The sequence below is a fragment of the Populus alba genome, chromosome 18, assembly GCF_005239225.2.
Source record: "Populus alba chromosome 18, ASM523922v2, whole genome shotgun sequence".
Taxonomy (NCBI): domain Eukaryota; kingdom Viridiplantae; phylum Streptophyta; class Magnoliopsida; order Malpighiales; family Salicaceae; genus Populus; species Populus alba.
In genome coordinates, this window is record NC_133301.1 from 8930832 (window position 1) to 9002920 (window position 72089).

Consider the following 72089-nt stretch of genomic DNA (forward strand, 5'->3'; position numbering starts at 1 on the left):
ACAAATTGGAAATATTGTTTAAATTGGTTGAATAGTTAGTTTGTAAGTTTTTGGAAAATTTATGAAATGAATCTAAATGTTTGGTTGTTACATGTTGTTTTCATGTTTTTACATGTTGACAAAGATAATGAAAGAGACTATGTGAAATTACATGTATAATTGAAATTTGAGTACCCTTTTTCAAAAGAATTGCATGTGAATTGGATTGATATGGCAGGACTAAATTATAAGCCATTAAATGTTTAGATTTGGATTATCAATGTTAATATGGAAGTTCAGGAATCCAAATTGTTATGAATTCTTCATGTAAAAAAAAAATATAGAAATGTGTTGTATACTATAGATAAGTAAAAAATCTAATGTTGAAATATAGATTATAGTTAAAGATAACTAAATCATAATGATGGAAATTTTGATATGTTGAAATTAAAAGAGGATGATCATAACTAAGTAATGTTAAATATGAAAAACAAATCTTACTAACATGAATCTGGATTAATGTTATGTGGATAATGATATAAAGGAACCTCCTTTTGCATCAGGAGCTAGACCTTTAATAGGGGGTGCTTGATTGGTCAGAGGAGCAGGTAGATGTTTTTCACCTTCCTTTTTATTTAAAAAAGTGATTTTATTTCATTTTTGTACTTAAATTTTATGAGAATTGAACATGTGAGCATTCAATGAAAGTAACAAATGAGAAATCATTGGAATTGCATATGTTAATATGATAAGAGATTTGTGAGTGTGAATCTAATATGAGGAATGCGAACGTGAATTTGACGGAAAAAAATATATGAATAGGAAAGATGAATTTGAAAAATGAATAAAGTTAGTCATTTGGATGACTAGAAAATTTAAATAAAACAATCATTTGGACGATGACTATATAATTTAAATAAAGCTAGTCATTTGAAGGAGGACTATAAAATTTAAATTAAAGTGGCCATACGAACGGGGATAACGATTGAAAATGTGTTAAGTCGGCTCATAAGTCAGGGCCACGTTTTTTTAAATGAGCTAGAAATGAGTCGGCTATATGAGTGGGGGCTATAGATTTTGGTAAAGTATTCAAGTTAGCCGCATAAGCGAGGGCTATTGGCTTGAAAAGTCAAGTCTATCCTATGTGTGTTATTGATTGAATAAGAAAAAAACCAGTCATAAACGTGAGGTTTGTATTAAAATAAATGATGCGATCCAAGCAACACCAGGAGACTTTTTAACGGTCATAATTGGTTCAACAACAAGATTTAGGGCTAAAAGGTTTAAAGAGGCTTTCAATGGATTTATTTAAGACACATAAGATAAGATAGACTTCAAAGGATATTAAATAATGAAGTACAAACCTTGGTTAAGTTAATTCATACTAAAGAAAGGCTTGTAGGTGGGCATTCAAATAGTACAAAAAGATTGGAAAACAAAATTCAAATATGCCAATTTTGACATTGCACTACTTTTTTTTATAACTAGATAGAAGGAATTTTAATGCGATTATAATTGAATTGGAAAGTAAACAACCATAACTTTCCAGTGATATATGACATTTCTTCTAGTTCATTAAGATGATAGAGGACCATGCATTTAAAGTTGAGATTCAATTCTGCTAGTAGATTATAAAAACAACTTTAGTCTTATTAAAATTAGTTAGGCTATTGTTTTATTTATATTTTTGTTATTATTAGGTCTTTTAGAGATATTAAGGCTTTTATTTAAATTTGGGTTCATTGAATTGTTATTATTTACAAGGTTTATCCATATTCATTAAGGATATCATATTAGACTTAGAATTCTTTCTAGTATAAATACTTTGAAATATAAAGACCTTAGTTGTCCTATAATTTCATGCTTTGGTGGAGAATATAAAATTGAAAAAGCTTTACTTGATCTTGGAGTTAGTGTGAATTTACTTCCGTATTTGGTTTTTCAAAGTGTCAATTTAAGTGAGTTAAAACCAACTTCTATAACTTTTATACTTGCTGATAGATTTGTAAAAGTACTTAGAGGAATAGTTGAAGATGTGTTAGTAGAAGTTTTGAAAAATTCATTTATCCTATAGATTTTATTGTCTTGGATACACAACTTGTTGAAGAATGTAATTCAATTCCAATTATTTTAGGACGTTAATTTTTTGCAAATTTTAATGCATTGATTAATTGTAGAAATGGAGTGATGAAATTATCTTTTGGAAACATGATATTGGAAATAAATGTTTTAAACATTTGCAAGCAACTGGAGATGATAATGATTTACAAGAAGTAGACTTTATTGAAAAATTAGTTTATGATCAATTCGAAACTACTTCCAATGAAATTGAGTTTAATGAATTTGAAAATTTGAAAATGGTTGGTTTCCAAGAAGAATTAAAGGCAAATAATTGGAGACCAAAAATTAAGGAATTACCACCATGATCAATTGAGTCTATACCTTCAAGTGTTCAATCGCTAAAACCTGATTTGAAGTTGTTACCATTCAATTTTAAATACTCATTTTTGGGAGAAAATAAAACTTTTATGGTAATAATCTCTTTCAAACTTAATGCATATCAAGAAGGTAAGTTATTACAGACTCTGAAAATACATAAAAATGCATTAGGATACTCCATAGTTGATGACATAAAAGGAATTAGTCCTTTGATTTGCACATACAGAATTTATTTGGAGGAAAAATGCTAAACCCTCTAGAGAAATGCAATGAAAGCTTAATCCTAATATGAAAAAAGTAGTGAGGAATGAAGTCATTAAGCTTTTAGGTAAGTCCTACCCAAGCTGTACCTAAAAAATCTAGAGTTACTGTGATAACAAATGAGAAAAATGAGTTAATTCCAATGAGAACTATTATTGGTTGATGCATATGCATTGACTATAGGAAACTTAATTCAATGACTAGAAAAGATCATTTTTCTTTATCTTTCATGGATCACATCCTAGAAAAAAGTTGTAGGTCATGAATTTTATTGTTTCCTAGATGGTTATTCAGGTTACAACCAAATTGAAATTGCATTGGAAGATAAAGAGAAGGCTACTTTCACATGTCCATTTGGTACTTGTGCATATTGAAGGATGCCTTTTGGATTATGTAATTCACCAGCCATGTTTTAAAGATGCATGCTTAACATATTCAGTGATATGGTTGAACGTTTTCTTGAGATTTTTAGAGATGATTTTTCTGTTTTTGGTGATTCATTTGATGATTGTTTAACTAACTTGGAAAAAGTTTTGAATAGGTGTGAAGAGAAGAATCTTGTGCTGAATTGGAAAAAATATCATTTTATGGTAACAAATGACATTGTACTTGGTCACATTGTTTCATCAAAAATAATTGAGGTTAACAAATCTAAAATCGAGTTAATTTTCAACTTACCAATAACAAAATTTGTTAAAGATGTTAGATCATTTTTAGGACATGCTGATTTTTATAAAAGGTTCATCAAAGATTTTAGTGTAATATCTAAGCCATTGAATAACCTTTTAACAAAGGATAATATTTTTGAATAGGCTAAACATTGTGAAGAAGCTTTTGTTAAACTTAAAAACTTGCTTACTTATACTCTTGTCATTCAACCTCCTGATTGGTCATTACCTTTTGAAATAATATGTGACGCCAGTGATTATGTCATAGGTGCTGTCTTGGGACAAAGAAAAGATGAGAAACCTCATGTGATTTACTATACAAGTGAAACTTTAAATAATGGTCAAATGAATTACACTACCATTGAAAAAGAATTACTTGCAGTAGTATTTGTATGTGAAAAATTCAGGTCTTATCTTGTTGGCTCACCTATTGTTGTTTTTAGTGATCATACAACATTGAAATATCTTTTTCTAAAAAGGATTCTAAGGCTAGATTGGTGCGGTGGATTTTGTTACTTCAAGAATTTGATATCATAATAAAAACAAGAAAGACACCAAAAATGTTGTCGTGGATCATTTGTCAAGATTGACAATAGATTCCACATCTGACATCACACAAATCAATGATTACTTTCCTAACAAATCTTTACTTTCTATTTCTACAATGTCTTGGTTTGCTAATATTGTTAATTTTCTTGCAACATGAGATTTGCCAGCTCATATGAAGAACATGATATACCAAAGACAAAAGAAAGTTTTTGAACGAAGTAAAAAATCTTTATTGGGATGACCTTTACTTATTCAAATATTATCATAATCAAATATTTTGAAGATGCATTCCCGACAATGAGGTAAGTAGTGTCATTAAATTTTATCATTCTGAGGCATGTAGGGGTCATTTCTCATCAAAAAAGACGAATGCAAAAATCTTACATTGTGGATTTTATTGGCCCACCATGTTTAAGGACACACATGCATTCTGCAAAACTTGTGAAAATTATCAAAAGTTAGGATCTATTTCAAAACATCACATGATGGCTTTAAATACTATTCTTGTGATTGAAATCTTTGACTGTTAGGATATAGGTTTTATGGGTCCATTTCCTCCATTTGGTTTTGTGTACATATTAGTTGCAGTGGATTATGTTTCAAAATGGATAGAGGCAATTCCAAGTCGAAACAATGATCATAAAACTGTGATCAAGTTTTTTAAAGAAAATATTTTGAGTTAGTTTAGAATCCCTCGAGCCATGATAAATGATGGTGGAACACATTTATACAACAAGCCATTTGAGTCTTTAATGAAGAAATATGAAATCACACACAAAGTTTCCACCCCTTATTAGTCTCAGACAAATAGACAAATAGAACTTGCTAATAAGGAGATCAAACAAATCTTAAAAAAAAAAAGTGAACCATAATCGGAAGGACTGGTCTTTAAGACTTAATGAAGCATTTTGGGCTTATCGAGCTGCTTGTAAAACATCATTAGGTATGTCACCTTATAGGTTGGTTTATGGAAAATCTTGTCACTTGCTTGTGAAACTTGAACATAAAGCTTATTGGGCTATCAAAGCTTTCAATTCAAACCTTGATGATGCTAGCCGGTTGTGTAAGTTACAAATAAATGAGCTTGAGGAAAAAAAAATGATGCATATGAGAATTCAAAAATTCATAAAGCAAGAATTAAAGAGTTTAATGACAAACGAATATTGAGAAAAATATTTGATGTTGGTCAAAACATTTTGCTTTATAATTCTTGATTCCATTTATTTCTTGGAAAGCTAAGATCAAGATGGAGCGGTCCATGTATTATGAAACATGTGTATCCTTATGGGGTCTTCGATATTGAGAATCTAAAAAATGACAATGTTTCTAAGGTAAATGAACATCGTTTGAAAGCTTACTTTGATAATTTTCCTAGTGAAAATAAATTCATTGGTTTGAATGATCCTGTATATAAAGGTTGCTTATTTTGTTTTTCTCACATTGTTGTTGTGTTTTCTTGTTGTGCAACTCTTGTTTTGCTAGTCTTTCTCCAACCCCGGTCAAATGGTGGATAACAGTACTCCTTGACTTTTATATTGGTTCTGTCAGTTTCCCATGATAACTGATATTTGTGTATATATTTATTCAATTCCTTATTCCTTGTCTTTTCTTTGCATCTCTTTTCCTCTCATCTAAAAAATGGACACCATTCTTGAAAAATTGAAAAAGTATTTTCCTATTTTGTCTCAAAATGCGATTACAAAAATTTATCGTACTAGGTGTGAAAGATTGAGATTGTTAATGAACCATGGAATTCCTTAAGATATTCGCTACATGATTGAAGCAAAGTTTTGATTATCAAGTGAGTCTTTTAATTCTTTTATTTCATATATGTATGGGACAGGTAAAATCACTTTTGTAAAAAAATATCATGCAAAACAACTGAAAGTCTGTCACCGATGTGCTAGATGGACTTGTAATTCAAAATGTCATTATTTAGGAATGGTATCTATAAACTGTGAAGATAAAATACAATTCATTAAGGATAACCTGAGTAAGGAGTCTTTAGATAATCTTCTATTAACTCTTGAGACGTATCCTAGTGGAGATGTGCATCGTGCAATTCATGATTTATGGCCACATTTTCATAAAGAACATGATCGATTTAGTCTTTGGAATTTGACTAAAAAAGACCATGTTTGTTAGTTTTTAAGAAAACTAAATGGGAAGCTTATCCCCGACCCATAAAGGGCATTTAAGCTGTTCTTGGATGTAAAACCAAGGGAAGATGTGAGCCACAATCACAACCACCTGTACATATAGTTGGCCTACATATAGGTGGTATGATTGCATTTTTAATTTTTCATCTATAAAATCTTCTCTTCATTCCCTTTATTTTCACTCCACCCATACATTCAACAGATATAGAAGTCTGTAGAAATGACAAGTTCCTCAAGTCAGCAAATAAGAAATATTTGTGTTTTTGGTGGATTTAGTCTTGGAAAAGAAAAGGAGTTTTTAGAATAAGCAAATCATCTTGGTTGGGTACTAGTGACATGACCAAAAGATTGATGTCTTATCCCAAGTGCAAGAGTGTCGAAATAATAAATAACCCAGCAAGACCGAGGTCGAACCACATGGAAGTGAACTATATAAATTACAACTAATATATATATTTAATAAAACAAAGAGTTTATGAGAATTTTATGGGATATTAACGTAAGGATTAAACAATGTTAAAATAATTGTCAATGTTAGAGGATCCACTAATGGTATTACAAATAAGTATAGTATAAACTCTTTTTATTAATCAACTGGAAACCACACACAAAGGAGGTTCCAATCGGATGATTTATCCTTAATAGTTCATTATAAATTGTTAACATGATCATATTAATTATCTTATTTAAGTAATACCAAACTTTTAAATATTATCAGGAATTCATGATGCTAACTCATGTTAACAACAAATCAAGTTTCTTTCATAGCACATATGTAGGTTATACCATACGGTTGACTATGAAAGTGCTAAGCATTTGTTGTACCAAGTGTTATACAACACAAATCTAGATTAACCATTTAACAAGCAAGGTATTAAGAATTAGTAAGGTAAAAAGATAAGACATGTTAATAACAAACTTTCTTGGATATAAACATTGAAGTCCATGTTGAGTTTATATTATACCTATTCTAACACCATTAGTGAAACCTTTTCACCTTGACATAATAAACTTAGCTAAACATAATGGAGAAGATAAAAATAAATAAACAACATAAGAACATAAGTATAGTAAAGGAAATGAAAAGCATAAACAAGAGATTAGGGAAAATATAACATGAAATAGAACTTAACCATTACAAATATATAAAGAAAGAAATAAAGAGCATGATCTTGATCTGAACAACCAAGATACCTAAATGAATAACAAATGCCTCCTTTTATAGGCTAAAATTTGAAACTATTGATTTGCTGACTAATTGTTGAGTGGGTGACCACATTTTGACTTGGTGACAATCCTTATCTTCTTATCTGCCAAAAACATCATTGCTAATGTCAGAATTTGAATAGATTTATGTCATAAATGTTCTAGGAAATTGTCTCGGTTTTCCAAAAAAAAAAAAAAGAATCGGTGCATATGGACTTCTAGATATCAAGATATGGCTGAACACTGAATAGTGTCTAGGCTGCAGGACAGATTCAAACTTTTTCATTGTTACTAAAATTTGAACTTGAAAATGATGTTTTGAATCTTAGACTCCTATGAAAGTTGTAGACCTATGTCTTACCTTTCTATTCATATAAAGCAGACCTAAATTTGAGATTTACAGCTCCAGATATGACCCAATTACCGAACAGTGTTCCAGTTTGGACTAAACCAACATCTATTTTCTAAGTTTGGCCCTCTCTTTGTCCTTTCAATTTTAGTACTTAAACTCATCAATCAATCCTTTCATTTATGTGATAAGCATGCATATAAGATGAACATTTACCATAAATTAAAGGTATCTTATATTATTTGATATGTTATTATAAAACATGCTTTAGTTAAGGAGTTATTGATACTTCAAGTGCAAAATGATCATATAAAACCTTGATAAAAAATGCACTTTTAAGTACTAATCACTCCCCCAACCAGATTATTACTAGTCCTTAGTAATCAAAGCATTAAAATAGAAAAACAATTTGCAAATTCCACAAAGCAAGACATTTGTCATTCAACTTTTATTAATCTATCTAGATAAACAAACTCTCATTAAATTTATATATATCTGCTCAATACCTTTTAAATAAAATATTAATAAACCTTCCTTTTTATGTGCTCAATGTATGAAAACATATATGATGGGGCTTTTATTGGAAGAAAACAATATTTTGTTCTAATGTTTAAGGTTAACTTTCTTGGGTTGAGATTATTATCTTTTTTTTTTTAATATACATACATATAACTTAAAACATAATGCATCTTTAACCCATGTAACGAGCTTTTGGCTAATGACTCCCACACCAGTTGATCTTAAGGCATTATGTGTTCAAACACCCCTACAAGCTTAGTAACTCGGGTTGCAGATATTAATACGTATATGGTGCAATGTTTGATTCCCTTAAGCTTTTCTCCTCAACCCATGTAACACGCGTTGGGCCAATAGTTCCCAAGTCAGTTGACTTTAGGGTATTAGGTGTTAAAACACCCCTTCGGGCTTAATTATTTAGGTTAAGGAGGCTACGAAACCCAAATTATCTATGTTTTTATTATCATTAATTTTTATTTTGTTTTATTTTGTTTTTTTTTTTTTACAAATTATATACTATCCATTTCCCTTAGTTGTTAGATTTAACAAAATAACATAAATAATATAAGAATTCAATGTGCAACCCACAATCATATGTTAAAATGTGTGTGTGTGTGAAAACGAAGGTTTAAAAATACTTGTTAAATGTGTATACGAGCAGAATCAAGTGATAATAATGTGAGAGTTTGTAAACCTGAATATTTCAAGAGAAGTATGTGATAGACCTTGTTATGAATATTGCAAATAACCATTGGAAAAGGTTTACTAAGATGCATCTCAAGAGTTAATAAAATTCTCCCTTACTTTGTTATCCTAGTAATAATAGTTTTGTCAAATGGTTTTAATAATAGCAAAACAGTTAGTAAGTTTTTTTTTTTGTTTTTTTAATGTCAACTATTACCCTCCCCCCAACTAAAACGAGACATTGTACTCAATGTGCTAAGGTAGAAAGATGGAGTATAGAAGACATCACTTAAAACAACAAACACTAACAAACCTGAAATACACTTAAACAAATATAAGAAATAACAAAACAAAATAATGTGTTATTAACAAAACCAAAAGACATAAGGTTTCACAAATGAAGGCTCAAATCCAATCTAAGCTTTTTGCGGCTATTCATAGTTGACCAATTTATGACTAATAGAGGGATCAATTATAGGGATAAAAGATTGTAGTTGGTCAATCAATTGTTTAGTAGTAGCAGTAGAGATTATGATTTGTCGTGCTGAAGATGTTAGAAATTCCTGTTCCACAGCTTGATAAAAAAAAGATAACAAATTATCATAAAATCATTAACATTTAACAAACCTATAGGTTTATGGTGAATGTATAGTTGGGCCCAAGAAAAAATATTAAAGATCTTTTCCAATGTGCCCAAACCACCTGATAAGGCAAATGTCTGCCATATTTTCTAGGCTTCCTTGATTCAAGAGAGGTGGTCAAGTTCCTGACGTTTAAGGCGTCAATATGGTTAAACATTGTATTCATTCGATCAGACATTATGAAGACCTGTAGTTCCTCTCCAATTGTTTTTCCAATGATGTCCCCTTATGCTAAAGCTTTGAAGATGACCCCCAAAACTTGATTGCCTCCTAAAAATACAGCTGTTGACACACTCCTCATTAACCCAAGACTGCCTCCCCCATATACTAAATGAATCTTTCTCTCAGCTAGTATCTGACCAAGATGATTTGCGGATTCTATAAACTCGTTTTCTTTCCCAGGACTAGATAAAAAAAAAACACAAATATTTTTTATTCTAAGAGCTGAGGATCCTGCTATTTCAAGACCTTTCTATGCTTGTAGAATGTATGGGTTGAATAGAAATGAAGAGAATAAGAAGAAGAAGGTTTTATAGATGAGAAAAAGAAAATGCAATCATATCACCTATATGGAAGCCAACTGGAGTCTCTCCCTCTTTCTTTCCTTTTTTTTTGTTTTTTTTATTTTAAAAAAAGCATGTGTATGTACAGGTAGTTGTGATTTTGGCTCACATCTTCCCTTCGTTTTACGTCTAAGAACGGCTTAAAAGCCCTCTATGGGTTGGGGATAGGCTTCCCATTTAGTTTTGTTAAAAGCTGGCAAACATGGTCTTTTTTTAGTTAGATTCCTAAGACTATGATGAGCATGTTCTTTATGAAAATGGGGTCATTAATCATGAATTGCACGATGCATATCTCCACTATGATGAGACTTAAGAGTCAATAGAAGATTATCTAAAGACTCTCTATGTTTTGAAATAAATCCTACCTTTTGACAATTTTCACAGGTTTTGCAGAATGCATATGAGTCCTTGAACATGGTAAGCCAGTAAAATCCACTTTGTAAGATTTTTGCAGTCATCTTTTTTGACGAGAAATCATCCCCACATGCTTTAGAGTGACAAAATTTAATGACACTACTTACCTCATTGTCGGGAATGCATCTTTGAAATATTTGATCAGGACAATATTTGAATAAGTAAGGGTCATCCCATTAAAATTTTTGCACGTCGCTCAAAAACTTTCTTTTGTCTTGGTTATCCAAATGAGCTGGCAAAAATCCTGAAGTAAAAAAATTGCTATTTTTAGCAAACCAAGGCATTGAACTAAAAGAAAGTAAAGATTCATTAGGAAAGTAATCATCGATTGGTTTGATGTCGGATGTCGAATCTATTGTCAAATTTGACAAATGATCTGCGACAATATTTTCGGTGCCTTTTTCATCCTCGATAGCTTCCTTTTGGTCATAACATGAGGAAATGGAAAAGCTGGTGGGGAATCGGTCTTTTCTTTGCAATGTTCAGATTCAACCCCTTCCTTACCCTAAAAGATTAACTCATAATCTTTCTCACAAGGTTCAAGATGGGTTTTTCAATAACTTTACCACTGCGAAGAGTGATGATTGATTTGACTTGATCCATGTGTTGACTTCTGGAACTACTTACATTTGCATTGTATTGCCCCTTTGGATTTTTTTGTGGTTGAGATGGAAACTTACCTTTCTCTTAAAAATTAAGAACACATGTGAATTTTGCAAAAACATCTTTAAAATCTGTCATGCTTAGAGTATGTTGAATGTTGGTTGTCTCTTGCTTTTTAATGAATACATGCAATGTTTTCTCAAGATTTCTTATAAGAGGTTGAGCATAAGGAGGTGCATATTCATGAGAATTTTGAAAATTATGGTGTGTTTGAAACGGTGGCTGTGAAGTTTGTGCATTCTTGTTACCACTCTTTCAATTGAAATTTGGGTGATTTCTCCAACCAAGGTTGTATGTTTGTGAGTATAGGTTATGATTGGGACTTTGGAAACTGTTTAAAGCACGGGCTTGTTCATAAAGGCATTCCTTGAAACAAGGCAAAGTTGGATAGTCATTGGTTGCATGTTCATTCGTTTCACAGATTTGACACATAATGTCTTAAACAGATTTTAATTGACCACTCTTTTTAAATTCAAGTGCCTTGATTTTTCTATTTAAAGATGCAAATTTGGCTTGGAGGTCATAATCTTCCCTAAGGTTGTACATACCTCCACTAGATGTATGAGGTTGAGTTTTACCCGGTGTCTCATAAGTGCCCGTAGTGTTCTAATTTTAAGCATTTTCAACTAGCAAATCTAGGTACTCCATTGCTTCATCAGGGTCTTTATTTTCAAAAGTTTCATTGCACATTAATTCAACCATTTGTCTATCTTTAGCTGTTAACCCTTCATAAAAATGTGAAACCAATCTCCATGTTTCCAAACCATGATGAGGGCAAGTATTAAGCAAGTCTTGATAGCTATCCCAATATTGGTAAAATGTTTCTCTTGGTTTTTTAGTAAAAGTGATGATTTGTCTTTTGAAAGAGTTTGTTATGTGAGATGAAAAAACTTCTTTAAAAATTGTTGTTGCCTTTCATCCCAAGCATGAATGGATCCTGATCTCAAATTTTATAGCCATGTTTTAGCTTTATCTTTTAATGAAAAGGGAAAAAAGCTTTAATTTGATCATGTTCATACTACAATTTGAGTCATTATAAGTGTTATAAACTTCTTCAAATTCTCTCAAATACAAGTATGGATTTTCTAGATTTAAGCCATGAAAAGAAGATAAAAGTTGAATAATGTCTGGCTTAAAATTAAAATGAGATGCATTAAGAGGAAAAAATATACATAATCGCGCAATTGTTCTTGTTGGATTCATGTAGCCTCTAAGTGTTCTAACCCGATTATTCTCATTATAAAGCGGCTAATTATCCTCTTCAGCCATGTTTTCTAAAGAAGATGAAGATACCCTACAAAGTCTATCATTTAATGTATGTGACCAAACTCTTATGCACGTGTAGGAAAAGAATAAAAAGAAGAAAAGAAAAAGAAAAAGAAAAGGAGACAAAACACAAGAAACAAAGTTAGATAAAAGAAAAGTGAAATGAGAAAAATATAATAAAATTTATAATTTGTATAGAAATTTACCTCTCTGGCAACGACGCTAAAAACTTGACACGATCAAAAGATTGATGTCTTATCCCAAGTGCAGGAGTGTCGAAGTAATAAATAACCCGGCAAGATTGGGGTGGAACCACAGGGAGGTGAACTATAAAAATTACAAATAATAATAATAATAATAATAATAATAATAATAATAATAATAATAATAAGTTAAAAAGGACTTTGAGATGTAAGATTAATGTGAGGATTCAACAATGATAAAAACAAATATCAAGGTTAGAGAATCCACCAATAGTATTAGAAATAAGTATAGTATAAACTCTTTCTAATAATCAACTGGAAACCACATACAAAGGAGGTTACAATTGAAGATTTATCCTTAATAGTTCATTATAAATTTTTAACATGATCATATTAATTATCTTATTTTAGTAACACCATACTTTTAAATATTGACAGGAATTCATGATGCTAACTTATGTTAACAACAAATCAAGTTTCTTTCATAGCACGTGTGTAGGTTATACCATACGGTTGGCTATAAAAGTGCTAAGCATTTGTTGTATCAAGTGTTATACAACACAAATCTAGATACCATTTAACAAGCAAGGTATTAATAATTAGTAAGATAAAAAGATGAGACATGTTAATAACAAACTTTATTGGATATAAACGTTGAAATCCATGTTGAGTTTATATTATACCTATTCTAACACCATTAGTGAAACTTTTTCACCTTGACAAAATAAACTTAGCTAAATATAATGAAGAAGATAAATATAAATAAACAATATAAGAACCTAAGTATAGTAAAGGAAATGAAAAGCATAAACAAGATATTACAGAAAATATAACATGAAATAAAACTTAAACATTACAAAAATATAAAAAAATAAATAAAGAGCATGATCTTGATCTGAAAAATCAAGATACCTAAATGCATGGCAAATGCCTCCTTTTATAGGCAAAAACTTGGAACTATTGATTTGATGACTACTTGTTGAGTGGGTGACTAACTCTTGACTTGGTGAAAATTCTTATCTTCTTGTCTGAACAAAACTTCATTGCTAAGATCAGAATTGGAACCAACTGTACCATGAAAGCTCTAAGAAATTGTCTTATCTTTTCAGGAAAAAATAATTGAGGTCATTTGGACTTTTAGAACTCGAGATATGGGTTGAACACTGAATAGTGTCTAGGCTGTAGGACAAATTTGGACTTTTTTGTTGTTGCTACAATTTGAACTTGAAAACGGCTTTTTTAAATCTTGTACTCCCATTAAAGTTGTAGGCCAATGTCTTACCTTTCCATCCATATAAAGCAAACATAAATCCAATATCTACAGCTCCAGATATGACCCAATTACCGAATAGTGTTCTAGTTTGGACTAAACCAGCATCTCTTTTCTAAGTTTGGCCCTCTTTTTGTCCTTTCAATTTCAGTACTTAAATTCATCAATCAATCCTTTAATTTATGTGATAAGAATGCATTTAAGATGAACATTTACCATAAATTAAACGTATCTTATATTATTTGATATGTTATTATAAAACATGCTTTAGTTAAGGAGTTATTGATACTTCAAGTGCAAAATCATGATATAAAACCTTGATAAAAATGCAATTTTAAGTATTAATCATGCAGAATTGAAATATCTTCTCTCTAAGAAAGATTCTAAGGCTAGATTGGTGTGGTGGATTTTGTTACTTCAAGAATTTGATATCACAATCAAAGACAAGAAAGGCACCGAAAATGTTGTCGTAGATCATTTGTCAAGATTCATGACAAGTGACAAGAAAATACTGAGAAAAACATTCAATTTTGGTCAAAAAGTCTTGCTTTATAATTCTAGACTCCATTTATTTCCTGAAAAACTAAGATCAAGATGGAGCGGTCCTTTTATTATGAAACATGTGTATCCATATGGAGCCTGTGATATCGAGAATCCAAAGAATGACAATGTTTTCAAGGTAAATGGACATCGTTTGAAAGTTTACTTTAATAATTTTTCAGTTGAACATGACTCTATTGAATTGTGTGATCCTATATATAAAGATTGATTCTTTTTCTCATATTGTTTTTATGTTTCTTTTTTGTGTGACTTTTGTTTTGCTAGTCCCTCTTACCCCGATCAAATGGCGGATAACGGTACTTCGTGACTCTTAAGTTGGTTCCTTCAATTTCCCATAATAACTGATATCTGTGTATATATTTGTGCAATTCTTTGCTCTTTCCCCTTTCTTTGAATCTCTCCTCCAATTCTCATTTGAAAATGGACACCACTCTTGAAAAATTAAAAAAGTATTTTCTCGCTTTGCCTCAGAATGCGATTACAAAAATTTACTTTGCTAGATGTGCAAGATTAAGGTTGTTAATGAATCATGAAATTTCTGAAGATATTCACTAGCTAATTGAAGCAAAAGTCCAACTATCAGGTGAGTCCTTCAATTCTTTCATTTCATACATGCCTGGAACAGGTAAAGACATTTTTGTAAAGAAATGTCATGCAAAACGACTAAAAGTATGTCATAGATGTGCCAGATGGACTTGTAATACAACATGTCCTTCTTTAGGAATGATATCTATAAAGTGTGAAGATAAAATACAATTAATTAAGGATGATCTAAGTAAGGGGTCTTTAGATAATCTTCTGTTGACTCTTGAGACGCACCCTAGTGGAGATGTGTATCGTGCAATTCATGATTTATGACCACAATTCCACAAAGAACATGCTAGACATAGTCTTGGCAATCTGACAAAAAAATACCATGTTTGCTAGTTTTTAAGAAAACTATATGGGAAGCCTATCACCGACCCATAGAGGGCGTTTAAGCTGTTCTTGAACGTAAAACCAAGGGAAGATGTGAGCCACAATCATAACTACCTGTACATACACATGCTTTTTCAAAATAAGTAAATAGAGAGAGAGAGAGAGAGAGAGAGAGAGAGTGAGACTCCAGCTGGCCTATATATAAGTGGTATGATTGCCTTTTCAGTTTCTCATCTATAAAATCTTCTCTTTCTTCCTTTCATTTCTACGTAATCCATACATTCAACAAATATAGAAGTGTGTAGAAATGGCATGTTACTCAAGTCATCATATAAAAAATATTTTGTTTTCAGTGGATTCAGTCCTGGGAAGGAAATAGAGTTTTTAGAATCAGCAAATTATCTTGGTCAAGTACTAGATGAGAAAAAGATTCATTTAGTGTATGGGGGAGGCAACTTTGGGTTAATAGGGGGAGTGTCAATAGCTGCATTTTAAGGAGGCAGTCAAGTTTTGGGGGTTGTCCCCACAGCTTTAGCACAAGGGGAAATCATTGGAAAAACAATTGAAGAGGAATTACAGGTCTCCACAATGTCTGATCGAATGAATATAATGTTTAAACACGATGATGTCTTTATTGCCTTACCAGGTGGTCTGGGCACATTGGAAGAAATCTTTCATCTTTCCTCTTGAGCCTAACTACACATTCACTATAAACCCATAGGTCTGTTAAATGTTAATGATTTTTATGATAAGTTGTTATCTTTTCTTGATCATGTTGTGGAACAAGAATTTTTAACATCTTCGGCATGACAAATCATAATCTTTGTTGTTGTTGCTGAATAATTGATTGACCAACTATAATCTTTCATCCCTGTAATTGATCCCTTCATGAGTCGCAGAAATTGGTCAATTAAGGAAAGTGTAAAAAGCTTAGATTGGATTTGAGCCTTTGTTTGTAAAAACTTTGTGTCTTTTGGTTTTATTATTGTGTTTTATTGTTTCTTATATTTGTTTAAGTGTGTTTCAGGTTTATCAGTGTTCGCTATTTCAGGTGATGTCTTCTATACTCTATCTTTCTACCTTAGGACACGAGGACAATGTCTCATTTTGGTTAGGGGGAAAGGGTAGTAGTTGATATTTAAAAAAAAAGAAAAAAAAACTAATTGTGTTTTCTATCTCATAAACTATTTGCAAAACTTTTGTTACTAGGATAGCAGAGTAAAATGAGTTCTTTTGTTAAAGTGACTCTTGAGACGTATCTTAGTAAACATTCTTAACAAGGTTTATCAGAATACTTTTTAAAATATTTAGGTTTACAAACTATCTTATTCTTATCACTTGATTTTGTTCATATGCTTATTTAACAAGTATTCTTAAATCTTCATTTTCACACACACACTTTAACATATGATTGTGGGCTGCACATTGGATTATTACATTATTTATGCTCTTTTGTTAAAGGTAACAACTAACGAAAATGGATAGTATATAATTTGCAAAAAAAAATAATAATAATGATAATAAAAAAGTAGATAAGTTTGGTTTCGTAGCCTCCCCAACCTAAGCAATTAAGCCTGAAGGGGTATTTTAACACTTAATACCCTAAAGTCAACTAACTTAAGAGCTATTGGCCCAACGCTTGTTACATGGGTTGAGGAGAAAAGCTTAAGTGAATTAAACATTGCACTATCTACATATCAGTATCTGTAACCCGAGTTACTAAGCTCGTAGGGGTGTCTCAACACTTAATGCCCTAAGACCAACTAGTCTGGGAGTCATTAGTTAAAAGCTCATTATATGGGCTAAAGATGCATTGTGTTTTAAGTTATATGTATATATATTAAAAGAAAAAAGAAAAAAAAAGAAGAAAAATATAATAATCCTAACCCAAGGAAGTTAACCTTAAACATTAGAACAAAAATTTTGTTTTCTTCCAAGTAAAGCCCCATAAATATGTGTTAATATATTAAGCATAAAAGGAAGGTTTATTAATATCTTGTTTAAGAGGTATTGAGCAAATATATAAATTTAATGAGTTTGTTTATTTGGATAGATTAATGGAAGTTGAATGATGAATCCCTTACTTTGTAGAATTTACAAATTGTTTTTCTATTTTAATGCTTTGATTACTAGGGAGTAGTAATAAACTGGTTGGGGGGGGTGATTAGTACTTAAAACTACATTTTTATCAAGGTTTTATATCATCATTTTGCACTTGAAGTATCAATAACTCCTAAACTAAAGCATGTTTTATAATAACATATCTAATAATATAAGATACCTTTAATATATGGTAAATGTTCATCTTAAATGCAGGCCTATCACATAAATGAATGGATTGATTGATGAGTTTAAGTATTGAAATTGAAACGACAAAGAGAGGGCCAAACTTAGAAAAGAGATGTTGGTGCAGTCCAAATTGGAACATTGTTTGGTAATTGGGTCATATCTGGAGCTGTAAATCTCAGATTTAAGTCTGCTTTATATGGATGAAAAGGTAAGACATAGGCCAACAACTTTCGTGGGAGTCTAAGATTTAAAAAGGTTGTTTTCAAGTCCAAATTATAGCTACAACGGAGAAGTCCAAATTTGTCCTGCAGCCCAAACACTATTCAGTGTTCAACCCATATCTCGAGTTCTAAAAGTCCAAATGACCTTAATTTTGTTTTTCTGGAAAGATAAGACAATTTTCTAAAACTTTTATAAGTACAGTTGGTTCCAATTCTGATGTTAGCAATGATGTTTTGTTCAGACAAGAAGATAAGGATTTTCACCAAGTCAAGAGTTGGTCACCCACTCAACAATTAGTCATCAAATCAATAGTTATAAATTTTGGTCTATAAAAGAAGGCATTTGCCATGCATTTAAGAGCTTGGTTGTTCATATCAAAAACTTGATCTTTCTCTCTTTTTTTATATTTTTTGTAATTCTTAAGTTTTGCTTTCATTAATATCTTGTTTATGCTTTTCATTTCCTTTCCTTTACTTAGTTAACTTGTATCTTATTTATGTTCTTATTTTGTTTATTTATGTTTATCTCTTTCATTATGTTTAGTTAAGTTTATTATATCAATGTGGAAAGGTTACACTAATGTTGTAAGAATAAGTATAATGTAAACTCAACATGGACTTTAATGTTTGATACTAACATGTTTTGTATTTATTATCTTGTTCACTCTTAATACCTTGCTTGTTAAATGGTTAATCTAGATTTGTGTTGTATAACACTTAGTACAACAAATGCTTGGTACTTTCATAGCCTAACCGTATGGTATAACCTACACATATGCTATGAAAGGAACTTGATTTGTTGTTAACATAAGTTATAATCATGAATACCTGATAATATTTACAAGTATTGGCATTATGCGAACAAGATAACTAATGTAATCATGTTAACAATTTATAATCTAATTGGAACCGCCTTTGTGTGTGGTTTCCAGTTGAGTAATAAGAGTTTATACTATACCTGTTTGGAATACCATTAGTGGATCCTCTAACCTTGACATTTATTTTTATCATTGTTTAATCCTTACATTAATCTTCCATCTCAAAGTTCTCATCAACTTTTTCTTCTTTTTCTTTATTATTGTTGTTGTTGTTGTTGTTGTATTATTGTTATCTATAATTTATACAATTAACCTCTCTATGGTTCGATCCCAGTCTTGCCGGGTTATTTATTACTTCGACACTCTTACACTTGGGAGAAGACATCAATCTTTTGGTTGTGTCACTAAGCTTGGAGAAAAGATGTTGGTTCAATTCAAACTGGAACATCATTTGGTTATTGGATCATAATTAGAGCTGTAGAACTTGGATTTAGGTCTAGTTTTTATGTATGGAAAGCTAAGACATAGGTATAAAACTTTTATGAAGAGTTCAAGATTCAAAACGGTTGTTTTCAAGCCCAAATTGTAGAAACAAAAAAGATGTCAGAATCTGTCCTATAGCCCAGACACTGTTCAGTATTCAGCCCAAAACTGAGACAAATACCTAAAAATTTCATAAAGACTATCTGTTTAAATTATGATGTTAACAATGACATTTTGTTTAGACAAGAAGATAATGGTTGTCACCAAGTCAAAAGGTGGCCACCCACTCAATAATTAGTCATCAAATTAATAGTTTCAAATTTTAGCCTATAAAAGGAGGCATTTTCCATACATTTAGACATCTTGGTTGTTTAAATCAAGATCTTTATCTTACTCTCTTTCTTTGTATTTTGTAATGTTCAAGTTTTATTTTATGTTATATTAATCTCTTGTTTATGCTTTTCATTTCCTTTCCTTTACTTAGTTAACTTATATCTTATTTATGTTCTTAACTTGTTTATTTATGTTTATCTATTTCATTATGTTTAGTTAAGTTTATTATGTCAAGGTAAAAAGGTTACACTAATAGTGTAAAAATAAATATAGTGTAAACTCAACATGGACTTTAATGTTTGATATTAATATGTTTTTTATTTGTTATCTCATTCACTTTAATACTTTGTTTGTTAAATGGATAATCAAGATTTATGTTGTATAACCCTTTGTACAATAAATGTTTGACCCTTTCATAGCATACTGTATAGTTTAACCAACATTTGTGCTATGAAAGGAACTTGATTTGTTGTTAACATAAATTAACATCATGAATACTTGATAACATTTACAAGTATTAGCATTATTTGAATAAGATAACTAATGTAATCATGTTAACAATTTATAATCCGATTGGAACCTACTTTGTGTGTGGTTTCTAGTTGAGTAATAAAAGGAGTTTATACTATACTTATTTGAAATACTATTAGTGGATCCTCTAACCTTGACAATTGTTTTATCCTTATTTAATCCTTACATCAATATCCCATAAAATTCTTATAAACTCTTTGTTATATATATATATATATATATATATATATATATATATATATATATATATATTAGTTGTAATTTATATAGTTCACATCCTTGTGATTCGACCCCGGTCTTGCCGAGTTATTTATTACCTTGACACTCATACACTTGGAATAAGACATTAATCTTTTTATCATGTCAAGAGCCAGCTATCATCAAGTAAGAATAAATCCTTTTGATGTTAATAAAACTGCTTTTCATACTCATAACGACCACTACGAATATCTCATAATGCCTTTTGGCCTGTGTAACACACCCTCGACATTCCAAGCCATTATTTCAGCCTTACCTTCAAAAGTTTATTTTGGTCTTTTTTTTATGATATTTGGGTATATAGCCTTACTTGGAATGAACATCTGTTGCATACTAGACAAACATTGGAAACTTTGTGACAACACCAATTCTTTGCCAAGGCCAATAAGTGCGTGTTTGGCCAACATGAACTAGAATAGTTGGGGTATATTGTCACACATCAGGATGTGAAGGTTGATAACAGTAAAATTGCAGTGATGGTTACATGGCCACCCCCACTACTATGTCTGAGTTACGTGGTTTTTTAGGCCTAACAGGATATTATAGTAAATTCATTCAGAACTACAACATCATAGCAAGACCCCTGAACAATATACTTAAGGAGGGAAAATGTGGCTGGAATGAAGAAGCCAACACAGCCTTTCTAGCTCTCAAACAGACAATGACAACTGCATCTATATTAACTATGCATAATTTCGATGACTCTTTCACCATTGAAACCAATGCATCTAGGGACAGAATTGGTGCAGTTTGTCACAACAAGGCAAGTTGATAGCGTTCATGGGTCGAGCCTTGGGGGTTACAAAAAAAATCCTAGTCTACTTACGCCAATGAGATGCTGACCATTATAGAGGCCTTACACTTATGGCGTCCTTATCTCCTGGAAAAAAAATTCTTCATTCTCATTAATCACTATAGTTTGAAATATTTGTTGGAATAACGTGTGTCTACACCTGAACAATAAAAATGGATGATCAAGCTTATAAGCTATGATTATAAGATTATTTATCACCGAGGCCATGAGAATTCAGTAGTGGACGCCTTCTCTCGCAGATCTGGTAGTCCTATTCTTCACCACTTGCACATGCTGACACTGACTATATGGGATGAAATTCAAAAGGCTTATGCAGGTGAATCTTACATGCAATCTCTAACTTGCCTGGCCAAGGATCAACTAGCTAGACCGCATGCATGGTGTAATGGGTTGTTGTTCTTTAAAGGAAGAGTAGTTATTCCTTCTCAAGCAACACTATGGTCACAATTACTTTATGAAATGCAACATACAAAAATTCGAGGACACTCTTGGGTCTTACGAACATTCAAGAAATTAGCTTAACAATTTTACTGGCTTAAAATGTACCAAGCGGTGCAAGAGTATGTCAAAAAATGTGATACTTGCTAGTGGGTGAAGTCTGAAACATTGTCTCCAGCGGGCCTCTTACAACCGTTACTAGTTCCATGTCAAGTTCGGGACAACATCACTTTAGATTTTATTGAAAGCCTACCGACATCCCAAGGCAAAGAGATGATCTTGGTAGTTGTTGACCGTTTGAGTAAGTTTGCTCATTTTCTACCTTTAACTCATCCTTTTACTACTAAAGTCATGGCAGAATGGTTTGTAGAAGGCCTCATTAAATTACATGGTTTACCCAAGTCCATCATCAACGATTAGGACCCCGTCTTTATTAGCAAATTCTGGCAAGAGTTTTTTCCCATGTCCGGTACCAAACTACAACTTAGTTTCGCCTATCATCAACAAACTGATGGACAAACAGAGGTTGTTAATCACTGCATTAAATAGTATCTCCGGAGTATGGTTCATCAATGGTCGCGCTAGTGGAGCAACTACCTTCCATGAGCTGAGCTATGGTACAATACAACTTATCATGTGTCCATTGGGATGGTCCCTTTTCAGGCCCTACATGGATGCTTGCTTTGTGCAATTCCCAGTTACCATAATGGGTGTTCTTCCATTCAGGAAGTAGACCTCAGTCTAGAGGCTCGTGATGAGCTGTTGTGTCAACTTAAATGCAATCTGCCATTAATCGCATGAAACAACTTACCGATAAAAAACATTGGGATATTTCTTTCGAAGTGAGAGATTTGGTGTTTCTTAAGTTGCACCCATGCAAGCAATAGACCGCTTTCAAACATGCCCACCAAAAGCTAGCTAGACGCTTCTATGGCCCATATCCAGTGACACAAAAAATTAGGGTCGTCGCATACAAACTTCACATGTTGGACGGTGCTCGCATTCTTTTTGTCTTCCATGTCTCGCTCTTGAAAAAGTACATTGGTGAGTCTGCAATGCCTTTAAAAGAATTGCCACCCATTACTGATGATGGGGTGGTTATACTTGAACTTCAACTGATCCTGGACATTTCTTAGGTCAAACGAGGAAATAAATTTGAAGAAGACTCTTTGGTATAGTGGAAGCATCTATCAGATGAGGATGCCATATGGGAGCCCTATCAATCTTTACTCAAGCGATTTCTTTCTATGGACCTTGCGGACAAGCGTCCACTTAATGGGGAGGGTATTGTTAGACCATGTCAATCTGAGAGGAGCCTTAAACCCATTCTTAAATATTTAGGATGAGCAGAGGACGTGTAGAATCATGACATGTGCATGCATGCATGCATGCAACATGGGAAAGGGATGGACTGGGTTATGGAGGTTAATGTGCAGAAGTGCAACAAGAAATGGTCTTTCATCGTTGCAAGTTCTACATTATTTTATTTTTTTTTGATTGTTTTGCTTTTTCTCACTTTGTTAATTCTCTGTTTTACGTAGGTAGAGTCCATTTTCTTACAATTAGTTTTTCATTGTAATTCATTTTATTTGTTTGTTTGGACAGGGCTTGCTTATTTAAGCAGCCAATGCTTTTATTAATGGATAAGAAAAATGTACGTTTAACTTGTGGTACTTTTCTCACCCGTAGAGCAAACAAACTTTATTAGCCCTTTACACTTTACATTTGGGATTTATCATATATGAGTGGCAAAAGGGAAATCATTTTAATGTTTATCAATATTTTATTCATAATTGATGCAATACATGGATAAGTTATTAAATACAAATGCATTTGCATTCACTATTTCATATTTATCAATATAATGTGCTTTCCAGTGCTTTTTTAATATTAAAATCACTAACATCCAAAAATACATTTTAATCAACTCATTTTTATTATAAATTATCTAAATTACTAAACAATTTGTAGAAACTACTTCATGTCAAGGCATTGAGCATTTTTGCTAGTCGATAATAAGACTATAAGACCTTTGTTATTATTAAAAAATAAATAAAGATTGTTAATCCATTTAATATTACCATTTGTTCCACGTAAAATATTTTATGGATAAAAAATATTTTTTAATGTTTGACTTGTAAAATAATTTTACATATAAATATTTTTCAATAATTATTGTAGAGGAAGAGATGGTGGTGAGATGATAATGATATAGTGGAGATGATGATGGTCATGAAAGAAAAGATGGCGATGAAATGATGTTGATGGTGGTAAAGGAGGTGGTTGTGATGGTGGAGAAGAAGGTGGTGATATGGTTGTGGTGGTGGTTACATGATGGTGGTGGAGCAGGTGGCGGTGGTGGAGAAGGTGATGGTGGTGACAAGAAGGAGATGGTAAAGAAGGTGGTGGTGGTGGTGGTGAGGTGGAGATGGTAATGGAAAACGTGGTCATGATGGTGAGATGGAAGTGGTGGTTAAAATAATTGGATGATATTGCAAGCAAGTGGATTACTACTCATAAAATATTTTATAGAACTTTATGAGCTGAAAATATTTTCCATCAAATAAATAAAGTTTGAAAATTGACAGTAAAATCATTTATATTAACTAATTTTCCTGTAAAATATTTTATAGAAAACAAACACAAGAAAATATTTTAAAAAAACAAGCACGAAAAAATTTAAAATTATTTTTCTGTAAAATATTTTATACGAAATAATAAGACTCTAATAATAAGGCTATTTTATTCAAGAAATTAAGTATTTTAAATACCTTAACCAAAGGGAATGTGATTCCACTTATTTTAATCAAATGACTTCTTTATCAAACAAAAATCAAATTTTCATAGCATCTACGATGTTTTGGTGAGGGGAAGCGGAGATTCTTCCATACCAAGCTCACCTTCAATTCCATCTTGCGGGATTTGTATCTTTTCCAAACCCGATTTAAATTTATTATTATTATTTAACAAAAGTTGAGCATAGTTTTTAACACAATTGTCGAGTACATATGTGACCTAATTTATCTAAGATCTCGAGTCTTCAAGTTGTTAGTCAACCATTAACTTTTATAGTAGTGACTAGATAGATAGAATAAGTTATATTGTGGGCTGGGTTATTTTTTTTAAAATATAAAAATATATTCATGTAATGCTAGTAATTTTAAAGAAATAAGAAAGATTTGAGATTCAAATTATTAACTTAATTGGGTTTAATAAGCCCAATAAATTTAACAAAGACATTGATAGTAAATAAAGCAAGTGTGGTAATTAACCATTAAAAATAAAATGTCAATATCATATTCGAGAGGAGATAAAAGAAAAGCTTGTTAGATATTCATCATGTTTTGTCGTCAACACCGCTTTACCACTGAAAAAAGCTCATCGAGATGGTTCTAATATCATTATAAAAGTCTCCATGATGACATTAAAAGAGGTCACTCACGCCGTCAAAGCAACCCAAACAAATTATTGTGAAATGGGTATCCCATGTTTATATTTATTTTATTTTATTCAAAAATAAAATTAATTTAAAAAACTAATTTTTGTATTAAAAAAAAAAAGACAAATAAAAATACATGAGATAACCTAGTCATTCTCATAATTAGTGAATAATCCTATAAAATGCAAATAAAAAATTAACGAAGCCCAATCTCCAATCAAATATATGTTGATGGATGATACCAAAAAAATATGAAATTCAAAAAATAGGGATCAAAACAAGCAAATTTGAGTGAATCTTCTAAATCTAGATTAGTCTCTCAAACTCGCAACCTATGAAATCTAGATTCAAAGTCAATTAAGAAGCTAGATTCCCAATAAATTTAATATTGAAGCATGAAATCAGGAAAAAAATATCAATATAAAAAAAAATCCAAGAAAAACAAACTATGAAAAGAATAAAGATCAAATCTGAAATGAAAACAAATAAAGGAGGATGAAATCATAAAAAAAAAAAAAATCAATTTTAAAAATAATCCTAAATGAAACAAAATTGTAATCAAAATAATTAAGACAAAATTTGACCATTGAGAAAATTGAAGGGAGATAAAATTGAAAAAGATTTCCAATTTCACAAATCATTTCAAATAAAATAAATAATAATTAAAACAAAAGGGGCCAAATGCAAAGAAAAAAAATAAATCAAAGGGCTCATTTAAAAATCTAAAGGGTCAGACGTTAAAATCAAGTAAGAGAGAGAAAATAAAAAAAAAAAAAAAAAACAAAGAGCCACCAAAGCTGCTCCAGCCACACACGTCGCCCAGGCATGGGGGGATACTGCGGCAAATTGAACATTGTCATGGAAGGCAGAGTTCGGTGATCGAACAACAGTCATATGTCACCCATATACTGACATATAATACCCTATATTTATTGAAGTACTAATTTGCTCCTGACCAACTTAATTATATCAACAACAAAAATACATATGGAAAGGATGGAAAGCCCCTGGAAGTAAGGTTTATAATTTTTGCCTTTAAAGACACTAAGGTCATTTTTTCTATTTTTTATAAAGGAAATGGCCTAAATCCCCTTCCAAATTGTTTAAATTTTTTTCTTCTAAGGGCACTTATGTTAGTTTATTGTGCTAAAAAAAAGTGGAGATACCATTATAATCTAGATCAATTTTATAATAACAAATGGATCCCGTAAAAAATATTATTTTTTCCTCAAAGGCAATTCATTTGGTTTTTATTTTGAAGAGCAGAGATGTAATTGCACCTTTTCAATCCGCAATGTAAAGAGTGCCACAATGTTATGGTATTTAGCTTCTTCTTTTTAAAATTTAATTCCAAATAATGCAATTTTTAATTTTTATAATCAACACCTATCCATTAATTAAGTAAATCCACTAATTACCAAGAGTTTATATAAAATACTTGGGTGGTTTTAAACTCAATTTAGCCATTAGAGCTTCATTCTACAAGATTTTTCTATATAGTTTGCCACCATATTAACTATAAATCTAAGACTTATGGGAAATTCAATATATAAAATGCATCGTGGATCTCCTCACATAGCATTGTGAACGGACTATTCACAATGTCATTTGTTTTGCCTTTTAAAAAAAAATAGCCATTATTGGATTCAATTATAAGTCAATTTGTTAGGGTAGGGTGAGATTGAAAGACATGGGATCAAAGTAAAAAAAAAAAAAAACACAAATGGAATGAGTAGCTTTAAAAAAGTTAGGGAGAAGTGTTTGTTGTAGTCCCTATACTTTTTAAATTATAAGTATTGGGTCATTTCAGTTTCTAAAATTTAAAGGCAAAATCAATTTTGATCTATAAAAATTAATTTTTCTTATTTTTTGGCTCGTAATTGAGAGAGGTAAGAGGAAGTCACTAGAATTCAGCACTAAAAAGAAAATATTTGTCAGCATTGATTCCAACAACATCAATGGTCGAAATTAGTATCAAATTGTTCTATTTGACGAGAAGAGATCATATTAGATTTTTTTTTTTACCTTGAAATTGCCTAGAAAAACATATATAAGCTTGGTAAGATTTTTTATTTTGGGTTATAGGGTGGTTCTTTGGGTTTTGTTAGGTCATGAATGGGTTTATCAAGTTGCCTTTAATGTTTTCTATGCGTTTTACATAATAAATAATAAGTTGAAGATTTAGTTTTTAAACCAGTCTTTTAATCAAACTAACCAATTGAAAATTACAGCTTTGGTGTCTGAAGCATGATTTGGATTTTTATTTTGGGATTGTTCTTGTTGTTCTTTTTCTGTAGTTATGGAGAAATCAATGATAAATGAATGAAAAGAAAGAGATGTTGCATTGGTCATTCTTGTGGGTTCTGCAATAACAATAATAATTGTACTGTTTGAATTGTGTTAAAAAAAAATGCAAATGTTGCCTCAAATACAAACACGCTCATCATAACTGTTATGTTCCTGCACATGACACAAATACTCGCATGGATTTTCTTCAACAATAAATGTATTTATTTTTGTATTTTAAAAGCATTTTTAAAAAAAATAAAATCAAACAGTTTCATAAAGTCATTGGCAATGTACAATTGGTAAGTTTGTAGCCGTACATTCAATTGCTAGTTGATTGATATAACTCCATCAGATGAACCCAAAATTTACGTGGGGAACAATGGAGCCTCACATTGGCCCTTGTACAATTGATACCCAAACAGAAAAGGGGGCTTATCCAGGCAGGACTCCTAGCTCCCGGACAAGAAACAGAGCCCACTCCTCTGTTCGTGACCATCCTGGAGGACTTGGATAGAGTCCTGACCCACTCCGAGTATGCTTATGAACCAAAGTTCACTCCATGACCTTTGACTCAAATATTATCCGTTTTAAATCCAAATACGCTTCTAGAACACATAGCATGCTAAAAAAAAATAATTTTAATGTAAATTAAAAATTTTATACATGAATTTAGTTAAATAAATTAAGAACTATCTATATCAATAAATGAAAAAAAAAGTTATTAATAATAACTAAAGACGTAACTAAAAAAATTAAGAGACAGATTTTATATTAAAATATTTGATCTTGTAATACGAGATATTTATCAGGTTGTATTTAATGATTTCATTTATTAAAATTAATTTTTTATTTAATTAAATGATAGTAGAAACAGACACACACGCATACAATTAATTGAATAAAATCAAAAGGGAAAAAAGATATTATGCATGGTTGCACTTATTAGAAATATTATTCAAAAAACAATATATATATATATATATATATATTTGAAAATATGGTTCATTTATATATATATATATATATATATAAAAAAAAAAAAACAAAATTAGAAAAAAAAAATAAGGCTAGGCATTGCTAGGCCTTGTTAGTTAGGCACTATTAGGCCTAGCTAGTCAGTCCAACATGCATGTGCCATTTGAAAAGAGTCTGCGCTAGTGGGCCTTATTTTTGTTTAGAATTCCTACGAGGCCGGATGATTAGAAAAGCAAACCAAAAAAGATTACAAAGCTTAATCAAAATAACTTAATATTGAAGGATGAAACGTAACAAATACTAAATTAAAAAAAAAAAAAAACAATTCTAAAAAAACTTCGAGCCAACCCAGACTAACCTATCAAACCCGCAATCTAATTGGTGGGACTCATATAAACAAATAGAAAAGAAATTGAACAAAATCACAAAGCCCAATATCAAAAAACTCCAATCTTAAGAGATGGAGCTGGAAAACAATAATATTTTACAATTAATCTAATGTTGAATGATGAAATTAGAAGAAAAAAAAACTATCAATTTTAAAACTTTAACAATTAAATTCAATAAAGAATAAAAAATAAAAATAAACGAGATAACCTGGATTATTTTTAAAATTAGTGAAAATTATATATATAAAGAAAATAAATAAAAAGAACGAAGCTCAATATCTAATTGAATAAATGCTAAATTATGAAAATAAAAAATAATAAAGCAAAATAGGTGAACCTTCTAAACCCCAGTTAATCTCTAAAACTCACAACTCGTGAAATCTTAAACTGATATATCAATCAAGAATACCAATTCTTAATGAATTTAATGTTGATGGATGAAATTAGAAAAAAAAAAATCAATTTTAAAAAATAGCAATTAAAAAAATAAGGATTAAATTTGATAGGGACAAAAAACTTAAATTTAAAGATTTATCTTAAATAAAATAAATAGTAATAAAAAGAATGAGAAAATAAATTTGAAATATGAAAAAAATTAAAGGGAGTAAAGTTGAAAAATAATTTTAATTTCATTAATACAAATAATAATAAATAGAACATGAACAAAATATGAAGGAATAACAAATTGAAGGGATGATTTGAAATTTTTAAAGAGTAGGCATTAAAATTAAGGAAAAGAGAGAGGAGGGGGAGGAGGGGGGGGGGAGATTGTCAATGCTATGGTTACAAGCCATATGCATGCCTAAACATGGAAGCCATATTCCAATGTTGTCATGGAAGGTTGTGTTCGATCACTAGACGACCTCGTACAAGCCTCCCAAAAAGTGTAGAGGTGACCTACACACAGACTCGTGCAATGCTCGTGCCAACCATTTTTTTTAATAATATTTATATTTATTAAATTACAAGATTACTTTTATATCAAGTTGATAATAAAAATAAAACTTAAATGAAAATAAAAAAAATCCCCCTAGATATAAGCTAAAGAAAATTCAACTTTGAACGGCATTTAAGTTATTTTAATGTTCTTAAAAAACTAAAAATACAAAAACACCATTGTATTTCATCTTTTAAATTTCTTAATCTCAGGGTATAATAGTCTTTTTACTGTGCATGATAAAAGTAAAAATACTCAATTTTCCCTTTTAAATTTGACAATGATAAATGGACCTTTGTAAAATTATTGAATTACCCTTAGTAGAAAGTTTATTGATTTTGTTTTGGCAAGGCAAAATAGGCTTTTCATTTTGGATTAATATAGTGAAAACCCCATGTCTTTTAGATTTTATTAATTTAAGAGTGACTCATGGCCTTAGAGAACGTTTATTACTAAATTATCTAAAATTATAGATGAAAAGTGAATTGACATACTTCACTCTATATTCATGTTAATTATATGGACTCAAAGCATTATAAGCAGCTTTAAGCCCTAAGATAAGGGATTTATTACTTTTTTTTCTTTTTCTTCTTCAAAACTCCATCCTTTTATCCTTTTCCATGACTAAAAATTAAGAAACAATAAGGGTTGGATGTGTCACCACCCTTTCTACCACTAAATATCCTACGTTATATTCAAATCTCTAACAACTAGCATAATAAAGGGTTGGCAAAGGCTTTTTTAGCTATTTAAGAACATAATAAAGCTCTATTAATTCTGTCTTAAGAGTCTATTCCACACCTTCCCTTTAATAAATTTAAACAAGTTTTTATTTATTTATTTATTTTTGTAGAGGGATCAACTAGAATGACATAGCTAGTAGTAAAATAAAACATCTTCACTCTCATAACCCCCATAAAATTTATTCTTGTCATTGTGAAGAGAATTATCCAACCATAAATGGAAAAGAATTTGTCATACAACCATAGTTATAAGAGGTGCCACCACAAACACCATTCCTCGTCATGTATATCTTTGAGCAACTTAGATAGGAAATAACCCTGAGTAGAATTCAAATTCATGGTTGTCAAAACACTAAAAATGGAATTGTATATTTATTTTTAGTTCATGTGACAAAAATATTTTGCAAAGAAAATTATAAAATTGTTATAATTATGAGATTCTTATTGTATCAAAGAATTGATCTTAAAATATTCATGATCAATGCTCTTTTAAATACTTGATATTTATTAGAGTCGTAAAGACTGATACATATTATGTTTTTTTTTTTCTTTATGAAAGGAAGCAATTGTTCTCATAAGTTGAAGTATAAGGGATATCTAGAATTAATATGTAGTTGTTTGTCATAAGACATGTACACTGAAATGACCTGCATGAGAATTTCATATGGAGAGATCACTTATGTCTATGAAAAAGCTAATATAACAATTGTGTAAGTGATATTTAGACTTAAGATTACTAAGTTATCTTATATAGAGAATGTTATGCTTTGATGTTGTTACAAGTTATCTTAATCGAGGTGACGAAGGTGTAGACATTGGGTATAACATTAACTATATGAAGATACTTAAGTGATCAAGAGATGATTCATCACACTGTGTGAATTAAAAAAAATATTTCATATGTTCTTAAATAGTATTTGACTAAGAAATTCTTGATCAAAGTTGCAAAACAATGTACCTAATCTTCAAATATAAATTAATCAATTGTTGAATTGATAATAAATTAAATTGTTTTAATTTTTTTAATTCTATTTAATTAGAATTAAAATTTATATTTGAGCATACATATTAAGAACCTAATGGGTCACACACACATTAAGAATCATTAGTTAGAAATTAAACTGGGATAATTAATCAAATGTGACTTCATTGAAAATAATTTTAGAAATTAAGCACTACAATATATTTAATTTAGGGATTATAGTTATAGTTCCTAGAATAATCAAGTACGCACTTAATTAATTAAATTTCTAAAATTATCCTTAAATAATATATGAATATTATTTAAGGGTCAAATTAATATTTTGTTAATTTATATGGTTTTTTTAAATTTCCTTATAAATAGTAAGTTATTCCTTTTTTTTTTTTTTTGGAGTGGTTGTCTGTTAGATATAAAAACTACGCAAATCACATAATAGAGAGCTAACATTGTAGGCATAACAATTCATCTCTCTTAAATAGAAATTTAGAAGATTTTTTATTGGTGGTTCGTATAAATTAATGTTGGAGATCAAATAATTAGAGGACTCATGATTTCCAACAACTTAACTTTTAAAGAATTATTTAAAGATAAATTCCTAAATAATTTTGGATCTTTCTAACAAAATCCTAAAAATTTCTAAATAATTTTGTTTTATTATTTTTATTACCTATAAGATATTTAAAAACCCAACAAACAATTTATCACGAACCTTAAGCCTAGCAGGAGCTTCACTTCCGTGCTGCCATAATTGCATGCTTTCAAATATCTGCAAATTTTTTCTTTTTTAAAAAAAAAATGAAGGTCGAGATATCATATTAAGCTTAGTGTAATTTCTCACAACAATAGCGTTGAGTTTGCATCATATTGTTACACGGCAACATCATGAGAATAACAGTGCATTCACATTTTCTTGCATTGTCAAAGTCAAAAGGGAAAGGCAGGAGGAGGCGCACATAATTGAGGAGGAACAGAGCATGTCAAAATTTAATTAATTAGTTGGCAGGCAAAATCCGTTGAAGCCTGCTTGCTCCCCACTCCAATAAATTATATAACCTTTTCTGTCCATTCCTACTGCCAACCAAACTTGGAGACGGCTAAAATAAAAACATAAAGGCCATCGTACACGTGCCGCCCAATAGAGCATTCGGACCACAAAGAGAAGGTTGACATGTTGACCGCATTAAGGGCCGTCAAATTAGACAGGTTGTTAGCAGCTAAAAAGAACTATCTACTAATTAAATATAACATTCAATTCATCTCCAGTCACTTGAAAAAATAGTATTTCTTAACCAAAAAGAAGAAAAGAAGAAGAACACGAACTCAAGTTTCTACATGAGAGAACATGTCAGCAGTTCATTTATCCAATGAGCTTACAGCTTCCATTTATCCAAGAAATTGAAAAAAAATATATTTTATATATATATATATATAAATACATACAACTTAAAAATAAGGTGTATCTGAGACTCAAACAGGTATGATGCTACTACACAAGTAAAGTGACAGGTGGCAAGGAGACTAACGCCATTCTAGCCACAACGCTTTCTCACTGTTTAGGCACCACTCTCATCAGCTGGCATCTGACCCATCATGCCAAAATTGTTGGCATGTTTGGGCCTCCACTCAGTCCTTCCCCTCACGATCTCAGCACCATCCTCATGTCGCAGCAAATGTTGACACTCAAGTCCACCAGGACTGCCCAAATTTCCAATGCCAGCACCAGATACAGCGGTCAAGGACTGCAGCACGCTGTCCCTGCCACACTCCCTCCTGTACTCCAGAGTAATGGCAGCAAGCTCATGACTCTCCAGGATTGGGGGAGGAGCGCTCTGCAACAAACCACCACCATTACGTTAGGTGAACTAAAAAAAGCAGGGTGAAAAGCTTTGGGAGGGAAGCGGACTGAATCAGTTCATAGCACATTTGACTTTTATCCTCTGACATAAACTGGATTGTGATCAATGTTCCCAGAGGAAAAAATTCAACTGCCAGACCACTTGTTTTTTCTATCCAAGCAAGGACATAATTCGACATTAAAAACTAGCACCATGTGCATTGAAAGACATTAAAAATTAGTACCACCTGGTGGGTCTCCTTCCGGTGGTGTATAAGCCAAGATAGACATTAAAGTTGACAGGTTATCAAGAATGAACAGGGTTGCGGAAGGCATGCATTATAAAACCAAAACAATCATTAAACTCAGACTAAATTAGTGTTTTACAGTCTGGCTGTCAGTTTGAGCTGCTGGGCCGATCACAGAAAGATTATCCGCAGGTTGGTTTGCTGCAAGCAAACTTCATTCTATTTTTAATATTTGATTTAGCACCGTCAACAAGTTCTCTATTGAGTTGTCATATATAGGCAAGAGCATGTTCATTAGATCAGAGAAAGCAAATTGCCATGCAAACATTAGAGGTCAACAAAAATGTCAACTAATGTACGCTCGTAAAAAACTTTATTTGTTGAATTAAAACCAAAAGGGCCAAGTTTTGACTGAATCCCAAGCACAATTAGCCTTCCGGGAAGGATCTCTCTCACTTTCTGTCCAACCATTTTAATGAATTGTTGTGCGATTGCAAGTTAAAGAAACCCAAATAAAATAAAATATAAAATAAAACGTGAGTGAGAAGAAAACAGGCAATGATTAAAAGTTAAAACTGGAATATTTTAGGTTGCAGAATATACCTCAAGGATCCAGCCTATGTATTTCACATTGTTAACATGCTGGTTGACATCTAAATCATTCCATCTAGGCTGTGAATCAGAGAAGACGCATAACAATGATCACAACAGGCGAGTGGATTATTATAGGTAATAAAACCTTCAGTGAAACTAACTACATAAGTTTTGGCAGATCCACTTACAGTTAGGCCTTTGCGGATATAGTCCGCTGTCTTGTCGTCAAGTTTTGGCAGCTTTGTGCTGTCCTCGTTCACTACAGGATCAGAATTCAGAAAAAAAGGCTCTATTTCACCTCGAACATCTTCAGGAATTTTAGATAACCTCCTTGTCACTTTATTCATCATCACCCATAAACTGAAAATTTTCAAAAACCAGAAGTTTAAAATCGATTAGTCAGCAGAATGAGGATGGAATTGAAAAGCACAACAAAAGAATAGATCACTTCCAAACAGTTTTCTACCTGGAGGCTCTTGTAAGAGTTTCACCAGTTTTAGCATCACGGACAAGCCAATCACGGCGCATACCATTCTTTCCTGATGCACTCACCCAAGTATCCACGTGGACAACATCACCCCTGCAAGACAAAATAAGTAAGCCCTCTATTACGTATTAGCATCAACCCGACAAGAACAAGTGCCAAGGGGTCAGGTGCCAGCTAATCATCTGGAACAAAATAAGCCTAAAGATTTTCATACGGCGTATGGAAACAACTTAGCATTACAAAGAATGCTAACAACAATATAGTTTACAATGTATAAGAACAACGCATATAAGGTTGCGGACTCTTGCACTAGATAGAAATAATGCAGATTGGATTATGTCTCACCATGTAGGATAACGATCGACTAGAATCTGCATTCGAGTTACCACCCATATCAGGTTCCTTTTGGACATCTCTGGGGTTGAACCAAATCCATCTCCAAGAAGCCCAGCAGTCTTAACATGATTAAGTGCTGTTTCCTGCAGCCAATGAAAAAAGAAAAAGAAACTATTCAAACTAGTGGAGAAAATATAAACACCTCCCAAAATAACTTCGAAGTTTGTTTTTTTATGTCCAAGAATAAGAGAAAATTTGAGTACATAACCATACTTGTAAATGGTTCATCAACGTCTCTATAGACGCAGTACGATCTGCACCAATTTCATATGACCTAATTGAGAAATTCTGGCTGAAGACAAGACCATCTTGGACAATTCTTCCAATACCAAAGGGATCAATAAGCATGTCAGCTCGCTTTGGTTTCCAATCAAGCATCATCCACTGCTTCTCTGCTGCCAAAAACATGGTTGTAATTGCAGCAAGAAGCATGCTCCAATCAGGTATTTGGTTGATAAATGTCCGGGGTGCCGGTGATGAGACAACATCCTCCTTCTTCGCAGTTTCCACTGATGTTGTCAAGCCAACTGGAGAGCCATTTATTTTCGGAGGAGCTTGGGCATTTGCCTTAACCTGCAAAGCCCCAGAGGAAGCAGATTTCGATTTGATTCCTCCCAAACTTGCAGAACCACTACCAACCTTGGAGGACTTGGCATCTCCAGGTGGTGAAGGAACTGGGAAAATTGATGAAGTAGCTGCTGTGGCAACCATGACGTGATTGTAGAACCAACAAATCAGCTAGAGCCTGAAGATTCGATTGAATCCAATTTTTTTTTTTAAAAAGTACAAGCAATCTTCTAAGAAAACACCTTCCTGCAACATTCATAAACAACACGTTGATTGTAAAAATGAAAATTACAAGGTACAGATGATAGCCCAAATATGTTAAAGAGAAAAAAAAAACAGCAAGTCCCACTTTCATGAATAAGCAAGCATGATAATATCTCTATTTATGTAAGGACCAAAAAGAGCCTTGAAAGTCTCTACGAATTTCTTCATCTCAAAAATGAAATTTACCAGATTAGAAAACGGGAATTAATTTTCCAATCACAAAAAGAATAGGAGCTGAAGCTTTACCAGAATCCAAATGGAGATTTAAAAGAAAAATTCCGATTTTAAACGTATTTACATCTAACGTAACAATGATGGAAAGAAACAAAAACACAGTGCAGATCTGACCATAAAATGGCAAATAATAGTTACGATATTAGCAATAACAACAAGACGCTTTTACACTCTAAAGAAAAACACAAACAATATGAGAGACAGAGATAGAGACAGGCGTTTGGTTGCAGAGAAAATGCAATAAATTGTATAGAGACAGGCGTTTGGTTGCTGAGAAAATGCAATAAATTGTTTAAAGTCTAAATCAGATCTCTCCGTTACATTTCAAAAACCTCATTATCCTCTCATTGCATGAGCATCTGGGAAACCAAACAGAAAAAAAAAATATACCAGTTACCAGATCAACAATAAAATACGGTATAATGAAGGAAAATCTCCAAGTCCGTACGTACCTCAGAGGAGAGGGAGAGGGAGAGAGGCAGAGCAGCTCAACAAAAACAAGAAATTTGTAGGAGAGGAAAAGAAGAGAAGGGCTATAGCGCCATTTAGGATCCAAAAACACCTCGATTCTATCTCTTTGCCGTATCTTCTAGGGCTGTCGATGACCTTTCTTAGGTTTCTTTTTCTGCTCTGGGTTTTTTCAGCCTTCGTTGTGGTTTCCGCAAAAGCCAAAATGTAAAAATAAAAAGAATAAGAAAAGAGCGAAAATAAGCAAGGTTGGAGAGAGAGAGAGGATTTAGGGCTAGCGGCTTAGTGGGTGGTAGGGAGTGCTGGCTTTATAGATAGTTGTCCACCTGGCCCCTGCCGCCCCTCCTTCAAAATTCCCATTTCCCCATCGCTTCCGCTATCTTATTTACTGTTTTGCCACCCTATCCTTATCCTCGTATCATTTACTCTATTTTAATGGGTTAACTTCGCATTAAAGGTTTACTCAATTTTTTCACTGTATTTATTCTTTAAGACATTATATTTTATATTCTATTTATAAATTCATAATACTTCGCATCTTTATCCTAACATTAAAAAAAATAACAAAAAAATATCAAATAATTTACAAGCACATTAAAATAACACAATTATCATTAAAAAAACTCTTTATATCATGATAAAAAATAAAATCTTAGTCATTAGTCTTCATTATAATTATAACCAAAAACATTAATTTCAAACAACAACTTCCCTCTCATATAACACTTTTTCTTCCATCTCCTCTACAACATTAAAAGTTTGTTTGAAATTATTTATAGTTATTTTTTAAAAGTGTATTTAGCATGTAAAAATATTAAATTGATTTTTTAGTGTTTTTTTGATATACTGATATAAAAAAAATATCTTAATAAAATTCATTCTAATGTATCTTCAAGCGAAAAACTATTTAAAAAAACACTTTATACCCTAATCTCAAACACACACTAAGTCATCAACTACTTCGTTCCCTCTCCCTTGAAAATTTGTTCAATATTTTCTCTATTCTTATCATCAAAATAAAATATATGTTCCTTTCGTGAAGCCATAAATATTAGGTATTTTTTTCTTTTTAGAATACACAAAACACAATAAATGAAATATATCTCCTAATGAATGGTAACTTGAGCCTAGAAAATTTAAATGTATAGGCATTAGTGTAGCATCTCCTTTGATTTTGGACCTAGTACAAAATTCAAATATCAAAACTTCAAAGTTCAACCTTTTATATGTTTTAAACAAAACAATTTCTTCTTATCAATTTGACATAAAACTACCACGCTCCCCTTTTTAACCTCTCAACTATCTAAAAAAATAGAATTTTTCTTATATATATATATGTGTGTGTGTGTGTCACAACCTCGGATGTACTCCTTTCCATCCATTAACACTATCCATAACCATCTACATATATATCTTTCAATCTTAACAAAATCACAACCAATTTTGCAATACATGAATACAATAGAAGCACTTAAAAAATTAAAACATCATAATATTTTATTTAAAATGAAAAGATGAAATTCATTATCATTAATATAGTTTTACCATAAAAACACAACAATCCTTATAATTCAACAAATATGTTTATTATAATCTTCTAAGAAGTATATGAATATCATAAAATAAAATAAAATTCTATAGCTAAATGGAGACTGATGAAAGTCCAATAATTATATGAAAACATTCAGGAAATCCTATAACTAAACAGAACTAAACATCTGATAACTAATATCATGACAAACTAATTTTGAGGAGCATATGAAGAACCTATAAAAAATAAACATACTAAAATTCAAAAAACAAAAAAAAAAGTTATATCATCACATTATGCATTAATAAATCATACATATATTTAAAATATATTTACAACTCCCATAAACTTCATTGTTACTTCCCTCACCATAAACATTTTTCCTACCGCTTATTAGTAATAGTAATTCACCATTCAAACCTTTACTCCAACAAATAACATGTAAACCCAGCATTTGAGCTAACTTTTTCATATTGCATTAGATTCACAATGTTGGTTCCCATACAATAATACCCAAAGGTAACTTAACATTAAGGGTAATCATATCTAACCCACCACAACGTCCATTCGAGGTGCAGTAATATGAATAATAACCAATCCTTGGTTTCAATTGACTTTCGTGTCTAAGGTGTATGTTTGACACCTTTCTGGTCTATGCTCATGCAACTAACTATAAATTGCCCACTACCTTCACTATTAAAGCAAGCACGTTAATTTTATAATCAAGTCTCTATTTTCTCATGGTCAAATTAATGTTAACTACTTTAGGGCCATACTCTTATGGTCAACTCTCATGCATAAAATGCATCCATCTTTCCCTTCAAGGGATTTGACCTTATCCCTATACATGTGGCCGACTATACTACATACAACTCATATGTATTTTTTTTTGCAATTTAAATTTATTTAGGTAATCCCCCACTCATGTGGTCAACATATTACACACAACATTTATCTAAACTAATATCCACATTGATATTTCTTGAGTCTTTATCATTCCATATAATCATAATATTGAGAATAATGACTTATATTAATTACTATAAATTAAAAAAATTGAGGTGGCAAACACCTACATATATTTATTTTTTTTGTCTTGTTCTGCATGCTTGAGGTCCCACTGCCAATGCCTCTCCAACATGACACCAAATCTTACATGACATTCTCTCATCAAACAACCCAAAAACACAAAATTAGGCTACCACAAAATAGTAGCCAAAACAGTCTTACTGTTTTGAGAAACGGTTTGACCGTTTCTCAAAGTGGCTAGCCCATTTTTACTATTAGAAAATTTCTTCCTTTGCCTTTTGTTTTGGCCGAAATCTTCACCCTTATAACCAATTTGGGTTTTAACTTCAAGACAAATCCCTAAATTATAAAAGTTACATACATAACATATAAAAAGATAAATTTTTAAAAGCACAACACTCAATTTCCACAATTTCTAACATTCAAGAATTGATCTTTCTTCATAGTTTTTCATGCATAACTCAATTTCATCACATTCCTAGTGTTACACAATCATAATCATACATAAGATCATATAAAGACAACACCGGGAACATTCTCCTAATTAACTAGACTTAATTAGGATTTTCATTATTAGATTTCTTTTCAATTTATAGTTTAATTCTCCTAATTACTTCTTATTACATTATTTTTTTAAGGAATCCCTACAAAATACAATAAATCTTCCCCAATCTATATGAACTCTAATTTTACAAACAGAATTAACTAAATTATAAGAATAAAAATGTTAAGCACCATACCAAATAGTCATGAATTCACAAGATTACTTCTTAAATACTTTCTTGATTTCCCTTTGTTCTTTAATTTTTTTCAGCCTTTCCTTAATTTCCTTGAATACCCTATTATTTTCTTGATTCTTGTGTACTTAATTTTTTTCTTCTACTAAATCTCTCTTTGTGTTTCTCTCAATTCTTTATCCTGATGTGTTCTCTCTTAAAAATATAAAGTTCACACAGAGTTCTCCCTTCTTTTTCACCCTTTTATTTTAAAAGTGACGACTCCTCTCTTTTTCAAGAAAAAACTGTTAATTTTTTTTCCTTTTTCTAAAGGAGAGCTTACTTCTTTTTTAACCCTTAAGTTTCCTACTTCCCAATTGCGGTCCTCCCCTTCTAGGTTAATGCTAATATCCAGCCATAATCCCTTTTTTTTTATATATAATTCTAGTTGTTTTTCTGTTTTTTTATTAGGAATTTTACATTCTTCTCTTCTTACAAATATTTCATCCTTGAAATTTATTTTTCTTACCTTAGTCATCGAATAATATTGGAAGCTTTCTTTTCATCTCAACTTCTCTCTCTAATGTTTCTTCCACAACTTGAGAGTTCCTTCATAACACCTTACTAAAAGAACTTCATTGTTCCTTAACTCATTTTTTGTTCTATCCACAACCTTTATAGGCTTCATTTACATTATCAAATGTTCTAGGATCTCTATTAGAACTTATGGTAATACCCGAAAGGGACCTATCATGGCTTTCCGAAGTAAAGACACACCATGCACCTTCGACATCATTGGGGAAGTTCCAATTGATAGGCTATTAGTCCAATTCTCTTTATGACTTCAAACAAACATATGTACCTCAATGCTAATTTACCATTCATCCCTAATTGAATGATTTTGTTCCATAGGGAAACATGTAGAAATACTCAATCTCCCACCTCAAACTCCAAGGGTCTTTTTCGATTGTTAACATGGCTCTTTTATTTGTCCCGAGCCATCTTCATTCTTTCCTTGATCATTTTAACTTTATTCGTATTATTTTTTACCAATTTAGACCCTAATATTTTCATGTCACCTACTTCCTCCTAGCATTTTATGGTGTAACATTTCCTTTTATATAATGCATCAAAAGGGGCCATTCCCACTGTAGTTTGATGACTATTATTATAGGTGAACTCCACTAAGGGTAAGTGATCTTTTCACTTTACTCTAAACTCCAAAACACAAGCCTTTAACAAATCCTCAAGATTTTGTATAGTTCTTTCCATTTTATCCATTTATTTGAGCATGAAAAACAATGCCCAACTTTAATTTTATCCCTAATACATATTGAATACTTGTTTATAATTGAAAGGTGAACCTTAGAATTTGGTCGGATACAATCATTATCAGCACCCTATACATTCTTATCATATTATTTACATGTAACTTTATCAACAGAGTTAGACATCCTCATTGGTAAAAACAAAGTAGACTTGGTTAATCGATCTATAATTACCCAAATGATAGAAATAGAGACACAATTAAACTCACATACATACAACTTTACAAGTCAATGACAAATGTCTCTTGATGATAGAAGAACAAATATAACTATTTCAACTAAGGGTAATGTTACCTAAGAAGTCTATGGATTACTCCATGAACTTCAGCTTGGTTTATCCTTTGAAATATGATTATGACTCCTAAAAGATGTTGTCATGTTGGTGCATTTGGATAATTATTGAAAGGATGCACACTACCTAGACTAATTGCGAACAATTTGCTTTGAAGCCCATCAATTTAAGATGCATTCCACTCTATAAATATTGGTGATGAAAAAAGAACATCATTAATAATGATAATGTATTTCTTTCTATGATCAAGTCTAGCTGATTACAAAGCCTTGAAATGATGGAGAATCTTTGCAGATAGATTTGGTCTAAAATGATAAACTTAGCCATATCAGTTAAAGAGATGTTGAAGATCATTAGCCAATGATGATTGTATGGTTTTCTTCAAGAATCTAGGAAATGTTGTCATATTAGAGAAGCATGGTCTAATTGAGAAACAACTTCATGGCTATATAAGTACCTATAACGGTTGCTAAAAATATAGAGGAGTTATTTGATAAGATTAGATAGGCTGAAAGCCACTTATTATGAAGAACACTAAGCATACAATGATGAGCCTTTATTACATGCAAAGTGATGCATGTCTAGATGATTTGACATTTCCATGAAGGTTTATAATAAAATATACTTGAAGAATATGGTTTAACTAGGGACAAACATCATGACTGATTTGCAATTTAAAATGAGGTTGACACCAGAAACCTTTTGATAATTGTTGGCAAAATGCACACAGTTAATCGGAGGGTGATTCTTGAAATAATAATAAAAAGTTAAATGATTTGTTAAACTCCTTCAAGATGAAGCAAGGATCACCATATTTTAGGGCGTGGTTAGACTTGATAAACAATGAGAGTAGTAATCACTGTGGATAGTCCAGTAAGAGAACTTACATTCGAACGAAGGATTGACATATGATAAATTTAAATGAGCTGGTGAAATAAAGGATTGAGAAGGCTTTAGATGACAAACCAAGGCATCCTATGACGATGAAGCATCGAAGATGAGAGCCTATATTTTAAACCAAGTAAGGATACATGCATGTCATCTTACCCCTAAACATTGCATAAATATTTTTGAAAATTTACAGGAAAATCCATAATGAAATCAGTTGAAAAATAATCATTGCGCAATGATAGCAAAGGATCTCAATTTTAACCCTATAATTAGGGAAAAAAAAAGAGGAGAAAAATCCTGCCATCAAGAACATCTCAATTCTTTGGCATCGAAGAATGTCAAAATGTTCAAACTCCTTGACTGGAAAGTATCAGATGTGAACCTTGCAATCAAAGTGTTTTAGATTCAATCAAGATGCCTATGGATAGTTCTAATTGAAGGGAATTAATAGATTAAGATTTTAAGTCAACTAAGCTGAAAAAATATGTCACTGAGATATCATGACTCTATCATAAAAGAGTTGCACAGAAGAATAATTGTGAGAATATGGTTCTCTTAAAAGAAAAAGATTTTGGTTTTGGTTAAAGGAGATCGCCAGATTGAGATCTTAAGTTAAACGAGTTAGAGACAAAGATTTTGGTTTTGGTTAAAAGGGATCGCCAAATTAGGATCTCAGGTTGGCCGAGCGAAAGACAAAGATTTTGGTTCTAGTTAAAGGGGATCGCCAGATTATGATCTTAGGTTGATCCAATTAAAGAAAAAGATTTTGGTTCTAGTTAAAAGGGATCAACAAATTAGGATCTCAGGTCGACCGAGTTAAAGATAAAAATTTTGGTTATGGTTAAAGGGGATCGACAGATTAGGATCTCAGGTTGGCCAAGTTGAAGACAAAAATTTTGGTTATGGTTATAGAGGATCGCTAGATTGGAATCTCAGGTTGGCCGAGTTGAAGACAAAGATTTAGAAAGCCAAAAACTAGCCCCTTGGTCTCCAAGTTTGGCAAAACCACTAAAATTCTCAAAACTACCACTACAAAATTAGCCTAATATAAACCCCCTAAACTATTGCTTTTTTATCCAAAAACCTTTCATTTTGATCAAAGGGCTAAAATTGATCAATCATGATTAATCTTTGATTGAATCTAATAAAAAGACCCTAACAAAACCCTATAAATAAACCCTGAAAATCAGAGTTGAAGAGAAGGGAAAAAAGAGGGAAAATGAGGAGATAAATATTGATAAAATACCCTAGTTATGAGGGTTTATAAGCTTAGCATAAGGGTTTATTTAGTTTTGAAAGGGCATTAAGTTTGTAAAAATAAAACTTTACAAAGAAGAGCAAAGAAGGCGATGGCTATTCTAGGTTTTTAAATGTATAATTTCTAACCTAAAAATGGATACCATATGGCTTACTTGAGATTTTGGTTGTTATTTGGTCTGCATTTATGTTTGTAAATAAGGTGATGCTTAAAAAATAAAGGCTGTGTTTTTTTTTTCCTATGATTTTGATTTTACGTTTAGATGTCTATTTTTAGGGTGTGTTTGATGTTTTTAATGTGACAAAAGCTTTCTAGTTAGGTTAGTTTGGATAAAATAATGTTTGTTCTTATTTAGTTTGATTAATGCACTATGAAGTAATATTGTTAATCCTAGGTTTACAAGGCTTGTTCATAACTGAAATATGTTTAAGAAACTAATTTTGAATCCAAATTGCATAGATCTACATACACGCTGGATAAGATTTAGCAGTTTTAGGAATTGAAACTTCATGCATGTTATTAATAATTTGATGTTATTTGTTAGATATTTGGATTCAACTATGCTTATTATTAGTAATGTGGTTTGTGAGGACCAAAAACAGTGTGTTTAGAGGCGCTGATGGCCAAATCTGGGTTTTGGTAATAGTTCTTTAATTTCTAGAAATTTTCTATATTATGGGTTCATATTCTTCACATGAACTTTCGGTTAACCTCTTGTTTTAGAGTTGTTTTAGGTTAATTATTGGCAAAGACATATTAGCTTATTATCTTTAGCAAATAATCTAAGCTTAAAATGCATCAATAACATGTATGTATGCATTTAAATTATAGGCTTCTTTCGATTATTTGAACACATTATGATCAAATTATGTATTTGGAGTGCTAATCGAAGAAAATGGATGATTGATTCTTGATCGATGCTTGATTATGAACAAAACCTTGCCCTTGATTGCATGAAAACTTGTCTGGTTTGTGATTTGTGCTTGCTGGGTTTCGGTTTGAATGTTCATCGTGTTTTTCATATTCTTGGTGTTTAATCTGTTTTTTTCAAAAAGATTTTATGTTTTTGTGTTTTTTTTTAGTTTTTATTTGTTTTTGGTTAAATTGTTTATTTTGCTTTAGTTTCAGGTCAAATCATGGTTTTCAGTTTGGTTTAAAGTTGCACTAGTGTTTTCGAGTCAACCCAATTGATTTTGTTTTGGGTAAGGTACGAAGGCTTTGTTTGGCTGATTACTTTTTTTTTTTTTTTTATTGAGGATTTCTTGGCCTAAGGGGCTGTTTGACAAACACAATCTTAGACTTATTTTAACAGTTTTGTTATAAATAAAAATGGTTTTTTACCAAACAGACCCTAAATCAATTCTTAATTTTTTTTTAGAAAATTCAAAAACCAATTTAAAATTATTTATAGGTTCATCACATATTTCCGAACAATTTTATTTAATATTAGAGTTGTAGACATACATTATAAGATGATGATCTAGCAATAAAATACTCGCTTTTCATTGAAATCTCAAAATTTCTAAAAACAATTTCTCATTTAAAAAATACAAAAATATAATTTATTTGGTTTGCATTCGACCAAGTCTCTTAAAAGATAAAAAAATATATTTTGCTTCATATATATATATATATATATATATATATATATATATATGGTATGACTTAACATTTTTTATATATACACAAAAATTAGAAAGATATTTTGGCATGTTTTTTTGAATTTAATAATCAGTTTATTGAATCCATGAGAACATGGTTAATTTTTCAATAACCCCTAAAAACTTTAATTCATAAGAATCAATGGTCAATATTATGGTATAAATGATGGACCTACAAGTAAGGTGGCATTTAAATAGCAGAACTTGTCTTGAAAATTCTCAAAATTATTTTGGGTATTCATCAATTTTAATTAAAAGTATTTTAACCACAACATATGAGTTGTGGAAAATTCTTTCACCTTCCAAGATAGGTGAACCCTGCTAGAACACTTACATAGATTCTTCCTGCGATAATTTATTTGGGCATATGAGCTCATAATGAATTTGAAATGTTAGATTTATTCATGAGAATAAATCTTTATTCTAAGCCATAGATGAACCATTAATTTAGGAACTTGTCAATATCTTTAAGCCATATTTAAACCACACAATATAATTTGCCCTAAGTAAGGTGCATTAAGGATGCTAATATTTTTCCTAACCACAATCAGTCCTTTACCCTAAAATTTCATATAAGACCAATCTATTTGGGTCTCCTAGTAACCTTGAACCAAAAAAATAGGTTGCAAGTCCTTAATCCCGATGCCACAACATCATGCGCATGCGTGCGACAATATTAATTAATGAGAGATAAATAACTCTTACACAAATATTAATGAGATGAAAAGGTGGTAGGCTATGATGAATTTTTTATACTCTAAGAAGTGTAAGGAGTGTAGGACCCAAAATGCATTAGTTGACTAAAACTTTTGAAGGACCTATGTGGAGTCTCAAAAAATATCTAAAGGGACCCACGTGAGGTTCTGAAAAAATCAGGCTTAAAGTGTTTGGCTTAAGCAATTGACTTGAGCTTGTTAGGGGGTGAAAATAGGTTTTGGTGCCCTCATGGGCTATAGACATTGGGCTTAAGTGCATACCCATGCCGATAGAGGTATTAGGTTAGTGTGTAGTGCTAATGGTGTTGGGGTCCACACCTAGCAACTTAGTTGGGTTCGTGCCTAATACACCCAACAAGGCTTTAAGAGTGGGCCCAACATTTAGGGTGCTAGGTTGCATACCTAGCAAGGTGCTCGGCGTGCGTCCACCACCTTGGTTGTTAGGCGGTGCCTAACTTTAGGCCCAAACACTACATGGGCCTACCTTTATAGGCTTAGTCTTGGGGCTTTAGCCCATAGAAAGTTATTTGGGCTTTTAGGTTTTTTGGTCCCTTGGTGTTTTAGGCCTGTTAAATGTGGGCTCTTGCTTAACATTTTTTTTAAACTACTGATAAATTTTAATTAATTGTAACCCCCAAGTCTTTGTGATAAATATATGTAAGGATTTATAAAAATGTATGGTTACTATAATGAGTTCATTGATTTTTCTTTATATGAGAAGAGGGGTGGAAACCCCATGCTAATTCAATTGTAAAAGTACTTTTATTAGATGAGATTACTTGGAGAGGATCTATACTTAGAATTATTTCTAAGCATGTAGAGGGGAACTATGAAAAAACCTATATATAGAAAAAATTCTAGGAGTTTGAGGGGAACATATAGAGAAACCCATACTTAGAAAAAGATTTATGAGGTTGAAAGGAACCCACGGAGGAGTCAATTAGAAATGTTTCTATGAGGATGAGGGTAACACGTGGAGGAACATATACTTATAAAATTTTCTAAAAAGTTGAGGGGCACCCATGGAGAAACCCATACTTAAAATTCAAGATCATACTGAAAAGTGGACAGCTTGTGGCTTTTCATGCGATTGTGTTGGGTTTGGGAGCCCTTTATTAGAGAGTGATCACAATAGAGTATAGGAGGCCCATGGCTTTCTTGATAATGCGTAGGGCATGATAGCTTTTCCATTAGAGAGTTATCATACTAAATAATGAGAGATCTAAGATTATACCTGGAGATAGTGTAAGGCTTGGAAGCCCTAGTGGAGAGTCATGCTAGCCCAAGACTACATTGGGGAGTAGGAGATCAAAAATCAATCTCTGGAGATGGTGTGATGCCTAGAAGCCCTATTAGAGAGTCATGTCAGTCCAATACTATAATAAAGAGTGAAAGACCCAAGACCAATCCCTGGAGATGACATGGAGCCTAAAAGCCCCATTAAAGAGTCGTGCTAGTCTGAGATTACACTGGAGGCATGAGGTCTGAAAGCCCTATTAGAGAGTCATGTTAATTTGAAATTGCATTGGAAAGTGGTATATAGGAAGTGTATGTTAGAGATATAATATTTTTATTTTAGGAAGTGTTATCCCATTTTGATTTAAAGGTGTAGTAGACCTTTAGGATAAATCAAGTGCCCATGAGTTGGTCCCTGTCGCGGGGTCCGCACCGCGATGTCGTTGACGATGATGGAGGCTTTTATCATGCCTCCAGATGAGGTGTTGTGTGTTGAGAATAGTTTTTGGATTTAATCATAAAAATATGATTAATGTTTAGGAGTCGCCACCTAATATTATGATTACTAGGAACATATGGTCTGCGAGAGTCTGAGTAAAGGACTGGTTGTGCAAGGGAAAGACGCATCACTCCCAATGCACCTTACTTAAGATATGATGCATTGTTGTTTGATTGTTTTTTCTAAGTCGGGTTTCTATCCATTGGTCTTTTCTAAGGTTCAAGGTAAATCTCTCTTTATGATAAAGTCTCTACCTTATTAGGTTAAATCCTAACTATTATAAATTCAAAATTTTAGCATCACATTTATTTTATGTCTTATATCTTTAGTACCTAAAGGTGTAATTTATTGTGTAATTTTACACCCCACGGATATTAAAGTCTACATCTGGACCCTAAAAAAAATTTGTAAAAGAGTTTTTGGTATTTTGGCCAAACCTTAATGGATAATCATATTTTGGTTACGATATCCATTTTGCATTTTAAAACACGAGAAAGATGCAATTTTTGTTTTTATAAAGATATGCTTGGAAAAATTTTAAGATTTAGTTGCATGTAGGGGTGAGCAAAAAAACCGAAAAACCGAGTAAATCGAGTAAACCGAAAAAAAAACAACCAAAAAAACCGAACCGAAAAAAAACCCAATTAAAACTGATTATTTTTTTTGTTAAAATTTTCGGTTCGGTTCGATATCGGTTTACGAAACCAGAAACCGGAAAAACCCCAACCGAACCGAACCGGTTCGGTTTAAGGGGTACTATAAATACGAAAAAAAAAAAAAAAACACTTTCTAATTCCTGAAACCTAATTAACTAAAAACCCTAGATACTTTTCTCTTCAGCGCCGCTCCCTCAATCCTCACAGCCGCGCTCACATAATCCAGTAATCCACACTTTCACTCACTCTGTAACAAAATCTAGTTCTCTAGCACTCTCTCTTCGGTGTGAATAAGAAAGTGTCAAGTGATGGAGGTGTGGCTAGCTTGCTGAATCGCCTCCTCGTACTGCTAATCTTCTTCCCGCTAGGCGCTAACTCATTTCTCTTTCGACCAGAACTCCTTAATCAGTTAATCCGGAAGTTCCCCAGAGTTCTTCCTTCTAAGAGGGTTGGCGACTTGGCGCAAACAAAAGCAGCAGATATTGAAACTAATAGCAAAGAAGGCTAGGCTCCTCGAACCAGTTTCTCTCCGATCTTCTACCGTACTCTCCCTTCCACTCCAGCCTTACCTTAAAGGCCTGGTTTCGTCTGGTAAGCGAGTTGTTAACGCTTTTTTGGTTGTCCTCATCTTCGATTCTTCATTTCTCTCTTTAATTCCTCAATCTTGGCTCCTTTCTGTTCACCACTTCACCTCTTATGTTCAAAAGTTGCTGCTGCTGTTTTGGTTTTAATGTTGCTCGCTTTCTCTTCAGCGTCTTCTTTGGTTGATGTTGCTCGCTTTCTCTTCAGCGTCTTCTTTCCGTTCGGTTTAGACTCATCTTCGCCGTCGGTTTAGACACCAGGTATGAATTTTTTTTCCTGTCAATCTCCCTTTTTTTTTTTAACTTATGCTTTGTGATTCTGTGTATTTGTTGGTATATCCTTAAAAAAAAAAAAAATCAAACTTTGAGCATTCTGTGTATTTTTTGTTGATTTTATAACCATGCCATTTTTCCTATTATTTTTTCAAATTGTGCTAAGAGTTTGCTAAATTACCTCATCCACAGCAGTCTATTATGGTAGAACTAACTGCCAAATTAAACATCATAGTAATGTCTCACCAAGAAAATTTTTTATCTATAAATGGCTAAGATTATAGAGAGGTACTGACTGAGCATGTGAGAGAAGCAGCCCAAAAGGTGCTAAATCAGAGAACATCTCACTTCAAAAAATTTGTCTTATGATTAAAGTGACAACAATCAAAGTTTTTTGTTTATTTTATAGTCCTTGCAAATAACAGAATCGAATGGGTAGATAACCCATGGTTGTTAGGTTTTGCAAGTAATTGCAATGAAATGAATTTATATAAATAAATTTAAGGAAAGCAACAAATAAGTCCTGCAACTATGTTTTTATACTTGGAAGTGTTTAACCTTTCTTATTGTTGGCCTCCATCCAAGTCAACCATCTACAACAATTAAATTGTCAATGAACCACATTTTCACATTTACCTTCATTATCCTACACTATCAAAGCCCCAAATTGCAACTCTAAACACCAAATTTCAAGTGAGCATGGCACAAGTGTGGCATGTTTCGTCAGACAAGAAAAACATAAAACTTATTTCAGGAAAAATGTGCATATTATGGAAAAATGTGATTCTTTTTAAGGCAGGGTAAAGGATGCACTTGAGAAAAATGTGGACCCTTGATCATTTTTGTTGTTTGTAATAGACAGTCTAGGATGGAGCAACAACATTAAAAAAAAATTGGAAAGCCCCATCAGCAATCCCAAAATTGGCCACACTCTGTCCAGTGACCATTCTCCTCACCCAAATCATCTCCATCTTCTTTGTTTCAAAATAGTGAAATATACCTTTGATAGAGAGAAATATGAACACTGTTTCAACGTTTGATTCTGGAGTACTTATGTGAACAGTGAAGAATTACGAATTAAAAAACCAAACATGAATCCATTCTATTAAATCTTTGGTGATCTGAATTTGATAGCAATTCTGCCATGGAAATTCATTGCAATTTATTCCTTAGGGTATAGATTATGTGACTTCATTACTTGTTTTTAGATGTTTACTTTTAACAATGTCCATGTTGAAGTTCTCTCTGTCTGAAAACTATTCTTGTTGATCCCATTGTATAATATTTTTTCTTCAACCATGTCTTATTGAAGTTTTAAATGTTGAGTGATCAGTTGCAAAAAGGTGCAATATTAATTGAGCAAAATGAGTTTCATAACATTTTTCTTTTGTTGTTGTTTCCTGATTGTTTGTTGATTTCTCATCATATATCTCTTCAGTCTTCACAACATTGAAACTGCTATTGGATTTTTTTGGTTGCTATTTTAGTACATTTAAATCTATTATAAATTATGGGTTTTTAACATGTTTTCATTATGTAATAACAGATGGAAACTACTCAAGTTCAAAATGCTTCATCCACGGGTACTACACCAACATCAAACACTTCTCCAACTTCAAAAACTAACACAGAATCAACCAATGCAGGATCCACCACAGATTCAAAAGGTAAACAACCTCAAGTCCTTACATCTAAGAAAAGAAATGTTGAAGATAGAAAAAAGTCACAAATTTGGGATCACTTTACAAAACTTGATGTTGATCCTAAAGCCCCTAGAGCTGAATGTAATTATTGTGGAAAAAGTTATGCATGTCACATTATTGTTAATGGCACAAGTAATATGTGGAGTCATTTAAAAGTGTGCAAGAAGTTTCCTTTTGTGGTTGATAAGAAACAAAAGGTTTTGGTGTTAGAACCTAAGATAGAGAAGGGTGAATTGAGAGAACAAAATGTGGGAAGTCTTATGGCAATAGGTTATAATTATGATGAATGTAGACAAGCACTAGCAAAGATGGTTATAATTGATGAGTTGCCTTTTAATTTTGTGGAGGGTCGTGGATTTAAATTGTTTGCTAGGACTATGCAACCTAGATTTGACATTCCTTCTCGTTTTACAATTATGAGAGATTGTTTGAAACTTTATGTTGAAGAGAAGGATAGATTGAGGATAGCTCTTAGGGGTCAACGATTGTGCTTAACAACAGATACATGGACATCAATCCAGAATATTAATTATATGTGTTTAACAGCTCATTGGATTGATAATGATTGGAATTTGCATAAAAGAATTCTTAATTTTTGTCAAGTTTCCAATCATATGGGTGAGACAATTGGCCAAGTTATTGAGAATTGCTTGTTGGAGTGGGGGATTGATAAACTGTTGACTATTACATTAGACAATGCAAGCTCTAATAATGTGACCATTTCATATTTAAAGAATGTGATGAAAGATTGGCCAACTACTATATTGTCAAATGAGCACTTGCATGTTAGATGTTGTGCACACATTGTAAACCTCATTGTGTGTGATGGCTTGAAAGAGATTAATGTTTCAGTTGTTAAGATTCGAAATGCCATTAGGTTTGTGAGATCTTCACCGTCAAGGCATCTTGCATTTAAGAAGTGGGCTGAAAAATTGCATATAGAGTGTAAAAAATCATTGTGTTTAGATGTTGCAACTCGATGGAATTCAACTTATCTTATGCTAGAAGCTGCTGAAAAGTTTGAAAAGGTGTTTGTGAGGTTAGGTGAAAAAGAACCTAGGTATATGAGTTACTTTTTGGAGGTTGATTCAAAGGGGAATAAAAAAAACATAGGGTCACCTAGTTTGGAGGATTGGGAAAATGCAAGAACTTTGATTAAGTTCTTAAAGATCTTTTACATGGTTACATTGAGATTTTCTGGCTCATTGCATGTCACATCAAATTCTTTCTTTGATGAATTGATTTACATGCATTCAAACTTGTTGCAATTGTGTAAAAGTAAAGATAGTATTTTAAGTGGAATGGCGATGAATATGATGTTAAAGTTTGAGAAGTATTGGGGTTGTGAAGCAAATCAGAATTTTTTGTTATATGTGGCTAATGTTTTAGATCCACGTTTGAAGCTGAAATATGTGAAATTTTGTTTTGGTGGTTTGTATGATTATGACAAAGCACAATTGCTAACAAATAAGGTGAAAGATACTTTGGTGAGCTTGTATGAGTTTTATTTGAAAATTGATGAAGTGGTGGATAATAATAGGCATAAACAGGATGTTAATGCTATTGATGATGTGGAGGTAGATGTTAATACTTTGGCTCGATTCAAAAGACACTTGCAGGAGGAGGATAGTGTGGAAAATAAAAATGAGGTTGAGAGGTATTTGATTGAGGGTTGTGAGGATCCTAATGATGATAAGTTAGATATTTTGGGTTGGTGGAAAAATAATGCTTTGAAATATAAGACACTTTCAAAGGTTGCACAACATGTTCTGGCTATTCCTATATCCACAGTGGCTTCTGAATCAGCATTTAGCACAGGTGGTCGTGTACTTGATCAATTTTGAAGTTCTTTATCTCCAGCAACTGTTCAAGCACTCATTTGTTGTCAAAATTGGTTGCATCATGGATCAATTTCAACTGATATTAGAAGCTTGATAAATGATCTTGAAACCTACGAAAACCTTGAATCAGGTAATTTTTTTTTTTTATAAACTTGCACCTTTTATTTTGTAATTTATTAATTAAATTGTTTGCAATCATCTAACATGTCTAATTTTTTATTTTGTAGAATTTGGTGGAAAGTTACATTTAGTAACGGATGATAATTAGTCCAAAAGTTTGATGGTAAAAAACTAATTTTTATTTTTACATATTCTAATTTATTTTATCATGTTATAATTTTAGATCTTGATTTTCAGGTTTTGATGTCAATGGTGTCACGGAATCAAAGTGCAATGTTCTTATCATCTTGATGTGCTTTTTTATTGTGATGATGTGCACAATGAAGATTTATATTTTTTGCATGAAGTGTTTTATTTTTTATGGCAATGTTCTTTGTTGTTTGTTTTTTAAGCCCTTTTGAAGGCAAGGCTTTGTAATTTTAATTTTAATTTGGTGTGTGTGTGTGTGTTATTTAAACTTTGATGCATTAGGAGTCCAAACTCCAAAACACAAATATTAGAAACACTTGAAATATATTAATTATTAAACACAATATTAGCACTAATAATTTAATATAAATTAAAATTTAGTGACAAAAAAATATTAAATATATTATAGATTTTTTTACAAAATTAGATAATATTTATATTAATTATAAGCCTATAGAAAGCCCATCAGAAAACCCATCTGAAAAGCCCAAAAAAGCCCAAAAACAATAAAACAGGTTTTCTGGTTTTTCTGTTAAAAAAACTGAACCGAACCGAACCGAAACCGGTCGGTTTGAACCGGTTTCGGTTTGGTTTCGGTTTGAATTTTTAAGTTTTTTAAAATTTGATTTTGGTTAGTTTTTTAGATAAAAACCGAACCGAACTGGTTTTGCTCACCCCTAGCTGCATGTATGGGAAAAAAACAATTTTGTTTTGTTTATTTTAAGAGGAAATTAATTTAAAATATTTAAGATTTTTTTTGAAATGTTTTGGAAATATTTCGGAGAAAACCGGATCGACCCAACAAAACTAACCCTTTTACGGGGTGGGTTGGACCAGCCCACCCATTTGGGTTAGGCTATAATAGGTCTGGCCCAACTTCAAAGTTAATTATTCTTCCCTTGCATGCAAAATATCTTCTGCATGTAATGGTCACAGGAATGGGGAGAAGGAACGAGGAAGAAAAAAAAGGAGGCCACCTGACACGAGCTAGAGGAGTTGTTGGTCTAGGTGGACGACGAGAGGCTGGTGGCAACGTTGGGGAAGAGTTTTATGGCCAATGTTGGCTGTGTGGTGAAGGAGAGAGAAGAAACAAAAATTACAGAGGAGAAAGATAGGAGGTCATAGCAACTGCTCTGCTGCTGGTGAGGAGTTCGGTTGATGGATATGATTGTCGTCAAGTCGGTGGTGACGGTGGACGTGATGTTGATGTTGTTGCTGCTAGTGTTGGAAAAGGAAGAAAATGAAAACTGGTGGCGTTGATGGGCTGCTACCTTGTGGAGGAAAAGGGAGAAGTGATTAGTATTTAAAAGTGCATATTTATCAAGGTTTTATATCATCATTTTGCACTTAAAGTATCATTAACTCCTTAACTAAAACATGTTTTATAATAACAAGTCTAATACTATAAAATGCCCTAATATATGGTAAATGTTCAACTTAAATATAAGTCTATCACATAAATCAAATAATTGATTGATGAATTCAACTACTGAAATTTGTGAAGATAAAAAGAGGGTGAAACTTAGAAAAAAGATGTTGGTGCAGTCCAAACTGAAACACTGTTCGGTAATTGGGTCATATCTCGAGTTTTAGATGTCCAAATGACCTCAAATTTTTAAACAGATTCAGTAAGACATATGCCTACAACTTTCATGTTTTCATCAAGATCTAAGAAGACCGTTTTCAAGTCCAAACTAGAACACTGTTCGGTTAATTGTCGTTTCCTGACAATATTTAATGCGACATGTCATTCTTTAGGAATGGTATCTGTAAACCGTGAAGATAAAATACAATTCATTAAGGATGGCCTGAGTAAGGGGTCTTTAGATAATCTTCTATTGACTCTTGAGACACACCCTAGTGGAGATGTGCATCGTGCAATTTATGATTTATGGCCCCAATTCCATAAAGAACATGCTTGACTTAGTCTTGGGAATCTGACTAAAAAAGACCCTGTTTGCCAGTTTTTAAGAAAATTGGATGGGAAGCCTATCCCCGACCTATAGAGGGCGTTTAAGCCGTTCTTGGACGTAAAACCAAGGAAATATGTGAGCCACAATCACTACTACCTGTACATACACATGCTTTTTCAAAATAAATAAATAAATAAAGAGAGAGAGAGAGAGAGAGAGAGAGAGAGACTACAGCTGGCCTACATATAGGTGGTATGATTGCATTTTCAATTTCTCATCTATATATTCTTCTCTTCCTTCCCTTCATTTCTACTCAACCCATACATTCATCAAATACAGACGTGTGTAGAAATGACAAGTTCCTCAAGTAATCACATAAACAATATTTGTGTTTTCGGTGGATTCAGTCCTGGGAAAGAAAAGGAGTTTTTAGAATCAGCAAATCATCTTGGTCAGGTACTAGCTGAGCGAAAGATTCATTTAGTGTATGGAGGAGGCAGCCTTGGGTTAATGGGAGGAGTGTCAATAGCTGCATCTTTAGGAGGTAGTCAAGTTTTGGGGGTTGTCCCCAAAGCTTTAGCACAAGGGGACATCATTGGAAAAACAATTGGAGAGGAATTACAAGTCCCACAATGTCTGATCGACTGAATGCAATGTTTAACCATGCTGATGCCTTCATTGCCTTACTAGGTGGTCTGGGCACATTGGAAGAGATCTTTCATATTTCCTCTTGGGCTCAACTGCACATTCACCATAAACCCATAGGTTTGTTAAATGTTAATGGTTTTTATGATAAGTTGTTGTCTTTTCTTGATCATGCTGTGGAACAAGAATTTTTAACATCTTCAGCACGACAAATCATAATCTCTGCTGCTACTGCTGAACAATTGATTGACCAATTACAATCTTTCATCCCTGTAATTAATCCCTCCATGAGTCGCATAAATTGGTCAACTAAGGAAAGCCGTAAAAAGCTTAGATTGGATTTGAGCCTTTGTTTGTAAAAACTTTGTGTCTTTTGGTTTTATTATTGTGTTTTGTTGTTTCTTATATTTGTTTAAGTGTGTTTCAGGTTTGTCAGTGTTCATTATTTCAGGTGATGTCTTCTATACTCTATCTTTCTACCTTAAGACATTGAGGACAATGTCTCATTTTGGTTGGGGGGAAAGGGTAGTAGTTGATATTTTAAAAAAAAAAACTGTGTTTTCTATTTCATAAACTATTTGCAAAACTGTTGTTACTAGCATGACAGAGTAAAAGGAGTTCTTTTGTTAAAGTGACTTTGAGACGTATCTTAGTAAACATTCTTAACAAGGTCTATCATAATACTTCGTGAAATATTCAGGTTTACAAACTCTCGTATTGTTAGCACTTGATTCTGCTCATATGTTTATTTAACAAGTATTTTTAAATCTTCATTTTCACACACACACTTTAACATATGATTATGGGTTGCGCATTGGATTATTACATTATTTATGTTCTTTTGTTAAAGGTAACAACTAAGGGAAAGGGATAGTACATAATTTGCAAAACAAAAAAAAAAACAATGATAATAAAAAGGTAGATAAGTTTGGTTCTGTAGCCTCCCTAACCTAAGCAATTAAGCCCGAATGGGTGTTTTAACACTTAATACCCTAAAGTCAACTGACTTGGGAGCTATTGGCCCAACGCTTGTTACATGGGTTGAGGAGAAAAGCTTAAGGGAATCAAACATTACACTATCTACATATCAGTATCTGCAACCCGAGTTGCTAAACTCATAGGGGTGTCTCAACACCTAATGCCCTAAGACCAACTAGTCTGGGAGTCATTAGCCTAAAACTCGTTACATGGGTTAAAGATGCATTGTGTTTCAAGTTGTATGTGTATATAAATAAATAAATAAAAAGAAAAAAAAAAAATAATCCCAACCTAAGGAAGTTAGCCTAAACATTAAAACAAAAATTTGTTTTTCTTTCAAGTAAAGCCCCATAACTATATGTTGATATTTTGAGCATAATAGAAAGGTTTAGTAATATCTTGTTTAAGAGCTATTGAGCTGATATATGAATTTAATTAGAGTTTGTTTATTTGGATAAATTAAAGTAAGTTGAATGATGAATGCCTTGCTTTATGGAATTTGCAAATTATTTTTCTATTTTAACGCTTTGATTACTAGGGACTAGTAATAAGCTGGTTGGGGGGTGTGATTAGTACTTAAAAGTGCATATTTATCAAGGTTTTATATCATCATTTTGCACTTAAAGTATCAATAACTCCTTAACTAAAGCATGTTTTATAATAACAAGTCTAATACTATAAAATGCCCTAATATATGGTAAATGTTCATCTTAAATGCAGGCCTATCACATAAATCAAATGATTGATTGATGAATTCAACTATTGAAATTTGTGAATATAAAGAGAGGGTGAAACTTAGAAAAGAGATGTTGGTGTAGTCCAAACTGGAACACTGTTCGGTAATTGGGTCATATCTCGAGTTCTAGATGTCCAAATAACCTCAACTTTTTACACAGATTCAGTAAGACATAGGCCTAAAACTTTCATGTTTTCATCAAGATCTAAGAAGGCCGTTTTTAGTCCAAATTATAGCAACAACGGAGAAGTCCGAATCTGTCCTGCAGCCCAAACACTGTTTAGTGTTTGGCTCATATCTGGAGTTCTAGAAGTCCAAATGACCTATATTTTTTTTTTTTCTGGAAAGCTGAGTCAATTTCCTACAACTTTCATGTTTTCTAGTGGACCCAGTTTGGATGGTAGCATTTTGTTTTTATTCAGACAAGAAGATAAGGATTTTCACCAAGTCAAAAGTTGGCCACCCACTCAACAATTATTTATCAAATCAATAATTCAGAATTTTAGCCTATAAAAGGAGGCATTTGCCATGCATTTGGGAGCTTGGTTGTTCAGATCAAGTTCATGCTCTTTATTTCTCTCTTTATATTTTTTTTGTAATTTTTAGGTTTTGCTTTCATTAATATCATATTTATGCTTTTCATTTCCTTTCCTTTACTTAGTTAACTTGTATTTTCTTTATGTTCTTGTTTTGTTTATTTATGTTTCTCTTCTTCATTATGTTTAGCTAAGTTTATTATGTCAAGGTGAAAAGGTTACACTAATGGTGTAAGAACAAGTATGATGTAAACTCAACATGGACCTTAATGTTTAATATTAACATGTCTTATCTTTTTATCTTACTAACTCTTAATATCTTACTTATTAAATGGTTAATCTAGATTTGTGTTGTATAATACTTGGTACAACAAATACTTGGCACTCTCATAGCCCAACCGTATGGTATTACCTACACCTGGACTATGAAAGGAACTTGATTTGTTGTTAACATCAGTTAACATCATGAATTCCTGACAATATTTAAAAGTTTGGTGTTATGTAAATAAGATAATTAATATGATCATGTTAATAATTTATAATGAGCTATTAATGACAAATCATCTGATTGGAACCTCCTTCGTGTGTGGTTTCCAAATTGAGTAATAAGAGTTTAAACTATACTTGTTTGAAATACCATTGGTGGATCCTCTAACCTTGACATTTGTTTTTATCATTGTTTAATCCTTACATTAATCTTCCATCTCAAAGTTCTCATTAATTTCTTCCTCCTCTTCTTATTACTACTACTACTACTACTACTACTACTACTACTACTATTACTATTAGTATTACTATTATTATTATTTACATTCTCTTTATATTATATAATATATCTCTTTGATCTTTTCATAAACTCAATATATAGGCTGGAAACCTGTGACCCGATCTTTAGATCATTCTTAGGTATAACAACGCTACGTACTGAGTATTATTATTATTATTAGTATTAATATTACTATTACTATTATTTTTATTATTGTTGTTGTTATTATTTTTGTTGTTGTTCTATTGTTATTTATAATTTATACAATTAACCTCTATGTGGTTCGACCTCGGTCTTGCCGGGTTATTTATTACTTCGACACTCCTACACTTGGGAGAAGACATCAATCTTTTGGTCGAGTTAAGAAGCAATCGGTGGAGAGGGAGAAGTGTGGTGGAGAGGATGGTGGCTGAAGGCACGACTAAGAAGGAGAAAGAAGAGAGAAAGACGACAAAAAAAAGGGGAGGGTGGTTGGTCCCCCCCCTCCAACTTTGGACTCCATTTTCTTCATGCTCAGGCCATGAAATCCGCCTCCATTTATAAGAGATGGAAGAGTGTAATCTTGTCAAAACAAGTAAAAAATTTTAGCCCTCGATTTGGTTGGTAAAGATCCTAACCGTTGGTTTAAAATAAACACCATGAACTGTTAAATTTGACAGTTCAAGGTTGCCTGAGTTGGCCTTTTTAGGGCCGATGCTAGGGCCGCTGTGTTGTCAATCTTCCTGAACGGTTCCTATCGAGTTTTAAAAAAATGGCAGGTTATCATTTGCGTGCAAGTTTGGTTAAAAAATGAAGCATTAAATACACTTGAAAAGTAGGCACCCAAGCAGTTTCTTTCGAGTAAAACAGGGAAGACAATGAACAATAACTAGACGACGCGTTGTTTGGTCCTTTAAAAAAAAAAAATCCAAAATGACACCGTTTTAGTTAAAATTAGGGATTTTTATCAAACTTCATGTTAGTCCTTTAGCTTTTAATTGGTTTAATTGAACCCCTAATTGTCTTTAAAGCTTTAATTTTATGCATTCAAGCCCCTGTTGGAACTTCAATTGGAACCTTGTATTTATGTGATTTTTTTAATATGAACCTTGGTCTTAGATTTATGCAATTTAACCCCTAATTGACTTTTACACTTTCAATTTCTTTAATTTAAACCCAGTTCTTCTTAAATGAGCCCCTATAGTTCGACGCCTTTTGCATTTGTCCTTAACTATGAAATTTCTGCATTGGACTCCAAAACTTCATTTTTTTTGCTATTTTGTCCCTGATTTCAATCAATTAACTTTGTAAAAATTAATTATGGTCTCTTAAAATTCTAATATTCTCAATTAAACCCAAATTGAGCTCCCAAATTTAATTATTCACCAATTAAGCCCTTAATAAAACTAATTTTACTCATTTAAAGTATAATTAAGTCCTTGCACTTAATTTAATCCTTCAATTGGACCCAAATTAATTCTTAAACCTAATTAAAATTTAATTCGGCCCATGATAAAATGAAATTGGCCTATTAAAAATTTAATTATGTCCTTGGACTTAATTTTTTGTAAATTCATCCAATAATAATTTATTTTGACCTTGAATTTATATTGTTTCTTCATTTTTTGGCGTAATGGGTTATAATTAAGCCTTAACTTTTCTCTAAAATTACAACTTAATATTTTTTTATTTTTTGTAGTCAATCCTGATATGTTTTCTCCACGTTGTCAACCTTTATTTAATTTTTTAAAAAATATAAAATTTTAGGAAATAATCCAGAATTGGGTTATAACAATCCCTATTAGTTCTTCCTTAAGCTTTCATTCCTACTAGGAGAATAATTTTTTTTTTGTAAAAATAGAAAGGCCTGTTCCATATCACATTTTTCTCTTCTACCCATATATAACTTTTCATGACTTACTTCACTTTGAGTAAGTTTCTGTCTAATAAGGAATAAATCTTTCTCTATAGAGCACACTCATTTACCCCACTTGTCAAGGCCTCTGAGGCCATTAGCTCAAGCAAGTCTTCCACATTAAGCATCTTCCCATTAAATCTCATGAAAGTATGCCAACATGGACTCGCTCTCTAACTAGGTAACACCAAATAGTTATGTGGAGCTTTTTTTAATTGGTATAGTAGTGCTAAAACATGCCATTAGTTTGACGTAAAGGTCATTAAAGTCTTTAATAGAGCCTGACTCTAAATTATTATACTAGGTGTGCAGAACCTCTGAAGGTTATTGGGAGGATCTTACACATCACACTACTATCCTAGATGATTAGTTCCAAACTATTACACATGTTTTACACATGATCCATTAAGTCAGCAAGACCATGATTATTGTTTAGGCTTATTTTTATAGAAATATAGTACTTGGGGTTCCAGTATTCAAAACTTGCTTGGACAAAGAAGAGCTCATCACCTGGTAGGTGTTATAGACATTCTCTTGGGTTGTTCAAATACCAATCGTCTCTTAATTTTCTATTTGCTAGGATTTGGGGAGCCCATAGAGTATAGCATGAAAAGGTGGGATTGATAATTAACTTCCATCTTGTCAAAGGGAATGCATATGGAGTTCTTAATTTTCATGATGGTATCGTGATGGCATAAACGACCTTTTGAGGGACTTGGTGAGCACTGAGGAGGAACATCTCTTAGATGACATTTTCCCAAGACTTCTCAGGGTAATGCAATTGCCAACGAGCACTGGTAGCAACCGGTGGCGATAGCTTTAGGGTTTCTTGCTGAAGGTGTCAAGATTTACTGGGGTGACAACGCCTAATTTTCCCTCTAGGTTTTCAATATGGCATAAGTAAAGACTTGCACCTAATTAATGAGTTGTTGAAAGTATGGTTGAGTAGAAATGCCCAAAATAGCAGTAACGAGTAGATCCATCATGTGTCCTAGCCTAGGTGAGTCTCAATTGTTTGCCATGGAATGACCTAAGAATGTCAAAAACAAGTTTTAGAAATAAATTGATGGCTCTTTGATCATTTTCCACAAACAACTATAATTGATAAAATTCTAAAATTCAAGGGGTTTAAGAATAAGACTTATATGATTGGATAAGAGGTTAATCACTTTGTTCCTTCAATATAATTCATTCTTCTTAGCCAAGGTGGGTAGTAATTTGATGTGAGAAGCCAAGGTGGGTGGTGGCTTGGTGTAAAAAGCCAATATACGTGAAGTCAATGTGCGTGGTAGCTTGTAGTGGAAAACCCAAATGGGTGGTAGCTTGGTATAGGAAGTTAATTACTTGCAAAATGTCCTTTATAGTAGATATATAGACTCTTAGATGCTTAAGTAAGTATCTTTGTAGAACAAGAGAATGCAATGATATTTTAGAAAGAAAAGATCTTAATATATATATATATATATATATATATATATATATATGTAACTATGTAGAGAATTAAGAGATTGTGAACCTTTTAACTAAATAATTTATGGAGTATTTATAGCTCATGAATCTTGTCCTTTTATTTGAGTTTAAAAGCTAAAAAGTAATTTTACCCTAATAGTATTAATGAGGAATAAATATACCTTACACATGCTTTAATAAAGGATAAGTATCTCTTACATAAACATTAATAAGATGGAGAGATAGTAGGCTATAATACATTTTTTTACACACCTAGTGATATAAGGAGAGTAGGATCCAAAATATATAGGATCAATAAAAAGTTCTAAGGGACCTGCACGGGGTTCCAAAAAAAAATATCTTGAGGGACTTGTGCGGGGTTCTGAAAAACTTAGGCTTAGAATGTTGGGCTTAATCGTGTGTACTAAGCCTATTATAGGGCAAAAATGGGCCTAGAATTGTTGCTTAAGACATGGATGTTGGGCTTGTGTGCCTAAGACCATAAGAGTGCTAGGTTAATGCAGAGTGTCAATAGTACTGAGATGTACACCCAGCAACTTCGCTAGATGTGTGCTTAGTATGCCTAGCAAGGTGTTGGGGGATGCCCACCACTTGGCCTTGGTGCTACATATGTACATCTTTGTGGGCTCAATCCTAGGGGTGAGTCTGTTCTAGCCGAGGTTGAGCCTATAGGCGATTAAGTTGAGGCATGTTGCCTGGATCCATGACTGTTTTTTAGTCTTTCGAGTTTTAGACCCATTAAATTTGGTTTCTTGCTTAATAAAAATTTAATTTTGAAAACTACTAATAAATTCTATCACCTGCATTAACTACTATTATAAAGGAATTTTTTGGCAATGTTTTTTTTAAGCAATAACCTTTCAAAAAAGTCATAATTATGATTCGAGATTGATAATAATTGTGGAAAGGTTATCGTTGTGATACCGTGATGCTAATGTTTAATGTAAAATTATGTATATAAAAATAAAAATTAATATCTAGTGTTTTTTTTTAATATTTTAATTTTTAAAATTATTCATTAAAAAAAAAATAAACACAGGAGCTTAACCACACAAATTTTTTATTTTTAAGAAAAAAACAGAAACGGAAATCACAGGGATACCAAAGCACCTTAAACTTTGGTTTTTGTTTCTAATTTATATTAATAGATTTAACGACGTTTTTTTCCTTTTTTTTTTTTTCTTTTTGTTGACATAATGGATTTAACAACATTAAAGTTTTCTTTATCAAAACTTAATTACCAAAAGACCGCAGAAGCAATTGTGTTATATACATGTAAAATTGACGCATAGGATAAAACATAGGGTTTTTTAAAATTTTAAAGTTACAGCCGTAACATTACATTAAAAGAAATAAAAAAAAATATCGAATATTTTATATATAAAAAATTAAATAATAAAAAAACACTTCAATTATTTATATAGAAGTTCTAGAAATCAACCTAACTAAAGAATCTAAAATAATAACTAAAAAACAACTTCTGGATCAATTTTGAAAAATCCAACGATTCAATGATTTAATTTAGCTTGTAGAATCATTTAACTAAATTGGAATCTGATTCAATAATAAAATCTTTTATTATTATGATTTTAATTGGTTTTCATATATGATATATCTAGGGTTTTTTTTTAGGGGCTTTGCCGTGTCTAATGAGGCTGTACACATGTTTACAATGCATTACAAGTATAAAATAAATAAAATAATTTTTATTTTCTATTAAATTAAACATGTTTTAATTAAAAAAATTGAACCAAACCGAACCAAAATCAAACAGAAAAAAACTAGAAAAAATCTGAGCCAAACAAAAAAAAAAAAAAACCTAGTCAAATAAAAAAACCGAGCTAAATTGAAAAAATTAAGTTAAACCAGAAAAAACCAAACCAAAACCGAAGTCAAACCGATTTTTATCTTAAAAAACAAACTAAATTAAAACAATTAATTTAAACCGATTTTAATTTCTTTCAAAAATAAAAATTAATTTAATTATTTTTTTTTTATAAAAGCTAAACAAAAAAAAAAAATAATTACCCTCGATGTTAGAAATATAAAGTAGACATCTCTTTCTTGTTTTCATTGCTATTAGAAAAGAACGACTTCCATGAATATCTTTGGAGCTTCTTTTGACAAACTAACACCATGAACGATGTCTCTCTCTTATTGCTTCCGCATGAGCACTTCACCTTGATATTTCATTCTTACCTCACAAGTGATCGCCATGACTAATATCAACCAGTTACGAAAAACTGTGGCCTGTTTGACAACTATTAACAATTTCCAGTACATTTCAAATGCTTTATCCACCATTAATAGATGAAAAGACCATGCTTTTCAAGCATATCCTGGTGTCCAATGCACGACGTGGTTCAGCCACTGTTCTGTTTATCTGTGGCGTTTTGGAGGTGCGGGGCTTGAATTAGTTAGTTTTTATTCTTCTTGTTTACAATTTGTATAGCCTGTGAAAAAACAGGAAACTTTTGCTCAATTTATTTTTTAAAACTCTTTAGAGTGCACTGTAACTTTTCCTGCTTGCTCCATTAATTTCACCAGTACCATAAGATCACGTAATATGTATTCTCGTTGTTATTTAATTTTCTGTTATTACGAAATTTTGAAGGAAACAAGTTGGAATGACCACTGAATAAAATTGTTCCCTCCTCTCCGTCTAGCTTCTTTAAATTAACCAACCACAATATAATACTAGTTGGTAGCTAGCTCAGATGAACAACATCATCACTGCTGCAGCAAAACCGATCATCATCTCTCCTCCAGATAACTTGGTGATCTTTTCTGCATCATTGCCGCTTGCAGCTTCCTTTGAACCCGATTTTGAACTGGTATCGGGGGCTGAAATAGAGGAGGATGATCCAGTTGAAGTGGAGGCAGAACTTGGTGATGAATCTGTAGATGAGTTTGTAGTACTGGAATCTGACGAACCTGCTTCTTTAAAGATCTTTGCTTCTGGGGAGTCTGGTGGAAGGTTTAATATAGCTGCAAACGTCATCGAAACAGCAATCATCAACATCATCATTACATTGAAAGAGTAGAACTTCAACGCCCAAGACCTTTCATATTTCTCATTCCATACATATCTATGGGCATATACTTAAAATCTCCTTTAATATATGCTCTCAAAAAATAAAATTGTTGCCTATCCATATATATATATATATATATACGAAGGAATTACGTACCGGGACAGTCGGAGACTTGGGCATCGATATTGCACGCAGATGGCATTTGAAGGGCGAGAGTGGTGTTGACAGGGAGACCCATGGAGGGGTCAGTGCTCTCTTTAATGAGAACACACAGACACTTGGGCTTGTTGGCTTTCACTTTTTGGGTGTCTTGACAACATTCCGGAGTTGGCTTCTTGGCAGCGCCGCTCACAAAAGGAATGCAAGCTGCAAGGTTTCCGAGCTGGTCTGCACATTCCTTCTCATCCTCCTGCAATGTTGCCGTTGATATCATTGCCAGTGAGGCAACTACAACGCAAAAAACTGTCAGCATTTTGACTTTGGCCATTTTTCTTGCCTTTTTTTGTTCTTTCTTCTGTCAATCTTCTTGCTCGTTGCTCCTGGGCTTTACGTCTCTCTGTTTCCCCTCACTATTTTGCTGTTTCTTCTTGGCTTAATTTGGTTTATATAAGGAGTCACCCTAGTAGTACTATTTATTAACATGCCCGTATCTTTTATTTTAATAATGGGAGACACTCTTTCTTGAACCTGGTGAATTCTACAGTGGCTTCGTTACATGTTAATTGTAAGGAAATTTACTAGGGATGCTGATGGTTATCCGTGATTTGGAGTTTTTTATATTTATGTTTTATTTTATTATTTATAAAATAAAAAATTTAAATATTTATACATTATTTATTGATTTTAAGATATTTAATGTATATCTATTATTTATTAATCAATAAAAAAATAAAATATTTAATATATATATATATATATTAAGGTATGTATATATCATATTGTATTAAAAAATTTTAAATATTTTATAAATATATTTATATAATATAAATATATATTTTATGTTAAGTTTTTCAAATTAGACTTGATAATATTTATATTTTATTTTTTGGGTTAAAAAAATAACTATTTATTCAGATTAAATCAAGTAAATATTTATCAGATTCAAATTAAATTATTATCCTGGAAATGAGGGAAAAGTGAAGTGGAGTGCGATACAGATATGGAGATGCCTTGAGGAACGGGATTTCATATTTCAAGAAAAATGCAAAGTCACTGTCAATTGATTGAGTGTTCGATCATTCAGGAGATGGTAGTAAATGGGATCCATCTTGTCCGCCCGCTCCCCAAGACAACATCAAAATTTGAGATCATTCAAATTCAAGCTTTGTATTAAAAGATGTTGTATTATTTTTTTAAAATATTTTTTATTTAAAAATATATTAAAATAATATATATTTTTATTTTATAAAAATTATTTTTAATAATAACGCATTAAAATAATTTTAAAACATTAAAAAAATATTAATTTTAAAATAAATAAAATTTTTTTAAAATTTAATTTTTTTTTAAAATACTTTTAAAATATAAAAACAAACAAAGCTTGAAATTACAACATATATGGATCGGCTTCCTAAAAATCTTTGTTTTTTCAGCCTAGAGTTGTTTAACACTATATCTAAGAAGTGTTTTGAAATTATAGTAATAATATATTTTTAAAGTATTTTTTATTATAAAAATATATTAAAATAATATTTTTTATTTTTAAAAATTATTTTAAACACCAATATATTAAAATGATTTAAAAAATTAAAAAATATATTAATTTTAAAAAAAATAAAAAATAAAATTTTTTTGAAAATACCTTTCAACTGCATTACCAAACAAGTCCTAAAAAAAAAAAAAAAACTTTTTTGAGCAATTGCCTGACCGAATCTTTTTAAACGACCTCATCTTTTTTAAACAGAAGAAGAAGACGAACCTGCGTATTTCATCATATCAAATAAACCAATTGATTCTCAAGGGACAACAAATTGTTTATCAGACCCATTTTTAAGAACCTAGGATTTGAATCATTTTCCATCAAAGTAGGTCCAAATAAAAATGAAGCAACAGACTCAAAACATAAATATTTGAAAGGGACATCAAACTACATTAGACCACCGGGAAGGGGGCCTCTTCCTAAAAATTCAAAGACTCAATCCGAGGTCTAGTTGAGTAGTTTAGTCTCAAAACCACCAGATTAGATCAAAGACTGATTATTTGTTTTTGTAAGAGAAAAAATCTTATTAGAGAGTAAGTTGTATTATAATCACTTACTTGGTTGCAAGTTTTTTTTGTGTAAGCTTCTATGTTAGGTTTTGGTTTTAATCATATGAAAAAGTCCATTTAGGTTTCGAACTTAAAGTCATCTAGGTTTTAGTCTGGATTTCATGAAAATATCACGTAGGTTTCAATCTTTATCCTCTTAAAAAAATATCGATTAAGTTTCATCCTGGAGTCTATTTGGTTTTGTGTTAATTTTTATGGTTATAGTTTGAAAAAAATTATTTTTAAAAAAGTATTTTTGATTGAAGTTTGTTTAGTAGTTATATATGTTTGGATAAAATTGTGGTTGAAATTGAGGTTGAATAAAAAGTAATTTAATATGCTTGGTTAAACTTGCTTTTCAAATTAAGGTTATAAAATAACTTAATATATATATATATATATATATATATATATGATGCTTTTTAATTTAAATATGGTAGATTTAACTATTATTATTACATCATTAACTAAATAATATTTTATATCAAGTATTTTTTAATATTCCATTAACTTATCTACAATTTCATCATGTTTAAAATTCATCTGATAAGGACTATAGTTTTCATGTTTTTTTGAAGCGTGCAACAAAATCAAGTAAAATGTCATCAGAAACAAAATTAGAATTACGATCAAATACCACTGCTACATCATCATGTGATGTTCTTCTAATTTATGTAGTGTTATTAAATAATATTAAACACTAGTTTTTCGAGTAAAACACAATTTTTAAAAAATTAATTTTTTTACCTGGTCGGGCGTGGTCCAATAAATATTGTTTACGTGAACAGTGCCAGGTGAAATTCACCTGGCACTGTTGCTTCTCGCGTTGCCAAGTGAATTATAATTCACCTAGCATGGGCACTGTTCACTTCAAGAAATGAACAGTGCCCAGGTGAATTACATGAGAAGCATCTCTTAGTTGCTGTGTGCGAAACGGTGGTTTGAGAAAAAAAAAATTATGGGTTCCACCAAACATTAAATTGCTTTTTTCATATTACCAAATGCTTAGTTTACGCGGTTTGCTTTAAAAGATAAACCTACCGCGTAAACAAACACCTTCTTAGCCTATACATTACTAGAAATTGATTAAAACCAATGGAATTATCGACAATATTTTTTTGTTGATAATTTGCGATAATATTTACTGACGGGTATAAATCCCTTAGTAATTATGTCGGTATATACCGATAGAATAATCTTGCTTGTATATATTGACTGAATTAAAGGCGGAATATATAGAATTTTGAAGGACAAAAAACAATTGGATGACGTGGAAGTTTTTGTTGGCGATTTTACCGATGAAATTACCGAGGGATTCAAACCGGGATCTCCGTACAGTGACATGACTCATTCACCGTCAGAATTGCCAACGAAATATATTATTCATTGTTGTACTTAATATACAAGGTTTATAAAATGTGAATGAGTACTCCTATTTCATTGTCTTTACTAAGCATGAGTCCTGAAAAAAACGGTTAAGTGATGCAACGAGTATTTGTCAATGGATATGTGTTTTATACTAAAAAATAAGGGTATGAAAGAAAGACATATAACAATGGTGTTTGTGTTAAGGGATCGACTTGTAGTAAGTTTGAAATTGACTACTATGGTAAATTAAAAGAGGTTGTCGAATTGTAATATCATAGTGAGCATAATAGAGTGTTTTTATTCCAATGCTATTGGTATGACACTATGACACGATCAAAAGATTGATGTCTTCTTCCAAGTGTAAGAGTATCGAAGTAATAAATAATCCGACAAGACTAGGATCGAACCACAGGAAAGTGAACTATATAAATTACAAATAATATATATATTTAATAAAATAAAGAGTTTGTGAGAATTTTATGGGCTATTGATGTAAGGATTAAACAATGATAAAACAATTGTCAATGTTAGAGGATCCACTAATAGTATTAAAAAAAAATATAGTATAAACTCTTTTTATTAATCAACTAGAAACCACACACAATGGAGGTTTCAATCGGATTATTTATCCTTAATAGTTCATTATAAATTTTTAACATGATTATATTAATTATCTTATTTTAGTAACACCATACTTTTAAATATTGTCAGGAATTCATGATGATAACTTATGTTAACAACAAATCAAGTTCTTTTCATAGCACAGGTGTAGGTTATACCATACAATTGGGCTATGAAAGTGCTAAGCATTTGTTGTATCAAGTGTTATACAACAGAAATCTAGATTAACCATTTAACAAACAAGGTATTAAGAATTAATAAGATAAAAATGATAAGATATGTTAATAACAAGTTGTTTAGGATATAAGCATTAAAGTTCATATTGAGTTTATATTATATTTATTCTTACATCATTAGTGTAATCTTTTCACCTTAACATAACAAACTTAGCTAAACATAATAAAGAAGAGAAACATAAATAAACAAGATAAGAATACAAATAAGATACAAGTTAACTAAGTAAAGGAAAGAAAATGAAAAGCATAAACAAGATATTAATGAAAGCAAAACTTAAGCATTACAAAAATATAAAGAGAGAAATAAAAAGCATGATCTTGATTTGAACAACTAAGATGCCTAAATGAAAGGCAAATTCCTCTTTTTATAGGTCAAAATTTGGAACTATTGATTTGATAACTAATTGTTGAGTGGATGGCCACATCTTGACTCAATGACAATCCTTATCTTCTTATCTGAACAAAACGTCATTGATAACGTCCGAATTTGAACCAATTTTACTCTTAATAGTTCTAAGAAATTGTCTCAGTTTTTCAGGAAAAAAATTGAGGTCATTTAGATTTCTAGAACTCGAGATATGGGTTGAACACTAAACAATGTCTAGGCTGCAGAACAAATTCAGACTTCTCCGTTGTTGTTATAATTTGGACTTGAAAACAGCTTTTTTAAATCTTGGATTCCACATGAAAATTTTAGGCCTATGTCTTAACTTTCTATCAATATAAAACAGACCTAATTCCACTCAAATTTTTAAAAAAACTAATTTAAAACAACCCTGAAAATTTAGCCCTAAATTACTTTGAAATATTTCGTGTTCTTACCTAAAAAGTCTAAGACCTCTAGTAAACTAGATGACCATAGCACACAATTTCTAAGGCCTCTAATGAACAATATGGCAAGTGGCAAACCAATTAATCATATTAAATACAAATTTTAAAAACAAATGATAAACCAGATAACCACACCAGATACAATATCTCTAAGACAAATAGTATATACTAGATGATTTTCTCCTTTGTACACCTGCATGAGCTTGAAAATTCTCTTTTTCACATATGCAAAAGTGTGCAAGAGTTGTACCTATCTTGTTTCTTACATCAAGATTTGAGTTACCTCATCCTTGTACCCATATTTGAATTCTTACCATCTAGGACAAACAAACAAGACAATTATTTTAAATACTTCATGCTGTCACTCTTAACATCACGTGGCTTGAACTATCCAGAACACCAAACTTCATATACTTTGAAAAGTTTGACCTCCTCGCTCTATTTCTAAACGGCTAGCTAGTCATATTTTTCTAGTATTTCCTTTCATCTTTACAACTTGATGCAATATTCTTTCTACTTTGTTCATACCTCTGATTATTTTCATATTGGTTGCACCCCACACAACACTTTACCTAAAAGAGTTAGATAATATCCTTACAAAAGACTTGAGATTTTTATACTTTGTAATCTAACCGTATGAGTATTCAGTTGTGTGTTTGTGAACTCGTGTTAGATTTCAATCTTAATCCTGTGAAAAAGACCATGTAGGATTCGAACTTGAGCCCATGAATCATGGATCAAACATTTAGCATCCACGTCCAACACTGCTAACTTTGAGAGGTGAAAGAAAAGCTTCCACCAATCCTAATGAAGATTGCTCTCAAAGAACTGCCAGGAAAATTCGTCAAAAGAGAGATGCCAGAAATTTCACACAAAAAAATCACCTCAACTATATATAGAAAATAGAGAGATATGCCGAAAAAATTTACAAAGATGTCTCTCTTTACAGGTTACAAGAAAAAAACACCCTTAATTTATCTTGAAAAATGCAAATGCCACCCCAGTGTGAAAACGAGCATGTGTTTGTGAACAAGGGGCGCATGTAGCCCAGGAGATGGGAAGGGTGGGGGGAGTAACAAAGCTGTACAGTGAGCTATACAAAACGGTATGTGATGCTGTGTAAATTACTTGGTCAATACCTCCACTTGGGTGCTATATAAGCTTATCTTGATTTCCATTTGTGTCAGAAGGGCTTGGAGTACGTGGTCTTCCTTGAGGAGGTTGTGGCGGAGCTGCAAGGGCATAAGTCAGTCTTGATGAAGAATTCTCAATGAGACCTGCAACTCCTGCTGCGGCCGACTGGGCACTTGAAGGAAGGAAAAGATCATGTTTCTGGTCTTTATAAGCACTCCAAACCTGCAAAATGGACAGAACCACCAGCAATATTTTTATCTCACCAAAAAGTACCGGCTTAAAGACATCATGCACTAAATTTAATTGCAGGGGCAGCTAAATTGCATCTCTTCATGAATAAAATGCACCATAATGATCAAGAAAGTTTGGGATAATGAATGATTGAAATCTTATGAACAAGAAACTAAAAGTTCAGTATCCACAAACCAAGAGATACAACGCAAAAATAAAGGAACTGGGAAAAAAAAAAAACCATGTTAGTACTTACATCAGAAGCATTTAATATCTCACGCACTTTATTGCAGTGTGCTCCTTCTGTTGCAAAAGCATGCAAAACCTAGACCAAGATAAGTCATATCACAAAATTTTAGAAATCAAAGGAAAAGGCATGAAACAACCTCGCAAGTATGAAAAGAAAAGGCTCTCTTTCATAGATATTTCCATAATTATATCTGCAAAGGTTTACAATATCCAGCTGGGTCTTTTCATGTGACCCAACTTCTATTCTTTTGTAATGAAGCAACCATATTTTGAAGTAGGACTATAGAGATTTAGAACATCTAAACAGAATCCAAAAATACATGGGTGTTATTTAGTAAA

The 72089-nt window shown here is 31.9% G+C and overlaps 4 protein-coding genes and 1 pseudogene across 5 annotated transcripts in view; 2 read left to right on the plus strand and 3 right to left on the minus strand.

The window, feature by feature from the left end:
* Nucleotides 1-3266: 3266 nt before the first annotated feature.
* On the plus strand, nucleotides 3267-15360 carry LOC140954967 (uncharacterized; annotated as a pseudogene).
* Nucleotides 15361-32515: 17155 nt separating this feature from the next.
* LOC118054123 (palmitoyl-acyl carrier protein thioesterase, chloroplastic) lies at nucleotides 32516-36632 on the minus strand. Of its 2 annotated transcripts, XM_073406312.1 has the most exons (8): nucleotides 36325-36632; nucleotides 36194-36231; nucleotides 35021-35620; nucleotides 34757-34890; nucleotides 34391-34504; nucleotides 34113-34284; nucleotides 33934-34002; nucleotides 32516-33077 (listed from the first exon to the last, which is right to left on the minus strand). In XM_073406312.1, the coding sequence occupies exons 3-8, from the start codon at nucleotides 35516-35518 to the stop codon at nucleotides 32802-32804; spliced, it is 1263 nt and encodes a 420-aa protein (XP_073262413.1). In that variant the 5' UTR covers nucleotides 35519-35620; nucleotides 36194-36231; nucleotides 36325-36632; the 3' UTR covers nucleotides 32516-32801. The 2 variants fall into 2 exon arrangements, with proteins under 2 accessions (XP_073262413.1, XP_034921460.1); XM_035065569.2 differs by lacking the exon at nucleotides 36194-36231.
* Nucleotides 36633-50553: 13921 nt separating this feature from the next.
* LOC118054199 (zinc finger BED domain-containing protein RICESLEEPER 2-like) lies at nucleotides 50554-52554 on the plus strand. The gene is made up of 2 exons (XM_035065687.1): nucleotides 50554-51187; nucleotides 51314-52554. Exons 1-2 carry the CDS (start codon nucleotides 50554-50556, stop codon nucleotides 52552-52554), a joined length of 1875 nt encoding a protein of 624 aa, XP_034921578.1.
* Nucleotides 52555-64423: 11869 nt separating this feature from the next.
* Nucleotides 64424-65382, minus strand: LOC118054174 (non-specific lipid transfer protein GPI-anchored 14). Its single transcript, XM_035065648.2, has 2 exons — nucleotides 64990-65382; nucleotides 64424-64786 (listed from the first exon to the last, which is right to left on the minus strand). The coding sequence occupies exons 1-2, from the start codon at nucleotides 65318-65320 to the stop codon at nucleotides 64512-64514; spliced, it is 606 nt and encodes a 201-aa protein (XP_034921539.1). The 5' UTR covers nucleotides 65321-65382; the 3' UTR covers nucleotides 64424-64511.
* A 5619-nt stretch (nucleotides 65383-71001) lies between these two features.
* Nucleotides 71002-72089, minus strand: part of LOC118054206 (dnaJ homolog subfamily C GRV2) — a 16563-nt gene continuing 15475 nt past the window's right edge. The window contains exons 21-22 of the mRNA XM_073406233.1: nucleotides 71758-71826; nucleotides 71002-71492 (exon numbers count right to left, since the gene is read on the minus strand). Of these exons, the coding sequence (XP_073262334.1) occupies nucleotides 71289-71492; nucleotides 71758-71826 (273 nt within the window). The 3' untranslated portion in view covers nucleotides 71002-71288. The remainder of the gene's footprint in view (nucleotides 71493-71757; nucleotides 71827-72089) is intronic.

Bases quoted from the DNA above. Each gene is read 5' to 3' on its own strand.
- LOC118054123 (XM_035065569.2), bottom strand. From the start codon at position 35,518: ATGGTTGCCACAGCAGCTACTTCATCAATTTTCCCAGTTCCTTCACCA. The intron at 34,891-35,020 runs GTATGGTTATGT...CATTGGCTGCAG, and splicing joins CGTTGATGAACCATTTACAA to GAAACAGCACTTAATCATGT. The intron at 34,505-34,756 runs GTGAGACATAAT...TTTGTCTTGCAG, and splicing joins GTCGATCGTTATCCTACATG to GGGTGATGTTGTCCACGTGG.
- LOC118054199 (XM_035065687.1), top strand. From the start codon at position 50,554: ATGGAAACTACTCAAGTTCAAAATGCTTCATCCACGGGTACTACACCA. The intron at 51,188-51,313 runs GTCAACGATTGT...ATTTTTGTCAAG, and splicing joins ATTGAGGATAGCTCTTAGGG to TTTCCAATCATATGGGTGAG.
- LOC118054174 (XM_035065648.2), bottom strand. From the start codon at position 65,320: ATGGCCAAAGTCAAAATGCTGACAGTTTTTTGCGTTGTAGTTGCCTCA. The intron at 64,787-64,989 runs GTACGTAATTCC...TGACGTTTGCAG, and splicing joins CCAAGTCTCCGACTGTCCCG to CTATATTAAACCTTCCACCA.